Source organism: Hordeum vulgare, chromosome 7H (assembly GCF_904849725.1).
Source record: "Hordeum vulgare subsp. vulgare chromosome 7H, MorexV3_pseudomolecules_assembly, whole genome shotgun sequence".
In the NCBI taxonomy this organism is placed as follows: domain Eukaryota; kingdom Viridiplantae; phylum Streptophyta; class Magnoliopsida; order Poales; family Poaceae; genus Hordeum; species Hordeum vulgare.
This window is the reverse complement of record NC_058524.1, coordinates 8572116-8644204: the sequence shown is the minus strand read 5'-3', so window position 1 is coordinate 8644204 and position 72089 is coordinate 8572116. Positions and strand designations below refer to the sequence as shown.

The following is a 72089-nucleotide window of genomic DNA, read 5'->3' as shown; positions in this document are numbered from 1 at the left end:
GTGGAATTGTTTCACAATTGACACCGCCTGGAACACCACAGCGTAATGGTGTGTCCGAACGTCGTAATCGTACTTTATTAGAGATGGTGCGATCTATGATGTCTCTTATCGATTTGCCGTTATCGTTTTGGGGTTATGCATTAGACACAGTTGCATTCACTTTAAATAGGGCACCATCAAAATCCGTTGAGATGACACCATACGAACTGTGGTATGGAAAAAGGCCAAAGTTGTCGTTTCTTAAACTTTGGGGATGTGATGCTTATGTCAAAAAGCTTTAGCCTGAAAAGCTGGAACCCAAAGCGGAAAAGTGCATCTTCATAGGTTACCCAAAAGAGACAGTTGGGTACACCTTCTATCTCAAATCCGAGGGCAAAGTGTTTGTTGCTAAAAACGGAGTTTTTCTCGAGAAGGAGTTTCTCTCGAGAGAATTGAGTGGGAGGAAGATAGAACTTGATGAGGTTGTCGAACCTCTCATCCCTCTAGATGGTGGCGTAGGGCAAGGGGAAACCTCTGTCGTTGCAACGCCGGTTGAGGAGGAAGTTAATGATGATGATCATGAAACTCCGGTTCAAGTTTCTGTCGAACCACGCAGGTCGACGAGACCACGTGCTGCTCTAGAGTGGTACGGTAATCCCGTCTTGTCAATCATGTTGTTAGACAACAATGAACCTGCAAATTATGAAGAAGCAATGGTGGGCCCAGATTCCAACAAATGGCTAGAAGCCATGAAGTCCGAGATAGGATCCATGTATGAGAACAAAGTGTGGACTTTGGAAGTACTACCTGAGGGCCGCAAGGCTATTCAGAACAAATGGATCTTTAAGAGGAAGACGGACGCTGACGGCAATGTGACCGTTTATAAAGCTCGACTTGTGGCAAAGGGCTTTTCACAAGTTCAAGGAGTTGACTACGATGAGACTTTCTCACCCGTAGCGATGCTGAAGTCCGTCAGAATCATGTTAGCAATAGCTGCATTTTTCGATTATGAAATCTGGCAGATGGATGTCAAAACGGTGTTTCTTAATGGTTTCCTTAAGGAAGAGTTGTATATGATGCAACCCGAAGGTTTTGTCGATCCTAAGAATGCTAACAAGGTGTGCAAGCTCCAGCGATCCATTTATGGACTGGTGCAAGCATCTCGGAGTTGGAACAAACGCTTTGATGAGGTGATCAAAGCATTTGGGTTTATACAAGTGGTTGGAGAATCTTGTATTTACAAGAAAGTGAGTGGGAGCTCTGTGGCGTTTCTAATATTATATGTGGATGACATATTGCTGATTGGAAACAACGTAGAGTTTTTGGAGAGCATAAAGGATTACTTGAATAAAAGTTTCTCTATGAAGGACCTAGGAGAAGCTGCTTACATTCTAGGCATTAAGATCTACAGGGATAGATCAAAACGCCTGATAGGACTTTCACAAAGCACATACCTTGATAAAGTTTTGAAGAGGTTCAAAATGGAACAGTCCAAGAAAGGGTTCTTGCCAGTTTTACAAGGTACGAGATTGAGTAAGACTCACTGCCCAGCAACTGATGAGGATAGAGAGCATATGAGCACCGTCCCCTATGCTTCAGCCATAGATTCTATCATGTATGCAATTGTGTGCACTAGACCGGACGTTAGACTGGCCATAAGTATGGCAGGTAGGTTCCAGAGTAATCCAGGAGTGGATCACTGGACGGCGGTCAAGAATATCCTGAAGTACCTGAAAAGGACTAAGGAGATGTTTCTCGTGGATGGAGGTGACGAAGAGCTTGCCGTAAAAGGTTACGTCGATGCAAGCTTTGACACAGATCCGGACGACTCTAAGTCGTAGACCGGATACGTATTTATTCTTAATGGGGGTGCGGTAAGCTGGTGCAGTTCCAAGCAAAGCGTCGTAGCAGATTCTACATGTGAAGCGGAGTACATGGCTGCCTCGGAGGCGGCTAAGGAGGGTGTCTGGATGAAGCAGTTCATGACGGATCTTGGAGTGGTGCCAAGCGCACTGAATCCAATAACGTTGTTCTGTGACAACACGGGTGCCATTGCCCTAGCAAAGGAACCACGGTTTCACAAGAAGTCCAGACACATCAAACGACGCTTCAACCTCATCCGCGACTACGTCGAAGGAGATGACGTAAATATATGCAAAGTGCACACGGATCTGAATGTAGCAGGCCCGCTGACTAAACCTCTTCCACGGGCAAAGCATGTTCAACACCAGAACTGTATGGGTGTTAGATTTATTACAATGTAATTCGCATGATGATGTGAGGGTTAGATTATTGACTCTAGTGCAAGTGGGAGACTGTTGGAATTATGCCCTAGAGGCAATAATAAATAAAGTTATTATTATAATTCCTGTATCAAGATAATCGTTTATTATCCATGCTATAATTGTATTAAATGAAGACTTATATACATGTGTAGATACATACACAAAACACTGTCCCTAGCAAGCCTCTAGTTGGCTAGCCAGTTGATCAAAGATAGTCAGTGTCTTCTCATTATAAACAAGGTGTCGTTGCTTGATAACTGGATCACGTCATTTGGAGAATCACGTGATGGACTAGACCCAAGCTAATAAACGTAGCATGTTGATCGTGTCATTTTTTTGCTACTGTTTTGTGCGTGTCAAAGTATTTGTTCCTATGACCATGAGATCATATAACTCACTGACACCGGAGGAATGCTTTGTGTGTGTCAAACATCGCAACGTAACTGGGTGACTATAAAGATGCTCTACAGGTATCTCCGAAGGTGTTAGTTGAGTTAGTATGGATCAAGACTGGGATTTGTCACTCCGTGTGACGGAGAGGTATCTCGGGGCCCACTCGGTAATACAACATCACACACAAGCCTTGCAAGCAATGTGACTTAGTGTAAGTTACGGGATCTTGTATTACGGAACGAGTAAAGAGACTTGCCGGTAAACGAGATTGAAATAGGTATGCGGATACTGACGATCGAATCTCAGGCAAGTAACATACCGAAGGACAAAGGGAATGACATACGGGATTATATGAATCCTTGGCACTGAGGTTCAAACGATAAGATCTTCATAGAATATGTAGGATCCAATATGGGCATCCAGGTCCCGCTATTGGAAATTGACCGAGGAGTCTCTCGGGTCATGTCTACATAGTTCTCGAACCCGCAGGGTCTGCACACTTAAGGTTCGACGTTGTTTTATGCGTATTTGAGTTATATGGTTGGTTACCGAATGTTGTTCGGAGTCCCAGATGAGATCACGGACGTCACGAGGGTTTCCGGAATGGTCCAGAAACGAAGATTGATATATAGGATGACCTCATTTGATTACCGGAAGGTTTTCGGAGTTACCGGGAATGACGAATGGGTTCCGGGTGTTCACCGGGGGGGGGGGGGGCAACCCACCCCGGGTAAGCCCATAGGCCTTGGGGGTGGCGCACCAGCCCTTAGTGGGCTGGTGGGACAGCCCAATAAGGTCATAGGAAGAAAATCAAAGAGAAAAGAAAAAAAAGAGGAGGTGGGAAAAGGGGGAAGGACTCCTCCTTCCAAACCTAGTTGGACTCGGTTTGGAAGGGGAGGGTTGCCCCCTTTGACTCGGTCGACCCCCTGGGAGTCCTTGGACCCCAAGGCAAGGCTCTCCCTCCTCCCCCTATATATATGGAGGTTTTAGGGATGATTTTAGACAACTTTGCCACGGCAGCCCGACCACATATCTCCACAGTTTTACCTCTAGATCGCGTTTCTGCGGAGCTCGGGCGGAGCCCTGCTGAGATAAGATCACCACCAACCTCCGGAGCGCCGTCACGCTGCTGGAGAACTCATCTACCTCTCTGTCTCTCTTGCTGGATCAAGAAGGCCGAGATCATCGTCGAGCTGTACGTGTGCTGAACGCGGAGGTGCCGTCCGTTCGGCACTAGATCGTGGGACTGATCGCGGGACGGTTCGCGGGGCGGATCGAGGGACGTGAGGACGTTCCACTACATCAACCGCGTTCACTAACGCTTCTGATGTGCGGTCTACAAGGGTACGTAGATCGAACATCCCCTCTGGTAGATGGACATCACCATGATAGGTCTTCGTGCGCGTAGGAAAATTTTTGTTCCCCAACAAATGCTACACGTATAGTAGTGGAGTTGCAATTTTGTATAATGACATAGGCAATTTCAGTTTTTTTTTGTTTGGTACAGATTATGCTGGCGTAGCCCAATACGCCCACGCTAGCACTAGCCTGTTTTACATGATCCTTCTGTCTGATCGATTCACTCGCTCCACTAGTAGAAAAAGGGTCTTTCGGCCTCGGCCGAAAGACCATTTGTCCTGGTTCGAACGAAAACCGGGACCAATGCCAGGCATTGATCCCGGTTCGGTTTGTCGGGGCATTGGTCCCGTTTCAGTTCGCCTCATTAATCCCGGTTCGGTTCACCTCGTTAGTTCCGGTTCAGGGCAAAACCCAGGACTAAAGATCCAACGACTGCCATGTGGCTTGCCGCGGAGCATTAGTCCCGGTTTGTGACACGAACCGGGACTAAAGTGTAGGCTATTAGTCCCGATTTTAGACAAAAACCGGGACTAAAGTGTTGCCTATATAAACCCTCGCCCCTGCCCACCCTCTGCTCTGTTTTTTGGTTGTTGAAGTGTGACCATGCCATGCTCTTGCCACTCTAGTTCATGTAGATGAAGTGTTCGATGAAATGCCCGAGCCACACTACTTAAGCTTTCTCCTCTCCAAGCTCGACCTTCAAGCTCCATTTTCCTCAATATTTGTCTAGGTTTGGCCGTGCACCAACTGCACAAGTGTTTTAAAAGGTTAGCTACTTCATCCTTTCATCTGTCACTGCTAGTTTAGCTCATTTCAAATGCTCAAATTAACTTCTTAGAGTCTGCACATGTGTAGGGTGTCGTCCCGTGCCCGTCCTCACCTTTTGTCGATCGCCCGCGCCGATCTCGTCGTGAGCACCACCGTGGTTAGCCTCTTGTTCTTGTCTTCTTTTTAAAAGAAAAAAAATCTTACTTGTATGATTTAGATACATACTTATATAAATTACTTACTTTCATTTTTTTTGTTATTATATAGTGCGATGGTTTTGGTATCCGCCTCCGTCGGTCCTCGTCCTATCTATGATTCGGGTGTGGTATATATTATCTTTTATAACTATTTGTTTTATTTAGTGTTTTGACAATTATGACGACCAACGTGACATATATTTTTTAATCTAGGAGGTATGTGAACAGGAAATTCCAACCCACATATAATTTTTTGTCGAGAAGTTAAATTTGGTTGAAAAAGAAAACAAATACTTGTCGCGCCCGTGCCTCCCCTGTGACGTCGAGGCGTACACCCCAACGACCCTCGGACGGCGAGGCGTACACCCCAACGACCCTAGGCGTCGCGCTCGTGCCTCCCCTGTGTCGATCCGAGCAGCCTAGGCTTCCAAATTCGGAATTCAGAGTCAGCGGACAACAAATGTCAGCCGAGGGCATCGTGGCTCACTCACACACCTAGGGACCCGTTGTCACCGTGGTGGGCGGTGGAGGGGCGAGGAAGCATGGCGGCAATGCGGAGGGAGAGCAAGGAGACGACACAGAGGAGGTCGCCGCAGGCGAAGGGGCGGTCTCTGTTGCTGGCATGGATGGCGGCAATTAGGGCGGGGTCCCGGCGTGCGGCGCAGTCGAAGGCGTGCGAGGTGCAGCACGGCTCCTCCTCCTCCGCCGCCATTCCGCCGCCGACAGCGGAGAAGGAAATTGAACAGACACAAAAGCGGAAGCGGATCATGGGGAATCCGCCATCGAGCTCAGTTTGCGTACTGTGCGGATCCGTTTCCCAGCACAAGGAGGCGTTCAAATCTTCAGTTTTCTTTTTCTTTTGACCGGCAAAGCTTCAGTTTCTTACATGGCTATAGTCGAAAATACATTTGTACTTCCTATATCGATGATAATACAAATCCAACGACATATCTCAGGTACTTTCTGTTCCAAACTGAAATTTGTACCAAGTCAAACTAAGAATAAAAGATGCTAAATCTGGGTCTCATGTCACCTATATCGATGGTGATCTCGACTAACAAACTCAAGGTGTCATCCTTGTTCCACCCTAAGTAGACTTTTAGCAGCCTCACGTTGGTGAGCTTACCAACAGACTTGAAAACATTATATACCTCGTCGATGAGTTGCATGTCATCATAGTAAATTTTGTTGTAAACCAACCTTAAGAGATTCTCGGACTCACACTTCTAAAACCAACTCGGTGCATGCTTCATATAGGAATGTCTCTCCTTTTCCTGATGTCTCTTATTCCCTTATACAAGTTTTACATTGTATTATTTTATCTACCATCTCTCAAAGGCTACTTTCACCTTCACATTTAAATCCGAATGTGATGGAAGTATGTTCTAACTAGTAGAAGTAGATGCCACTGCTTGAATCATGATAGGGGCGGTATATATGCACACATACACACACCAAACGTCATGACGTTCATTGTTGAAAGTTGTTGGCTCGGTACAATTGTGTATTTATATTATGTAAGGTCTAAATGATATGTTTCATCACATTCGTTATTTTTTCAAATTATGCATCATCAGTCATGAAGTAAAGCCCAAGTAAATATAGCAGTATAGGCAGCGCAATTGCTATGTGAGGTAATTGACTAAACAAATTTGGAGTGATATTTTTCTTTGAGAACTCATGACCGGAGTTTGGCATTTTGCTGTTCGCACAAGTTGCAATTAATGTGTGGAGATCTTATATTCACTTTTATATAATACAATTAGTTTAACAATACAATTGAAATCAGTATTAATTGCATAATTTGGTGAAATTGTGATGCATAATTCTTTGTCATTCACACATATAAACTGATATATCAAGAAAAGAAAACAATGACTATCGGGCGTTTGGTTTGAAACACACTTTAAGAATAACTAGTAAATGTGTACGTGCAATGCCCATTGATACTTGGGAGGATATTAATTAACTGCGCATTGGTATTGGTAAAATAGTAATTACATGTTAATTATGTGATTAACGTTGATATTAACATTTAGCATGAGAATAATTGCATGTTAAACATATTGAGAGCAATCCAAATCGTTGAATCGACATGGTTTGATGGTCAAGATTAGTTGGACATACCCCTTTGCATCTTTTTATATTCATACTGATCTGTAGATATAGATATAGTGGAGAATTGCTCATATGTAGGACCTTGATGTATGTTCTTCCAAAATATTCAATATCTGTGTTTTCTTTCTTCCTTTCTTTTTCTCCTCATTTTATATAAGCACCAGATCTATTCACTGACACGTAGTTTCGGTATACATATTTTCTCACCCTACCGCAGAAGCACGACGGCGATCCCGCATGAGAATGATGAGACGGTGCAGAGGTAGTCGCTGCAAGCAAGGCAGCAGGTGTCCTGGTGTGGGCGTCATTGAACATGTACTCCCTCCGTTCCTAAATATAAGTCTTTGTAGAGATTTCACTAGTGGACTACATACGAATGTATATAGACACATTTTAGAGTGTACATTCAATCATTTTGCTTCGTATGTAGACATCTAGTAAAATCGTTTAAAAGACTTATATTTAGAAACGGAGGGAGTACAAGATATAGCATGGCTCCGCCGCCACGGCAAGTTTCGGACTTGGTGTGCGGCATTGAAAAAGTAAGCAATCAGAAAGCACATGCAAAGTAGCAAGCCCGCCTCCACGACTTCTCCAACATGAAAAATAGGAGCCTTGTATGCGCACAGCTTCTCCAACATGAAAAACAGGAGCCTGTTATGCGCACTGCGGAGAACTGCCTTTGCACGACCTGCACCAAGAGATGCACACTTGTTAAGCTGATCTACCAATTCATCTACTTCAGCAATTAGGGATAGAAATCATTTCAAAATACACAAAAATTGGTGGCACCGTGTAAAGACTAATGTTATAATTGAGTTGATTTCTTATTGGCACTCCATGATTTTAATACACTTCGCAGTGAAACTTAGATAATACTACTTGTATTCCAAAAGTCAAGTTTAAGGAAAAATTTGTCGACATCCATAATACAAAATTAGTTATTCGATTCAGCATGAAATGTACCTTTATATTATAGGATCCTAATAAGTATCACACGCGTGGCACAAAGCAATTTTGCTCTGACATTTTCTGATGGCAACTTTAGCTACCCGAGGATGGCAACTTTATTTGTGAAGTATGCCAACTTTCTGTTTGGATAACAAGTTTCACTTTTTCTGAGTTTTTATTTTTGAATGATAATATTAGTTGTAAAAATGCCATTGGCATTTCAAAAAATGGACGTTTTCAAAGATATCAGACACGTTGGAATTTGGAAGCAACATAATTTTGTGAGAACAATATGGCACACCATACACAAACACATGCGGAACATGGGCATCTGAGAACACATTCTATTCATACATAATTTTGGACGACGAAGTCTTATATTCGTACGTAATTTTGAAAACACATTTGCTCTACCATCTCTGACTGGACTACAAGTTGGCCATGTCAGGTAGTATACTTTGTAGAGGAAGAACTTCTTACTTCAAGCCATGTAACATTATGTTACCATAGCATTAATCAATCTTGGAAGCCCTAAGATACTCATCCGTCAGCCCGCTAAAGGATTGTTCGGTCCAGGATGCCAAAATGGTAAGAGCATCCACATATAGATCAACAACTTGTCGTGTTGTCCCTTTTTCTGTCTCCCTTCATCTATGTCTCGTCCAAGACCTCGTTGAACAAGGAGCCTTCACCCCTGATTGACGACTAATGTGCGACAGTGATCTAGGCCGAGAACCGAGGGGCTCACCCTTGTGCCACCCAGAGAAGTCCTGCCATGGGTCGTTGTTTGTGAGGTTACCAACATGCTTGAAAACATAATATGCCTCACTGATCGGTTGCATTTCACCATACGGGAAATTCTGGTGAGCTATCTTGACAAAGTGTCAAGATTCACCCTTCCTCAAGCAACTTGATGCATGACCCGCATAGAAACGCTCATCCTCTTCTCGGTGTCTCTTATTCCCCAATACAATTTTCATATTCTATTTATGTTCATCTACTATCATTCATGACCAATTCCTCTTTTTTTCCTCAGCCTTTTCAGTTTTGAATGTGATGCAGGAGTGTTCCAACTAGTAGAAGTAGATGGTACTGCTTGAGTGATGATGGGTTGCTATATATGCGCGCACGCGCGCCCACACGCACACCCCGGATACCATGATATTCATGGGTTGGAAGTTGTTGGGTTTGTATGACTTTGCATTGATATTATTTTAAGGTCTATGACATGTTTCATCATCGTCCTTCTTTAAAACTCAAAATAATATTGTGCAGTAACCATGATTTCAAGCACAAGTAAAGATAGTACATGTGATGTGTTTTTGTGCCACTTTTTAGATGATTGACTTGTATGTTTTGATTGATATTATTTCTTTGAGAGCTCATGTCTGGAATGTGGCATTTGTGTTACTTGTAAGCTGGAATTATTGTTCGGAGATCTTATCATTTTTCTTACACAAGACAATGTTTTTCATATGCAAACTATTAAAATCGAGCATTAATTTCATAATTTGATACCGTGATGCATAATGTCTCACTAATAGCATGCTATAGCTCGTTATAGCATGCTAATTTCCAAACTTAAGGGGCCGCCCTATTTTGCATAGCGCGCCATATTTTCCCTTATATCGGAAATAAACCAGAATATCAAGCAAAACATTGAGTGATATATTGGACGATAGGTCTAATTCTAGAACACAACTTAAGAACAATTTAATGGGTTGATTATTGCGGATTGCTGATATTGATGTATTTTCTTTCTAGAATTCAGTAGTTTTTTTTCCTTTTTCATCTCCCTTCATAGTTAAGCACCCGGTGCATTCACCAACAAGGTGATGCTCCCTTGAACGAGTTTCCTTTTCCATATTTTCTCTACCTAACCGTGTAACCTAGAAGAAGGTTTCCATCCAACTAAAATTACTATTTTTGCTCTTTTGTATATGTTTTTTGCACCATTTATTGGGTACAATATCGTATGATTGTTTTTATTTCTTATAGCAGAAGTTGGATGTTTGATTATGGATGGAAAAAGATGGTACACAACTGCGATTGTGCAATTTTCCTAGAACATGCATGGTTAATGATTGTTGTATGAACAGAAGGAAACAAAGGCCATGAAAAAAGAGCCAGCCTGAAAGGACGGGAACTTGGTGCTCTCGGCCATGAAAAAAGAGCCAGCGCACCTGCGTCAAATAATTTAGTAATTCTTAAAAAGGTTAAAATGTTCCCAATCTCTTTTTTGGAATCAAATATGATTACGTATAAGAATTGGCCAAGAAATGACTCCCATTGACTTCATGGCAAAAATAATAATTTATGATGACAATACAGCAGCTGCCTCAACTTCTTCCGGATCAGAACAGGTGTTCAGTCCTGCAGCAAGCAGATCACAGGTCAAACGGCTTGATCGTCACGGACATTTTAGCCATCCATTGTCAGGCCTCTATCTCCTCGCTCCTTTGGTGTCTTCAGAGCATTGGCCGCATCTTACATCAGTTATAAAATCTAGCAAAACTACACCACTCCTTTTCATGATTACTTGTGCAGTACGTAATATTTTAAACTTGCGTGCTATAAGTTTTTTTTTTTTAGAAAAAAGAGGGTGATCCCCTGTCTCTCCATCTGGAAGATGCATGCGATCATTTTATTGATTATTCCCGAGGATCTTATAAAGTAGTACAACAATATGCCTGAATCCGTCATCTTGGCAACATCTGCCGCTACTCCTATCCATATGATGAACGGGTGCAAGCTGGGCCAAATACCCAGACCTCTCACATAAGCCTAACATCTAAAGCCGGAGGCCCCGACCGAGCCACATACCGGGTCCGGGGCACAAACCGGTCTGACTCACTCAGATGTGTCGCCCCCATCATCTTCCATCTATTCATCTTCAGAGCAGATTGAGGTGTCAGCCTTGGCAGGTGCCTCCGCCATCGACGCCACCATGACGCCAAACGATGACCTCCACCTACGCGAGTCCATCTTCAAGCAGCGGACGCAGATCCATGCTAGGCTAGGGTCGCACCACCGCCGTCGCCCACAACCCACAAGCACCACCCAGCCCCAAGGTTCCCAAAGTGGCGCCTTCAAGAAGGGAACGATGCCGTGAGCGCCGTCGCCACCCAACAAAGTTAGGACTTTCGCCCGGGTGACCTAGGGGAAGGGGAAGTGAGGGGATCGGTCCATACCGATGCCTACAAGGAGGGGAACGACGCCCTCAGGCATCGCCGTCGATGCGGCCGACTATGGTCGGCCAAGGATTTCGCCCGAATTAGATCCCCGCCACCAGCAGCGCCTCCTGTACAGAACCGGCGACCAAGGAAGCGCGGCCCGACCAAGCTAGCCCGCACGCCGAACAAGGGAGGAGGGGATGCGCCAGATCGCGCGCACCGGCCACCGCAGAGGCCGCCGCCGGCCGCCAACAACCACCGGATGCCGCAGCCCGCGCGGCCGGGACGCCAGATCCACCGTCCGCATGGCTGCTAGCCTGCCGTGCCTCATCCATGGAGCCGCCGCTCCAGATCCGGGGTTCCCCACGCAGAGGCAGGGCAGCCAAGGCCCCGCCGCCACGATCCTTGGCGCCCCGGGCTTGCCCGGCGGCTGCCTCGCGTGGCGGCGAGAAAGGGAGGGGGAGGGAGTGGGGCGGCTAAGGTTGGGAGGGGGAGGGGGAGGGGGAGCAGAATATCAAGGTCAAGTAGCTAGACCCGTGACATGTTTTACCGGGTAAAGACGACACCAATAAAATCGAAACAGACGGCTGAAATAAGAGGACCGGGGCTCATAGGCTCTATTGAATGTTTTCCATGGCGGAGTTTCTCCAGCAAATCAAATTTGCTTAAAGACATGCCAATAACAAACATATTTAGAAAAGAAGGGGGAATATTACATGCATGGTTCACAGTTCTTTGGTCTGTTTGCCGTTTCGAATTGAATCAGCCCAATCAGATTCACAAGAATACCACAGTTCTTTAGCCTTCTCCAACCATCTTGATTTACTCCAATGGCTAGCATTAACCTTTCGGTTTTGTTCGGTTGCTCAAATCGCCTTCTCAGGGCCTTATGTCTGCCAGCACTAATCCTTTCTCATGCCCAATCACGATCCTGCACCAGTTAACGCATCACGCATTATACATTGGAGGCAACAAAGCCAAAACAAAGAAAAGCAGGACTTTGTGTCTGCAAACACCGACGCCTCCTTACGTTTACATGAATTTTGTAGGAATTTTAAGAATAAGAATTTTGTTGAAAATTTCCTTTGGAGCCCTTTGGTTTGTAGGAATGAACTCCTATTCCTATGTAGGTAGGAATCGGTCCTTCACATTTTAAAGAAAAAGAAACATTACCCTAGGCTCAATGTAAAAATTCCTATCCTATACATCAAATGACATATCTCTTTCCATATAGGAATTGAGATACATGTCGTCTCACTTCCAACGATTTTTCTATTCCTATCATATTCCTATCCTATGAACAAAAAGGATGGCTGAACTATTTTGTACTAAAAAATGCATGCCTTGAATTCCACAACAATAAGCGCAATTAGGATGAGCAAACTCCACACTGCAGAAATTGGTATATTTGCATTGTGATTTCTTATAATTTGCTTTTCAAGGATGAGCACGGTCAGGAAGCGTGATTTTTCCTATTAACCAGATATAAAATATAGCAAGGCACTTTTCACTATATACCTCGTTGATCCCTTCAAACATGCTATAGAATTCACTTCTCCAAGTTTAAACTTCAGCACACGCACAAGCCTGGAAAAAATATGACGATCATAATTAACACTTGTAAATAATAAAATGGTGAGGATTAACGATGAAGATGGTTAAACATCACAAAAATGCCCCAATCAACCATTTTTCAGAAATTTTGAGGGAGACAGGTTAGTGGTAGAATGAAATTGTAAAGCATTATGACGAATTACACTTTGCATTATTCTTACATAGAAGTAGCTATGTCAGTATTCATGAGTGGATAAGCCGATGTGCATCACTGGAATTGTTCTTAATTACATGAAGGTAGCCAATCTAGTTATGGACATACCATCCCATTATTTTATTGTGGGAATACGGAATTTAAGGAGAGGTCTATAAGGGTTAGGCCAGTTGGCTGGAAGCCAGTTCACTTCACTCGCTCATTCCAGTATCCCCTATTATTCTTGCTTGCTCTACCTCTCCTCTCCACCCTAACCCTAGCTTGATCATGGCGAATGTTGGGGCGAGAGGGAAAGCTGCGGCTCGCGAGGAGCAAGAAGTCAGGGGTCTAACCCCAATGATGGTGGTCCCAGAGGGTGCACCACTGTGACGTTGATGAGGAGTCCCCTGAGGTTTGTCAGGCCGTGTTATTCCTCTCTTATCTGAACTTAACTGTTGATGTCAAGCCATTGCAAATTAATGTGGAACCCTGCAGTCACTGGTTTCGCATCCTCCCAGTAGGCGTAGTTTTCCTGTATTTGCATTCATTTCCATCTTACGTTTTAGGTGCTAACACAGGGCATGAGCCTACTGTATGTAGGAATTATTGGATTTGACTTATTTTTGTTGAAAACAAAGTGGTACAATTGAGATCATGCTACCGTCATGAGAGACCTATGTTGTTACTCAGAGGGATGGATATAATGTTATGTGTAACAATTGAATGACTGTTCATGCAAACAAGTCTAATAAATAAGGTTAGAACTGCGTCAGCATCAAAGAACTGCATGCCTTGAAACGACTATGACAACTGCCATAACAAGGAAAAATCTCAGAATTAAACATAATGAAAGTTACACACAACTATATTTGCAGTCTAGTTCATTTTCGTTTGCAATTGCAAGGTTATGCAATTGTTGAAAAAGAGTTTTCTAATAACCAAATATAAGTATGGAAGACATGATACTTTTGATCATATACCTTGTTGATCTCTTCAAACCTGCTATAGCATACACTTCACCGAGGTCAGGGTTGAGCTCATGTCTGGAAGAATGTGATGCACATTATTAGCACTTATACATCTGCTCTAGACTTTACCTTAAAGATTGTGAACTACAAAAAATGTCAAACTAGTGAAATATTCCACAAACTATAATGAATTTATTATCCTTGTTAAGCTTCATGCACTAGCCAAAGCAATCAAAAATTTGAACTATTGGAAAGGGCTAGTGCAATCCACATATATTGTAACACAACTCTGCTTCCCCTCCGGTGGCAGCGGCTACGGGCAGGGATGTGGCGGCGCGGCGCGGGGCGACGATGTCAGCCTCCTTCTAGTGGATCTAGTCCGCAATGCCGATGGTGCCGGCTACATGCGTTTCAGGGATGGACTAGATCTAGGGTTCGTGCTCGGGCGGGTCAGATTGGGCCCGGGGCGGATCAGAGATTTTGCTTCAGGTAGGAGAGGTTGGGATTGACCTGGGATGTGCTCGTAGGGATGCTCGGGCTTCCTACGCGGGTATGATGCTCGTTGGTGGTGGCCCTGATACCGGTGTGTTGGTGCACGGATCGGCGACGGTGACCGTGGGCATGGCATCGAGTGAGCTCGCCTGGCCATGGGCTTGGGGCTGGCTCGCCGGCGATCGTCGACAATCTCGGAGTCGTGTCCCCTCAAGTCCACCGGGTATTGGTAGGGGACACAGGTGTGGATGCCTCCTAGGGTGGAGGCGTCTACCTAGACTCGGGGACCGATGCCGGGCTAGGAGCTGATAGACTGGCATTGTTCTTCCACCTGGAGTTATGTGTGACGTGAGGTGCATGACCGACGGTATCTCGCGACAGGGATGCCGGGGCAGTGGCCCCGGATGGCAGGTTGCATACTCGTTCTCCAGTGGGCAGCATTGCAATGATGGTGGCTCCCTTCACAGGTTGTGAGGGCAACGGGAGGTGGGCTAGCAGGTAGCTCGGACGTGCTTTCTCTCCTGGAGAAGTAGCGTCCTGATCCGGATATGGGGATCTAACATCGTCATGCTCCTCTTGGCGGCCTCGTAGTGGCACGGGTGAGTTGCCGAGCGAAAGCTCCGTGCCTTGGCGCCAACAGCGGCGACACCCGCGGGTACCCTTCTCTTTCTGAAGACGTCGTTGCGGTTCTTCTCCTCGTGTCAGGGCTCCGGGTGAAAACCTTTGTCCGATGGACTCGGCGGCGGCGTCTTTCTGCGTTGTTTTCCCTCTTGAGGGCTTTGTCGTGGAGCCTAGGTATGCTAGGTCGTAGCATGGGGGTGTTTAGCTCGCCCGATGTGTGTTAGCGGTAGCGTAGTCGAGTGCATTTTACGTGAGCCGGGTATCTCAAGATCGGTTTGTAAGACGGCTACCTCACCATTTTCTATCGTTCGGCCGTGTACTTTCATGGTTGTTGCTGCTGAAAGAGAGGAGTTGTGTGCGGCTGCTGCAAGAGTTGTTGCTGCTGCCTAAGATGGGTGAACGACAATGCCTTGCTGAGGTTTTTAAGAAGCTCGTCAAGATCCTCGTGGAGTTGCACTTTGGGCCATGCCTCCTCGGCAAGAAGCGGCTCACAATATCAAACTATCGCCCATGGGCATAAAGGTGGACGGGCCCACAAATTAACTGAGCTGGTCCTCGAGGGCATTGCTGGTTGTGGAGGAGAAGGAGCTTGATGGACACATGATGGGTGCTATTGAGGAAGCATGAGACAAGGCTACTACGGAGAGAAAGAAGTGGAAGTTCATAGACTTTGTGACTTTGTGCTCATGAGCTGGTTGTTGAACTCGGTGGTGCCCTCCATTGGACGCTCTATGGAGGGGCTATCCACATACGTTGCGATATGGACGACTCTGTTCACCCTGTACTCAGGCAAGGGCATTTTTATGCTAATTTATTAGATTGAGGGGAAGACTAGTTGACTGCATCAAGGTGACGACATGTCAGTTATGAAATATGTGGCAGAGCTGCAAACTTTATGGGTAGAGCATGATAACCGTGTTCCTCTCAAACTCTGTGATACGACATCCATCGAGTCAGGCCACAAGTGGATTGCATGTAGGCGTATGTTCAAACTATTGGAGGGGCTCAGAGGTTGCTTTCATGATAGGACGTCTTGTGCATACTATTGATGCGACTATTACAACAATGTCTCAAGAGGAGGTGCAACTATCTTTGGAGCACGCCTATGTAAAGGTTGTGTCGGCTTCAACATTTGCAGTCATGGAGAGGATGGAGTGGAGAGATTCCAACAACTGTCATATCTATAGGGAGGTATGACATTGGAACTGAGTCTGTCCAACTCATGACAGAGGCAGAGGGATGGACTGGCAGAGGCATGAGCGCTAGAGGGAGAGGTGGATACTCAGGGACCTCATGGGGGTTATGCTCCTAGGGGCAGAGGTGGTACTTAGAAAACTCAGGGGGTCATAGGGCTCACATGGCAGTTGCAGGAGACAATGGGATGTCAAAAGGCAAAGATGCAGATGATGCTGACTATGAAGACTTTGCTCACTAGGCCTCCATCGATGAAGGTAATTTGGACAAGGCATCTCTTGCTACTAATGGGAGTGGTCCAGAGTGGGTTCTTGACTATCAAGCATCTAAGCATGTTGCAAGTAATGCATGCACGTTCAAGTCTTACACTAAGCATCATTTTTCTCACACATGGAGTATACAAACTGCTCATGACACAAAACAACGTGTCAAAGGAGTTGGCACAGTAAAGTGCACTCCGACCATTTCCATATCCTTTGTTTTACATGTGCCAGCTTTCCTTGTCAACTTGATCTCTTTCTGTGCTCTAATTGATCAAATAGACCATCGTGTGATATTTGACAAATTTGATTGCATGATTCAGGAGGGATGAACGATGCAGATTATTGGGACTAGCACCAGGCGTACGGGTCTCTGGTACATGGACGAGGAGGTGCAACCAGAATTAGTGTGTGATACGACCATGGAGGACAAGGAAAAAAAGGCGACGTTCCATCATTGTAGGATCGGGCGTGTATCTTTTGTTAAAATGAGTAGAATCTCTCAAGATGTTATGTGTGGGATAGGAAAGGGCAAGTTGACATGTGATGCTTGTGAATATGCCAAACACACAACTTCCTCATATGTGTGTAAGGGGCTTACAAGCATATCTTCTTTTGTGTTGTTTCATTAAGATGTATGGACTTGCCCAATTGTGTCAATGAATGAAATGAAGTGATTTTTTGCATTTATCAATTTCTATTCTCATATGACTTGGATTTATTTGATGCGTCACAAAGATGAGGTGTTTAGCTATTTATGTGATGAGTACTTATGACAGCCAAATACATTGAGCAACCGAATACCAACAAGAATACTAGGCATGAAATCTCCGCGGACTAAGTTTGTTATTCCCAGTTGTTTGATAGTACTTGTTTTGCTCGAGATCCGTGACCTTCTTTCAGGAAAATTAATCCACAAGAAACAAAGTGTATTTTTCTAGGCTATTCTTCTGGTCGCAGGGGTATAAATGTTGATGTACCTTTGAGAAACGCAGGCTTGTAAGTATTGATAAAAGCTTCACGGAGTCTGAGTCATTATATGATGAGCCAATAGATCTAAGTGTATTGTTTCAAGAGCTTGACCACTTCCATTTTGTACAAGATGGTCAAAGAAGGCTATATCTCACACTCAAGATCATTCTGTGAACATAAACACTAATGATGATGTGCTGGTTCAAGTGCAGCCAATTATGGGTACAATTCCAGTTGTTACTCTAACTAATGTTGATGTGCAGGTTTTGGTCCAGCCAACAGTGAGTTCCATTCAAATTGGTGATCTCCCACTCCCTATTTGAGATTGGTGGCAGAAGATTCCTGTAGTGTATTCTCAGCGGCTACCATATGTGTAGAAGTAGCAACAAGTGCGGGGGGAGCAGTCACTGTAGGGGGAGTAGCAACAAAGTGATGGAAGCTCATCTCACAAAGTGGAACTACCTATTGCGTTGTGAAATGGACACATGAAGTGCCACATAAGGCTTTACCACCAGAGGTTTTCTATGATCATGACATTGGAATTTTGTGTCTTACGATGTTTTGTCTCCTTTGTATAGTGTTTGTTGTCTTCTTTCAAACTATGTCAACCACAAAGTATTGGAAGGGTGCAAAGAAAGATCTGACGTGGCGTGAAGAAATAATAGAGGCATTGGAAGCACCAAGGAAAAAAGAAGACGTGTGTGCTAACCATATCGCGAGCAAAAACAAAAGTGGCGAGTTGTAAGTGGATTTATACTATGAAGCAAAATCCCAAGCGGAAGGTGGAACAGTGTATGGCCAGATTGGTCGCTAGATAGTTAAACGTATGGAATTGATCATGATGAGACGTTTGCTCTAGTGACAAAGATGAACACTTTAAGGATATTGGTCTCCCCTGATGCAAACTTCGGGTGAAAGTTGCATCAAACAGATGTCAAGAATGCCTTTCTGGATGATGAGATGTAGGAAGAAATCCTTGTATATGCGGTTTGAACCAATCACCGAGGGCATGGTTTGATAGGTTTAGACGAGCTATCTGCGGTATGTAGTATGATCAATATAACGATGATCACACAATGTTCTAAAAACACTTTGATAAGAAGATCACTATTCTTGTTGTGTACGTGGATGGCATTATCATCACTAGAGATTATAAGGAGGAAATGCAGATATTAAAGGGGTGTCTAGGCATGGAATTTGAGGTGAAGGATTTAGGCAACCTAAAATACTTCGTTGGCATTGAAGTGGTTGGGTCAGATAACGGAATATATTTGTCTCAAATGAAATTTGGCTTGGATCTTTTGATGACATGGACATGATGGAATGTCGTGTTGCCCCCATTCCGATTGAACAAAACTATCAAGTGGCAACACAATCAAGAGAGCTGGTGAATAAGGAAGATTACCAGAAACTAGTTGGGAGGTTATTGAACTTGTGTCATACTAGGCCTAACATTACTTATGTCGTGGGCATGGTGAGCAGATACATTCATGAACCAAGGAGTGGGCGTCTTGATATTGTGCAAAAAATCCTAAGATACTTGAAGGGAACTCTAGTTAAAGTGTGGATATCTTAAGGTGGATGGCTACAGTAACTCTGATTGTTCTAATTGTCAAGATGATAGATGGCCAAACTTCTAGCTATTGTATGTTTGTTGGAGGAAATTTGGTGTCATGGGGAAACAAGAATCCAAGGGTTGTGCCTAAATCAATAACAAAAGCTGAGTATATAGCCTTATCTCAAGGGTTGAGTGAGATGCTTTGGGTGAAACACCTTTTGTGCGAATTGAAACTTTTGAGAAAGGGACCCTTGAGGGTGTGGCGTGACAATCAGTCGGCTATAAGCTTTGCTAATAACGCAAATCAACAACAAAAGCTGAGTATATAGACTTATCTCAAGGGTTGAGTGAGATGCTTTGGGTGAAACACCTTTTGCGCGAATTGAAACTTTTGAGAAAGGGACCCTTGAGGGTGTGGCGTGACAATCAGTCGGCTATAAGCTATGCTAATAACGCAGTTCAACATGGTAGAACTAAAGATATGCAAATTGACCACTTCTTCGTTAAGGACAAACTTGATGCTGAGATTATCAGCCTCGCTCATATCAGCTTTGGACAACAAGCTGGAGATTGGTTGAAAAAGGAACTACAAACAAAAGATTGTAACTTGGCATGTAAGAAGATGAAAATAACAATATATCTACCACCCATCATGAGAGGGGGGGGGGGGTTGTTGTTGAACCGATATGGGCCCAAGCCCATATAGATAGCTAACCTAGGAGAGGTGCATCGAGTGTACCCATGCCTGAAGCTTCCATAGGAGACAAAGCTGCGAGGTACGTCTCTCGCCCGACTCAACAATTCACATACCAATTTAGTTTTATTCTTTATTTTTCTATATGTCCTTTTATTCGAGTATTTAACAAAAGACTACCAATTTCTAACCAACCCTAGCAAGAAACTACCACTCTACAATATTAGAAGCAAAATACTATTTTTTCTAATCTATGGTAAAAAAACTACCAAGTGAGACAAGTCACAGATTTCGTCAAAATTAAACTGGATTATGACAGGATTGGTCCACACGTAAACGTTGACGTGGCACAGTAATCAACTCTGCTTGATTGAACGTTATGTTGACTATTATGACATATGAGACCTACATGTGGACATCAATCCCCTTCTTCATCCAAATATTATCACCGGGACATTTCATAAAACATACTGTGCTGCAGCGCGAGCTCGCCGTCGGCCTTGCTATCCTCCACGCTGCCGCCCGAGCTGGCCATGGCACGCGCCGTGCTCGAAGCTGGTGTCTGCACGAGTTTCCATGTCGGGTGAGTTAACCTCCGCACCGCTGGCCAAGCTGGCCATGGTAGGCGACACACTCGAAGTTGTCCTCCGCGTGAGCTTCCATGCCGGGCGAGCAAGCCCGCCGTGATGGCTGGCCTCGATGCCACTGGCCTATACCGTAGCCAGTTTTTTAATGGAGGGCGACCAGCCGGCTGAGAGGTCAATGGTGCAGCGATGGCGGCCTCGTACCAGCTCGAGAGCCTCTCTTACTTCGACGTCGTGTCCGCCAACAAGAATGGCAACATGGCCTGCTTGTTAATTAATCAATCAAGTCTTCAACGGCGAGGCGCCTAGCTCGATTGGAGGCGATTGGAAGTCACCGGAAATGTCCATGCATAATTTCATAGGAAGGAGATATAACTGACATGTGGGCCCCACATGTTAACAGTTAAAGTAACGGTGTTGACTTTTTCAGTCCGGACGGGCATAGCCTATCATAATCGGGTTTAATAGGACAATTATCACACATTGCAGTTTTCGGCCATAATAGAAAAAAAATCAGTAGGTTTTTTTCTATTTTTGTAGTGGTAGTTTCTTGCTAGGGTTGGTTGGAAAGTGGTATTTGTTTTGTTAAATACACATTTTTAATCCGTTAAATCCTTTATATATTTGTCAATCTAGTGTCAATAGGATATATTCTCGATGGTAGTGGACTAGTAATTTTGAAGCCCAATCTGGTGTCAAGTTTTTTCGTGATTTCACAAGGATTAAAGCTGAATGGGATTAATGAAGTATAGGTATATACAAAACTTGGTCATCTAAACAAAGATCGGAGCTTGTCAAAATTTTGTCTTCCAAATTGCTAAAGCTGAATTTGGATATTAGTGCCTCCAACAGAACAAAAAGTATCGTAATATCAATACTAGAAATTGGGTTACAAATTAACCATATTGATAATTTAAATTTCAAGTAATCAACACTCCAAATTCAAACAAAATACAGTGACTACAGGGGTGTTGATAATTTTTCGATAAAGGACAATTTTCATTGATTCATATTGAAGCATCGCGAGTGTTAATAATTAATAATTACCGGAAGGTGGTGGAGTCCCATAAACGAACTGACCCGTCCCATGAACCTGTAATGAGTATTGGAAGATCCCGATGGCAAAACGCAATGTTAACAACATCCATGTGCCCTTTCAGTGAATGAACACACCTCTGTGTCTCACAGTCCCAGATCTGACACAAGGAGCAAAACTCATGATTGAATAAATATTCTGTCAGTATGATAAAGGGCTAGTCTATTCTTTAGTGAAAATGCTATACCTTAGCAGTTTTGTCTTGTGAACCGGTGATCAAGTATAGCTTCTGACCCAGACTGAAGTAATCCAAACACATCACTGAATCTGAATGGCCAGACAATATGTGCTTACATTCACCCGAATGCAGATTCCAAAACTGCAATTTCAAGCAAATACATGTATCAGGAAAACTTGGAACATCCAAAATGATGTTTACTGCATGCATGCATAGGAAATCTAAACAAACCTTTACTGTATTGCCCTGGGCACTGGCAAACATATCAGTGTCCTTCGGGTTAAACGCAACTTGCTGCACAGTATCGCATTTATCAAGACAACTATTGGCATCAAATGTTTTTATCAATTGCCAGTCTTTTCCATAGTCCCATAGCAAAATTTTACCATCACAGGATGCTGATAGCACATAGGGCTTAGTTCCATGGATAGCCAAAGACTTGATAGATGTTGAGTGTTCATGTAGAACGTGGATTCTACTTTGTGAATCACAATTATACACGCAGAGTAGTCCACTAGTAAAACCAGCCAAAATCCATTGCTCACGGGCTATAAATTTAACCAAACTAACTGCAATGAGATAGATATCAAATGTTATATTGCTGAAATGTGAGATGGCAAAAATAAAAACATTAGGTCAATGTGGTGAAAGTCAGAAGCATGCCTTTTCCCCCCTTCAACTCAACCAATTCCACTTCCTGCGGGTAGATATGTGCACAGAAGTCAATTACTTCTCACATACGAGAATATTAAGCACGGTAACCGAGCAAAACTGAGATGGTTAGGAATGTTAAATAGCTGGAGTAGCCAAGTTCGACGAAGTGCTAGTCGAAATCAACATATTAGCAGTAGCATATGAGTAATGGTAATATCAGTTTAATAATTTATTGATTTGTGTACACCAGCAAAAATCTACACATATGGTTGACTAGTATGTATACACGTGCAATGCACGTCTTAGCAATATTGTTCCGATGATGATTCTTGTAAAAGAAAAAAAGAAGACGTATGGTACTTTGCAGTCAATTTCAGAGCAAAGAGAATATTCCATGTATGCATGCATAAATGAAAAGAAAATAAAAGAAAATTGGTAAGTGGTATGATATAATTCACCTACGTTGACACCCAGATATTTTCATAGGAAGAAAATATAGATGTATGTGATGGACCCCACAAATTATTTACTTTCTTTCTCCTACCGTATGCTTATCTTGTACACAAGCTCTCTGCCTGACGCCCTGGCGCATGCAACGTGGGGAGAAGATCCGAGGTGTGATGCGAACAGGTGATGGTTCCAGAAACAATAGATGCAGCTACAGGCTACTGTGCACTGCGAATCCTTTGAGTCTCAACCGTTCGATTTATGAGACCAACGGCTAGGATTGATGTTGTAGCAACAATTCAAAACTCGTACACTATAGAATAGAGATATAGATATATATATGCACAAGATTACCACGAAATCGCCATGCCAAGTGGTTTCCTTGCACTCTGAGGTCACCACGCACATGACTGCGCCGCTCATCAAGACCTAGAGTTAACAGTCCGGCAGTCCCCAACGTTCTGGTCTCATCAGCAAGATGTGTGAAGGCATTATTTATGTTCATATAATGAACAAGCCATCTGAAAACAGTACGAGGGAGAGATCCGTCCCAATGGTAACCAGTATGATTACCGGGCTAAATGTATCATCAATGCCATGCCTGGTTCCTAGGAGAAGCCCCAAATTACCCACTATGACCTTCAAGGGATCCCCAGGATTAAATAAGCTGCTCCTTAACCAGCTTATTCTAGAAGCCCAATCAAAAATCTAGATAGGAGACATCATATTCTCGAAGCCCAAAAAAGTCACCAAAGTAATTGGCCCTCAACTTATGCAAAAAGGGCCAGTCACCCAAAAAAGGCCATGCATGCTCATGGTCCATTTGGTGTGTCCAGTCCCTCCAGCCCATAACACCTCCAATTACTTGGCCGAGCAGGAAATTGCCTCCCCACATTGAGCTATATCTGGTACCATGAGGTAGTGAGTGTATACTTAGACGCATCACTTAGGAAATGACGAGCTTGGTTCTACTGCGATGAGAACAAGGTGACGTGGATGGTCGCCAGAGGTGGAGGGGAATGTTGGTTTGTGATACTGTACCCAGTCCCCCAATCATTTTTCTTATCAATTCCCAACCCTAGCCACCCATGCCTCCATCCCCTCTCAACACCACCGGCTGAAGCCCATGTGGCTGAAGGCGGTTCATGAGGTCACTATGGCTCGTTGTTCTCATCTCATCTCTAGATGGAACCTGTCACGGGTGCTACACTCCAAATCCCTCATCTTTGGTGCCTTCCCCCCTGTTGTTGCTCGTGTGGTGGTAGGTCACGTCCCCACCATTCTTATTTGACCCGCTTGGTCGTGGCTCGCGGTTGCTTTAGTTTGTACCGTCGAACGATTGCCCCCCCCCCCCCCCCCCGCGCTATCCTCGCTGCCCCATCTAGTTGGTCATCCTGGGTCAGATGGCCAGATTTGGCAGTAGCTCTACCGGATTTGGCCGAGATGCCCCATGTCGGTTCGTATCCGACCAGGAGACTTTCATTGGTCATTGTTGGTTTGAGGTGATCAGGTCATGAGAGGCATAGGTCTCAATTGGCTTCATCTCGTGTTGTGTCTACTTCCCCTCATCATCGGACCCTAGTGGGTTTTGTCCCTAATGCCTGCATGCAACGTCCTACTACCCTCGAGTTGGTGCTCGTCCCCTCATGGTCATCCCCTCCATCTGGTTGCTCTGGCGGCATTGGACTGGTGTTCTTGGTGCTTGGCGATGTTGCATCTTGTCTCGCTCATGTGGTGGCATCTCCAGGCTGATGGTGGATCCTTGCCTTCGATGCTTGTGCTTCAGTTGCTATCGTTGTTGTCGTTATGGTAGTCGAGTTGATGTCGTGTTGGCCCTTGTGGTGCATGATTTTTGCTTCCTTACCTTGTGACATATTATGTTGGGACTCGTCTATGGATCGATCACATCAAATCACGATAAATACGCGCACACAAAAAACTGATAGCCAAAGGCCATTGTCGTGCCTTTCTTTTCTCCTTTTCTTTTCACGGTGTTACACCCTCCGTCGACCAATGCTGTTTATATATACACGGCCTTACTCAACCGACCCATGTAACCAATCCCTACACGGACTACTACTAGACGCAAACAATTACCTAGTTTACTAACTAATATAGTCCAAAGTGGACTAGTAATCACACGGAAACCTGGCCTCCACGTACCAAACCTGACACGCATCTAGCCAAGTTCATAGCAGTTTGAACCAGCTATAAACTTTGACACGATACTACTTCAAGATTAAAGTAACAATCTCTCCCTAATCTTAACATTGTCTTCCGCTCTTCTTCGGTCTTGGCTCGTTGAAGATTCCTCCCTTGTCGACTCATACATCTCGCACCACGACAAGTCGAATTGATAGGCTTCATTGATCGCAACAACTTCTTTCCAATTTTAACTTGGTGAATTTACTGATCACCTCAAATATGCATTGGACTACCTAATCATGGTAGTAACCTATGAAATACACCATCCGGTTGTCTACACCATCCACCTTAGCAAGATATATGCCGGCTCCTTGTGGATCACACCACCCCGTGCATTACATCATGCACTCCAACCTCATGTAGAGACATGGCCTCATTGAAGAGACTCACCTTTATTGGTTTACCGCCCCCACATAGTTGAACCTGATCCTTCCGTCGAGACATATAGACGACCTGGACGCTTCATCTTCAACGCCTCCTCACAGAGATGAGCACTTGGACATGTCGACTCTGACATGACGACGACAACCGACCGACCGTGCAAACCCGCATGACTCCTTGACTCCCTTGGATGACACGACCGAACGTGTTAACACACACGACTCCTTGACTCATATATTTTCTACAGACGATGATCTTGGGAACATACCGGCACCACACCCTGCACCACCGCTTCCGTCAACAATCTTCTTCCACTGCCTTCCCGACGACAAAATGTCATCTCCCTCCTTGCCACTCCACCGAACGATGATCACCTGAACCTCCTCGTCGTTGCACCACCTAGCGATAACATCGCCCGCCCCAAGGTGCTACTACATCGCCACCCTCGGCCAAGCGCATCTTCTGATACCAATTATTGAAACTCACCCACGGATCGACCACACAAAATCACTACGAACACGCACACACAAAAAATTGATGGCCACAGGCCCTTGACGTGCCTTTATTTTTCCTCCCTTTGTTTTCTCCTTTTCTCTTCATGGTGTTACAATCTCCGTCGACCAATTTTGTGTATATATACACGGCCTGACCCAACCGACCCATGAAACCAATCCCTACACGGACTACTACTAGACGCAAACAATTACCTAGTTTTACTAACTAATATAGTCCAAACCGGACTAGTAATCACACGGCAACCTGACACGCATCTAGCCAAGTCCATAGCAGTTTGAACCAGCTACAAACTTGACGCAATACTACTTCAAGATTAAACTAACATACTACTGTTCTAAACTAGGCTGGGTTTGCTTTGGCAGTCTCTAGGTCGTGGATCGCCAAGTTTTGGGTTAGTTATCCTTATGCTGTTTTAGTTTGTGTCGTGTCACTTGTATTGGGTCATGCCTTTCTTTGGCATTGTATAAACTTCTTTCTTAATCAAAGAAAACGAGGTTAGGCGGCTAAGTAGCCCGAGGACCTATGGTTAGACGATTATTTGGAAATTTTCTTTCCATTAAAGTACAAAAATCCGTCAAAATTTCCCGAGTACAACATGTGTTTATGTTCTTATATACTGAAAAAATTGTATTGCTCGTAAGAAATTCTGGAGTGAGTTCAGTCACTTGCCTTTGCATGGTAGTTCATTTGGAAAGACTTGCCTCCTTGGGTAATGACCATCCTGTATCGCAAGAGAAGGATTTTTCTTAATTAATGCAATCATAGTGCAAACAGAGAACTCAATTTCTGCACCAGCACGAGAAATTGATCCACTCACCATGGATCTATTGGATGCAGTTCTATTGTCGACACTGACTTTAGTTTGGATATGGTCTATTCGCAAACACCCATAGAGATTTGTCAGAAATATTTCAGAATTGGTTGCGCATAGGTTGATACAAATGAAAACCTGGCAAAGTCCCCTCAAAAAGAAAAAGAAAAAGGACAAAGGTTGGACTCACCTTGGAGGTTATAAAATCTATGGCCAGCTCGATGTGATGCACATTTCGGCCCGTCTTTGGTTTGAACATTTCATGTGCAACATCCTCAGTCGTCAAACTCTCCTCTACGATGGTGCTCTTCACAGTGACCACCTCAGGCTTCAAGCTTTTGTGTTTTTTTGAAGAAAAAAAGGTTACTAGAGGATCTAGCCTCGACTGTGGTGACAGAACTCCTTCGCTCGGTAATATGGTGCACTTCGCTGTACTATATATACTGAAAGCCACATGGTAATCAGTAACGTTGCATATCTTCAGTGTGCTTGACATGATTTGCGCAACAGGGAAGCGCAACTGGAGGGGGTCAACCTTGATCAGCTCACTGGGGACAGCTAATGAGCTTATCTAAAACAAATTAAGAAGTAAGCGCTCGATTGGTGGGAGTAGGATAGACATGCAATTGAAGAACTTGGGCTCAAGGTAACAAATACATCATTACTATTATCACTTTGATAGAAATACATCATTATTTAGTTCCAACATGTTTACGTCATCAATGACAAAAATGGAACTCGGACCATTATCACAACATTTATTAATACCAGCTTTCAAGGCACAAAATGTAACTCCGACCATTAAATCAAGGGCATACAAAACTGGTAGCAATAACCATTCAAACGCTCTGATCTTCCCGCTTTCCTTCCTCTCCTTGGTCTATTCTTTCCCTTTCTCCAGCACCATTTTCTTTTTCTCCCAGCCCCCTGTCCCCATTATCTCCTGGATCATGTGATCCATACTGTTGAATTGGATTCTACTTTGGCAAGAGCTGCATCATGGGGCACCCACAAACAGCTTCTTGCACAGCCACACCAGAGTGCGACCGGACAAGGTGCCGGTCAGGACCGGCGTGGCCCATCCCAGATGAGCACGGCAAGGGACAAGCAGGAGCTACAATGTCGGTGCGGTCATCTACAGCCTCATCTAACAGAGGGTATGATCGAGGCCGGCGACAACAGGAGCTACAACGTCGGAGCCCATGTTTATCTTTTTTCTTCTGTTGTACTACCACCAGTGAGTGGGCTCTTGAAGTACCACTGACATGCAATTAGCAATGGGCGCTGTCAGTGGAGGGGGTTTGCGAGCTGTCAGTAGAGGCTCACTTTGCTATAGTGCCTATTAAGTTTTAACTACCACATATCCGTAGATGCATTCAAGCATGACTTACTAGACATGAAACTAAGAAACATCTACTAAATAACACATTCTTCTGTTATATCAAAATTAACCGCCAAAGAAAAGTTGCTTTTGCTACATAGTACATGTCGATCCTATACTTGCGTGCCAGCTATAAATATAGTTAATCTAAATAATATTGTATTCCTTCTAGTTCCCTAAGAGTATCTAGAGGTGTATGGAGATGTGCTTAGCTTTACACAGGTTCGGTTTTTTTTTTCATAGATAGATATCATGGATGCTTACCTGTTTAGCACGACAGCATCATTAGACACCTCTGCTTAAGAGGTGCTGAAGTACCATGCAAAGATAATTGCATTCTAGTAGATCAAATATTTTTTTGTAGAGGAGGAAAAAACCTGGCATGTGCATCAATTGATGCACACAACCATATATTAAGCCAAAGCACTGGCTTACAGAAACACAAAGAAAAAGAAATCATGGCCAGTTGAACAGGCCTCTTGATAGTCTTTTCCAACATAGTTGATTAATGATGTCGGTATACTCTTTCACTTCAAGCATCCATCCATGAACATCTAGTGCTGTGGAGGTTCTAAAAGCAGTTGTTTTTTACATTGGCCTAGTCAAAATTTTACTACAAGTCTCTTTTTAAATATATATATCAGATACACAAACTGACAAACACGATAAGTATATATTTTCTAGGAGATTAAAATATCAAAATTACACTTAGCAGACAATACATGCACAAAACAACAACTTTTGGAGAATTGTGGGGAGTAGTTTGTAAAAACACTTGGAGAATTGGGGGAGTATAGTTTGTAAAAAAGATTAAGTCTGTCTGGCCAATTTGCCCCACTTATGTGGTCATACTGTTTTCCTCAAATCAATATAACTGACATTTTATAGAAAAATAAATGTAATACACTCTATTTAGTTATTAGGGAACTCACCTCTTCAATCATTTGACCTGTGTCTTCCTTGGAACCCATGACAGCGGCGGTGTTCTCTGCACTGCGATCCTTCTTGCCCTTCAGGCCTATTTCCAACCGTGCTAATCCTTTGGTGCTCTGCACACCACCATATTTCCTGTCCTCCAGGTCTATATCTACCAGTACTAATCCTTTTTCATTTCCGATCGCGATCCTACAATAAATTAACATGTTGCTCATTACATTGGGCTTTATACTAGAGATAACTGATGCAGAGGCTTGATGTAGAACTCACATTTTCTAAAAATAAGATTTTTGGCATTGAAAGAAACAGGGCCAAAGAAAAAACTAACAATTGTACTCCCTCCGTCCGGAAATACTTGTTCTAGAAGTAGATGTATCTAGGCTTATTTTACTTATAGATACATCCATTTTGTACATTTCTATGACAAGTATTTCCGGAGGAAGGGAGTGTGGATAGATTTACCCTTTTTGTACAAAAAAAGCAGTTTATGTGATTTTCTAAATAAAATATAGGGACTAAAATAGATTTTTTCGTAGAACTCAATTTGTTGAAATCAAAGTGGTACAATGCAGACCATGCTATTATCATAAACAACCTATGTTGTTACACAAAGGTCATAGATATAACGATATGTGTAATAATTGAATGACTATTCATTCGAACAATAAGTCTAATAAGATTAGAACTGCATCGGCATCAAAAGATTGCAAGCCTACGAAGGGCCATGACAAGCGGCATTCAGAAGAGCAAACCCCAGAATTAAACATACTCAAAGTGAAAACTACACTACTATATTTGCAGCCTAGTTCATTTTCATTTGCACTTACAAGGTTTTTTTTCGGAAGGGAGGCAAAGATTTGCCTCAACTATCAATTTTTTTTTAAGAAAAGGAGGTTAAGACCCTCGGCCTCTGCATCAATCGCTCAATACAGCCATCTTTATTACTTATTCAACAAAGGTCTGACAAGAACATACATCAAGCCACCCGAAGTCCCCACTCACACCTACAAAACGTGACAATGTGAAGTGCTCTCACTCTGCATATCTAAAAACGGTGTCTTCGCCGATCTATCCACATAACGTATCGGAACTAACAACCGGTGCAGCAAACCTAAAGCGTACACCACATGCACACGTTTTAGAAGTCGTCATCATCATCGAACCGCTGACCCATCTTCAGGAGAGAAATCCGCATCATCCATGCCAGTCCGGCCATCCGTCGACGCCACCATGGCGCCCAACGGCGCCACCTCCCTGCGCTCATCCATCCAGACGCGAAGACTCTATAAGACCTGTCGTGCGTAGCACCTGCCGAACATGCATGACAAAGCGTAGCACCTGTCGGCCAGGCATGACCTGACATCACCAGCGAAGCTCCGTGCAAGACGAAGACGCTCCACCGTCTGCCTCTGTCTTCCAGCGCTGCTCCACAAACAATCCTCCCTAGAGAGGAACGACACCACAATGCCGCCATCGTCCGATCTGGAAAACTAGATCCTAGGGTTTCCCCTCGAGCATCACGAGTGGATCGACCTCCCTGCACTCATCCATCCAGACGCGAAGACTCTGTAAGTTCTCTCGTGTGTAGCACCTGCCGAACAGGCATGACAATGCGTAGCACCTGTCGTCTAGGCATGACCTGACATCACCACCGAAGCTCCGTGCACGACGAAGATGCTCCACCTCCTGCCTCTGTCTTCCAACGCTGCTCCACAAACGATGCTCCCTAGAGAGGAACGACACCGCAATGCCGCCATCGTCCGATCTGGAAAACCAGATCGTATGGTTTCCCCTGGAGCAACACGAGTGGATCGACAGTAATTACAGGACGAAGCCTTCATCAAGGTAACGACGTAGAACGCCGCCGTCCACCGTCGGCTCCGTTTTCACCGGCAACTATGTCTCCCCGACTCGCAGCCGGGACTAGATGATAGATCTGAAGATCCGATCACCCAGCCTCAGGACGACCACCTCCGACGTAGGAGATGACCACCACCGCCATAATCCTCGTGATGCGATGCAGACCCGGAGTGCCTCCGCGAGTCGTCGCCGAGATGCAGCAGATTGAGGACGAGATGCAGCCGCCCTCCTGGACCTGAAGGTCGTAGATCGAGCCCGGGACGTATCCCGGCCGCCGCTGCCGTCTTCTCCTACCGACCCCGCCGGCTACAGCAGAGTCCCCCCGACACGCCCCGGCCGCCGCTGCCCGCCATCCTCGTCATAAGGGGTCCAGGTCTGGCCGCCGCTGCCCACCATCCTGGTCATAAGGGGTCCAGGTCTGGCCGCCGCTGCCCGCCATCCTCGTCATAAGGGGTCCAGGTCTGGCCGCCGCCGCCTTAGATCCCGGGACGCAAGAGGAAGTTCGCCGCCGCCGCGCCACAGGGCCGGCGGCGGCAGAGGAGTGAAATGCGCGGGGGTTGAGGGGAGTTGTGTGGAGACAGCCCGGTGCCTCAACTATCAAACAAGAAATAATAGACTTACACAAAAGCGCCACAATTATGTATAGTACACAAAACTACCACAACTGGGGCTTGGGTAACGGATTGGTATCACATTGTTTGTGTTTTCAAATCAGTACCGCTTTTCAAGCATGGCATTACTTATCGCATTAACAGCCGCTTGACCACTGTCTAACATAAATAATAATTTGCGAGGCCGGTTACTCGCCAATGACATGGCACTGGCACATGAGGCACATGCCGCTCGTGTTGACTAGGACAAAATCGGCTTGGTGCATCGGCTTCGCTTATAACCTATTCAACACCAGAGCTAGCGCAGCCAAGGAGTCGTTCCTAGCGGCGGTGGAGGATGGCACGACGAGCAGTCAGAGCGTGGGTTGCGGCGGCGGTGGAATGGGTCCCGTCATCATGTCCTCGTCGAGGAGCACAGCGGTGAGCGGGGCACACACGCGAGCTCCCCCAACATCTCACCCGAGAGGCGGTTGCCGATGAGGTAGAGCAGCTTGACGTTAGCCTGGCCATAAGTATGGCAGGCAGGTTTCAGAGTAATCTAGGAGTGAATCATTCGACTTGATTATTCAGCTTGACGTTGCGGAGTGCAATGGGAAGGCCAGCGGGGACATGCCGACGAGCACATTCGACTTGAGGATATGCAGGTGCCTTGAGCGAGGTTGAGGCCCCCGAGAACGAGCATGGTGACATGTCCGACAATGTTGCACAGGTGCAGAGCTTAGGCACTGTGGAGAGGTGCCACGACAGGCAATTGAATGTGTCATGGGCTGCCTTGAGAGCGAGAATCTTATCTGCATCGCTGTCGTCTCTGATGTTAAAATAAATTCTAGGTATGGGGTCGATCCACCTAGGAACAAGACAATAACACGATGACGACATCAAGATTTGTTAACGAGGTTCGGCGAACTCGCCTATTTTCCGAAGCAATGATTACGGGTGTTCCTTTCCGAGATACCGCAACACTAGCCAACCGGGCGCCGGCAGAAGCCGTCGGCTCCCCCTTGCGAGCCTGTCGCTATCTAGTCGTCATGGGTTACAACGTGGGGTGCCTCCTCATATATAAGAGGCCAAGTGTACAACGTGTCCGAATATGACACTACATGTATCCTACCCAAACTACAACACCAAGTCCATATGTAATCCAACTCGTACATCAATATTTGACACAACTCTAACAAACTCCACCTTGACGAATATTTTCATCACTTTGAATTTGTCCATGCATCAAACTTCCATGTATTCCGGACTTGTGTTGTCTTCTTCGTAGCTTACCGAGAGCTACCCGACGAGTCTGCTCCAGACCCACCGCCTCCGTGGGAACCTGCTGCTACTCCTGCAACTCCAGTCTTCATGACTCCACCTGCAATAGTGCTTCCTTGCAACTTGTAAAGATGTGAAGCCGTCCTCGCTTCAATCATCACGGTCACCTTATCTTCCATGATTTTTATGGTCTTCTTATCCCGATCACAACGGAATACGATACCATCATCATGAAGAACTCCAAGCGAAATTAGATTCCTCCTTAGCCCCGGCACATGCCTGACTCCCCGAAGCATCCACTCAACTCCGTCAAACATCTTGATTTTGATGTCACCTACTCCAGCCATACGATAACCAGTGTCATCGCCCATATAGGCTAAACCAAAATCACCAGTCTGGTACGAAGAGAATCACTCCTTGTTGGTTGTCGCATGAAAAGAGCATGATAAATCCAACATCCACGCTTCACTTTTGGTTGACCGCCTGTCTGATATTACGAGGGCATCACTATTGTTGTCTGAATCATCACCATGAATTGCCATATTAGCACTTGACCCACCTTTGAGCTCTGGACAGTCCTTTTTAGTATGTCCCCTCTGCTTACACTTGTGACACTGTATTTTCTTTTTATTGTTCTTCCCTACCTCATATCCCTTCCGCCACTCTTCATCCTTGACTAGCAAACCTTCACCATGAGTGACTTCCACGGCATTCTTCTTTCTCATATGATAAGATAGCAAGGCTGCAGTAATATCCTCATTCTTAACGGTCTCCTTACCGTGCGTCAGGGTAGTGATCAAATGGTCATAGGATGATGGCAACGAATAAAGAAGCAGAATTGCCCTATCCTCGCCATCAATCGTTACACCCAAGCGTGCTAGATCCGTCACGACTTGATTAAAGGCGTTCATATACTTCACAAGATCCGACCCCTCCTGCATCTTCATCCCATACAACTTTTGTTTCAGATACACCTTGGTCGTCGCAGTCTTGGAGATAAATTGACTCTCCAGCCTCTCCCAGATCTTTTTCGACGAATTCTCATCCATCACATGATAAATAACCTGGTCCGACAGACACAACCGTATAGTTCCGGCTGTCCTCAACTGTAACTCCTCCTAGTCCTCAGCCTCCATCTTGGCTGGCTTGGCTTCCTGCAACAATGCCTTCAAATATCCCTGTTGTGCCAACAAATCTTTCACCCTTGTGTGTCATAACCCAAAGCTTCCAGTCCCGTCGAACTTCTCCACCTTAAACCTGGTACCCACTGACGCCATGATTCTCTGTACGGCTGACTGTGTGAAAAAATAATCCGATCTTCCTACACGTGTTCAAGTACGCAAGATTTACTAGTAGCAAATTCCTAAAAAAAAATCCTCCCTGTATTCACGAGTAGTATCTCTTGAGCACAACTACCGATGCTGATCAATTTGCTTTGCCTTGCCCTTGCCTTTCCGATGAATGCATGCAACGATGGACTTTTTTCTTCCCTGATTCGATCTACTGTTGTGCGTCCCTGCGGCTGCTTTTAACGTGCGCTTGCACGGCCAGCAGTCCGACCCGGACACGAACGTGAGCAAACTTTCTCCAGGGACTCGGTCCCCTTTTGTTTCCAAACAAATCTCTTGTAGCCCAGTAGCCTTGGATAACTGCGCGACTCATGTACACAGTCGGCCCTGTGCGCCTGGCTTCGTCACCGCCTCTGCCTGCTCTAGCTCCCGCGTATGATGCCGCCGCCTGCACTGCTTCGTATCGGATTGTTCCGCCGCTTGTAACAACTGCTGGAACACCTCTTCTTAGTCGCTCCTGACAGAACTCATCAACGACATCTCGTCGATCTTCTTCCGCTCCGGCTGCAACCGTTCCTGCAGAACTTCAACGATATCCACCTCCTTTAGATCAACATCCGTAGCCTCCGAACAACCTAGCTCATGATACCACTTGCTAGAATAAATCCGAAGTACGCGGTCGATCCATCGAGGAACAAGCGATCACAGCACGATGACGACACCGAGATTTGTTAACGAGGTTCGGTGAACTCGCCTACTCTCCGGGGCAATGACTACGGGCGCTCCTCCCCGAGATACCGCAACACCGGCCACCCGGGCGCCGACCCAAGCCGCCGGCTCCCCCTTGCGAGCCTGTCGCTATCTAGTCCTCATGGGTTACAACGTGGGGTGCCTCCTCATATATAAGAGGCCAAGTGTACAACATGTCCGACTACGACACTACATGTATTCTATCCAAACTACAACACCAAGTCCATATGTAACCCAACTCGTACATCAATATTTGACACAACTCTAACATCTGACGGCTATGGCGATGGTGAGCCAACAGACAAGGTGGTGATACAACAGGAGGTGGCACGGCGAGACGGTCCACGAGCAGTGGTGCCGATGAAGGAGCCAACAACCTCCATCTTATCAAGTAAGCCATAGCCGTTGTCGAGGCAGGGCTTCGACACTGTGCATATGAAGAACTAGGGGTCGATGGTGGCAGGATCAAAGTTCTAGCCGGCCAACTTAGCACCCAAGACTGACTTACTGCTTGTGTCGTTGTTGGTGGCAGGTTCAAGTTTTTGTCGAACCACGCAGGTCGACGAGAACACGTGCTGCTCCAGAGTGGTACGGTAATCCCGTCTTATCGATCATGTTGTTGGACAACAATGAGCCTGCAAATTATGAAGAAGCAATGGTGGGCCCAGATTCCAACAAATGGCTAGAAGCCATGAAGTCCGAGATAGGATCCATGTATGAGAACAAAGTGTGGACTTTGGAGGTACTACCTGAGGGCCGCAAGGCTATTCAGAACAAATGGATTTTTAAGAGGAAGACGGACGCTGACGGCAATGTGACCGTTTATAAAGCTCGACTTGTGGCAAAGGGTTTTTCACAAGTTCAAGGAGTTGACTACGATGAGACTTTCTCACCCGTAGCGATGCTGAAGTCCGTCAGAATCATGTTAGCAATAGCTGCATTTTTCGATTATGAAATCTGGCAGATGGATGTCAAAACGGCGTTCCTTAACGGTTTCCTTAAGGAAGAATTGTATATGATGCAACCCGAAGGTTTTGTCGATCCTAAGAATGCTAACAAGGTGTGCAAGCTCCAGCGATCCATTTATGGACTGGTGCAAGCATCTCGGAGTTGGAACAAACGCTTTGATGAGGTGATCAAAGCATTTAGGTTTATACAAGTGGTTGGAGAATCTTGTATTTGTTGGAATTATGCCCTAGATGCAATGATAAATATAGTTATTGTTATAATTCCTGTATCAAGATAATCGTTTATTATCCATGCTATAATTATATTGAATGAAGACTCATTTACATGTGTGGATACATAGACAAAACACCGTCCCTAGCAAATCTCTAGTTGGCTAGCCAGTTGATCAAAGATAGTCAGTGTCTTCTGATTATGAACAAGGTGTTGTTGCTTGATAAGTGGATCACGTCATTAGGAGAATCACGTGATGGACTAGACCCAAACTAATAGACGTAGCATGTTGATCGTGTCATTTTGTTGCTATTGTTTTCTGCGTGTCAAGTATTTATTCCTATGACCATGAGATCATATAACTCACTGACACCAGAGGAATGCTTTGTGTGTATCAAACGTCGCAACGTAACTGGGTGACTATAAAGATGCTCTACAGGTATCTCCGAAGGTGTTAGTTGAGTTAGTATGGATCAAGACTGGGATTTGTCACTCCGTGTGAACGAAGAGGTATCTCGGGGCCCACTCGGTAATACAACATCACACACAAGCCTTGCAAGCAATGTAACTTAGTGTAAGTTGCGGGATCTTGTATTACGGAACGAGTAAAGAGACTTGCCGGTAAACGAGATTGACATAGGTATACGGATACTGACGATCGAATCTCGGGCAAGTAACATACCGAAGGACAAAGGGAATGACATACGGGATTATATGAATCCTTGGCACTGAGGTTCAAACGATAAGTTCTTCGTAGAATATGTAGGATCCAATATGGGCATCCAGGTCCCGCTATTGGATATTAACCGAGGAGTCTCTTGGGTCATGTCTACATAGTTCTCGAACCCGCAGGGTCTGCACACTTAAGGTTCGACGTTGTTTTATGCGTATTTGAGTTATATGGTTGGTTACCGAATGTTGTTCGGAGTCCCGGATGAGATCACGGACGTCGCGAGGGTTTCTGGAATAGTCCGGAAACGAAGATTGATATATAGGATGACCTCATTTGATTACCGGAAGGTTTTCGGAGTTACCGGGAATGTACCGGGAATGACGAATGGGTTCCGGGAGTTCACCGGGGGGGGGGGGGGCAACCCACCCCGGGGAAGCCCATAGGCCTTGAGGGTGGCACACCAGCCCTTAGTGGGCTGGTGGGACAGCCCAAAGGGCTCTATGCGCCAAGAAAAGAAAATCAAGAGAAAAGAAAAAAAAGGAGGAGGTGGGAAGGAAGGGGGACTCCCTCCCACCAAACCAAGTCCAACTCGGTTTGGGGGGGGCGTCCTCCCCCCTTGGACTCGGCCGACCCCCTTGGGGCTCCTTGAGCCCCAAGGCAAGGCCCCCTCCCTCCCACTTATATATACGGAGGTTTTAGGGCTGATTTGAGACGACTTTTCCATGGCAGCCCGACCACATACCTCCACGGTTTTTCCTCTAGATCGCGTTTCTGCGGATTTCGGGCGGAGCCCTGCTGAGACAAGGTCATCACCAACCTCCGGAGCGCCGTCACGCTACCGGAGAACTCTTCTACCTCTCCGTCTCTCTTGCTGGATCAAGAAGGCCGAGATCATCGTCGAGCTGTACGTGTGCTGAACGCGGAGGTGCCGTCCGTTCGGCACTAGATCGTGGGACTGATCGCGGGATTGTTCGCGGGGCGGATCGAGGGACGTGAGGACGTTCCACTACATCAACCGCGTTCACTAACGCTTCTGCTGTACGATCTACAAGGGTACGTAGATCACTCATCCCCTCTCGTAGATGGACATCACCATGATAGGTCTTCGTGCGCGTAGGAAATTTTTTGTTTCCTGTGCGACGTTACCCAACAGTGGCATCATGAGCTAGGTTCATGCGTAGATGTCTTCTCGAGTAGAACACAAAAGTTTTTGTGGGCGGTGATGTGCGTTTTGCTGCCCTCCTTAGTCTTTTCTTGATTCCGCGGTATTGTTGGATTGAAGCGGCTTGGACCGACATTACTCGTACGCTTACGAGAGACTGGTTTCATCATTACGAGTAACTCCGTTGCTCAAAGATGACTGGCAAGTGTCGGTTTCTCCAACTTTAGTTGAATCGGATTTGACCGAGGAGGTCCTTGGATGAGGTTAAATAGCAACTCATATATTTCCGTTGTGGTGTTTGCGTAAGTAAGATGCGATCCTACTAGATACCCATGGTCACCACGTAAAACATGCAACAACAAAATTAGAGGACGTCTAACTTGTTTTTGCAGGGTATGCTTGTGATGTGATATGGCCAATGATGTGATGTGATATATTGGATGTATGAGATGATCATGTTGTAATAGAAATATCGACTTGCACGTCGATGGTACGGCAACCGGCAGGGGCCATAGGGTTGTCTTTATACTAACGTGTGTGCTTGCAGATGCGTTTACTATTTTGCTAGGATGTAGCTTTAGTAGTAATAGCATGAGTAGCACGACAACCCCGATGACAACACGTTGATGGAGATCATGGTGTGGCGCCGGTGACAAGAAGATCGTGCCGGTGCTTTGGTGATGGAGATCAAGAAGCACGTGATGATGGCCATATCATGTCACTTATGAATTGCATGTGATGTTAATCCTTTTATGCACCTTATTTTGCTTAGAACGACGGTAGCATTATGAGGTGATCTCTCACTAAAATTTCAAGACGAAATTGTGTTCTCCCCGACTGTGCACCGTTGCTACAGTTCGTCGTTTCGAGACACCACGTGATGATCGGGTGTGATAGACTCAACGTTCACATACAACGGGTGCAAAACAGTTGCGCACGCGGAACACTCGGGTTAAGCTTGACGAGCCTAGCATGTGCAGACATGGCCTCGGAACACATGAGACCGAAAGGTCGATCATGAATCATATAGATGATATGATTAGCATAGGGATGCTTACCACTGAAACTATACTCAACTCACGTGATGATCGGACTTGAGCTAGTGTAAGTGGATCATGAACCACTCAAATGACTGGAGAGATGTACTTTTTGAGTGGGAGTTTAGCGAATAATTTGATTAAGTTAAACTCTAATTATCTTGAACATAGTCCAAGTCCACTTTGAATATATTTGTGTTGTAGATCATGGCTCACGCGACAGTCATCCTGAATTTTAATACGTTCCTAGAGAAAGCTAAGTTGAAAGATGATGGAAGCAACTTTGTAGACTGGGCTCATAATCTTAAGCTAATCTTACAAGCTAGGAAGAAGGATTATGTCCTTCATGCTGCGTTAGGAGATGAACCACCCGCTACGGCTGATCAGGATGTTAAGAACGCTTGGTTAGCACGTAAGGAGGACTACTCAATAGTTCAATGTGCAGTCTTGTATGGCTTAGAACCGGGACTTCAACGTCGTTTTGAGCGTCATGGAGCATTTGAGATGTTCCAGGAGTTGGAGTTTATCTTTCAGAAGAACGCCCGGATCGAGAGGTATGAGACCTCCGATAAATTCTATGCTTGCAAGATGGAGGAAAACTCATCTGTCAGTGAACATGTGCTCAAAATGTCTGGGTACTCAAACCGTCTAGCTGAGCTGGGGATTGAACTCCCGCAAGAAGCTATCACTAACAGAATCCTTCAATCACTGTCGCCAAGCTATAAAGGCTTTGTGTTGAACTACAACATGCAAGGGATGAACAAGTCTCCCGGCGAGTTGTTTGCGATGCTGAAAGTCGCAGAGTCTGAACTCCGTAAAGAGCATCAAGTGTTGATGGTGAATAATTGAATAAGACCACTAGTTTCAAGAGAAACGGCAAAGGCAAGAAGGGCAATTCGAAGAAGAGCGGAAAGCCTGTTGCCAATCCGACGAAGAAACCCAAAGCTGGACCTAAGCCGGAAATGGAGTGTTACTATTGCAAGGGTATGGGTCACTGGAAGCGCAATTGCCCCAAGTATCTGGCAGATAAGAAGGCGGGCAAAGAAAAATCGGGTATATTTGATATACATGTTATTGATGTGTACTTAACCGGCTCTCGTAGTAGTGCCTGGGTATTCGATACCGGTTCTGTTGCTCATATTTGCAACTCGAAACGGGAACTGCGGAATAGGAGAAGGCTGGCGAAAGATGAAGTGACGATGCGCGTAGGAAATGGTTCCAAGGTTGATGCAATCGCCGTCGGCACAGTGTCACTTCAGTTACCGTCAGGATTAGTGATGAACTTAAATCATTGTTATTTAGTGCCTGCGTTGAGCATGAACATTATATCTGGATCTTGTTTATTGCGAGACGGTTACTCTTTTAAGTCAGAGAATAATGGTTGTTCTATTTCTATGAGTAACATCTTTTATGGTCATGCACCGAATGTGAGAGGATTGTTCATATTGAATCTTGATAGCGATACACATATACATAACATTGAGACCAAAAGAGTTAGAGTTAACAATGATAGCGCCATATTTTTGTGGCACTGCCGCTTAGGTCATATTGGTGTAAAGCGCATGAAGAAACTCCATGCTGATGGACTTTTGGAGTCACTTGACTTTGATTCACTTGACACGTGCGAACCATGCCTCATGGGCAAGATGACTAAGACTCCGTTCTCAGGAACAATGGAGCGTGCAAGTGACTTGTTGGAAATCATACATACCGATGTGTGTGGTCCGATGAGCGTGGAGGCACGCGGGGGATATCGTTATTTTCTCACCTTCACTGACGATTTAAGTAGATATGGTTATGTCTACTTGATGAAGCACAAGTCTGAAACATTTGAAAAGTTCAAGCAATTTCAGAGTGAAGTGGAAAATCATCGTAACAAGAAGATCAAGTTCCTACGGTCTGATCGTGGGGGTGAATATGTGAGTTTCGAGTTTGGTGCTCACGTAAGACAATGTGGAATTGTTTCACAGTTAACACCGCCTGGAACACCACAGCGTAATGGTGTGTCCGAACGTCGTAATCGTACTCTATTAGAGATGGTGCGATCTATGATGTCTCTTACTGATTTGTCGTTATCATTTTGGGGCTATGCATTAGAAACAGCTGCATTCACTTTAAATAGGGCACCATCAAAATCCGTTGAGACGACACCATACGAACTGTGGTACGGCAAAAGGCCAAAGTTGTCGTTTCTTAAAGTTTTGGGATGTGATGCTTATGACAAAAAGCTTCAGCCTGAAAAGCTGGAACCCAAAGCGGAAAAGTGTGTCTTCATAGGTTACCCAAAAGAGACAGTTGGGTACACCTTCTATCTTAAATCCGAGGGCAAAGTGTTTGTTGCTAAAATCGGAGCTTTTCTCGAGAAGGAGTTTCTCTCGAGAGAATTGAGTGGGAGGAAGATAGAACTTGACGAGGTTGTCGAACCTCTCATCCCTCTGGATGGTGGCGCAGGGCAAGGGGAAACCTCTGTCATTGCGACGCCGGTTGAGGAGGAAGTTAATGATGATGATCATGAAACTCCAGTTCAAGTTTCTGTCGAACCACGCAGGTCGACGAGACCACGTGCTGCTCCAGAGTGGTACGGTAATCCCGTCTTATCAATCATGTTGTTAGACAACAATGAATCTGCGAATTATGAAGAAGCAATGGTGGGCCCAGATTCCAACAAATGGCTGGAAGCCATGAAGTCCGAGATAGGATCCATGTATGAGAACAAAGTGTGGACTTTGGAGGTACTGCCTGAGGGCCGCAAGGCCATTCAGAACAAATGGATCGTTAAGAGGAAGACGGACGCTGACGGTAATGTGACCGTTTATAAAGCTCGACTTGTGGCAAAGGGTTTTTCACAAGTTCAAGGACTTTCACAAAGCACATACCTTGATAAAGTTTTGAAGAGGTTCAAAATGGAACAGTCCAAGAAAGGTTCTTGCCAGTTCTACAAGGTACAAGATTGAGTAAGACTCAGTGCCCAACAACGGATGAAGATAGAGAGCATATGCGCTCCGTCCCCTATGCTTCAGCCATAGGTTCTATCATGTATGCGATACTATGCACTAGACCGGATGTTAGCCTCGCCATAAGTATGGCAGGTGGGTTCCAGAGTAATCCAGGAGTGGATCACTGGACAACGGTCAAGAATATCCTGAAGTACCTGAAAAGGACTAAGGAGATGTTTCTCGTATATGGAGGTGACGAAGAGCTCGCCGTAAAAGGTTACGTCGATGCAAGCTTTGACACAGATCCGGACGACTCTAAGTCGCAAACCGGATACGTATTTATTCTTAATGGGGGTGCAGTAAGCTGGTGCAGTTCCAAGCAAAGCGTCGTAGCAGATTCTACATGTGAAGCGGAGTACATGGCTGCCTCGGAGGCGGCTAAGGAGGGTGTCTGGATGAAGCAGTTCATGACAGATCTTGGAGTGGTGCCAAGCGCACTGAATCCAATAACCTTGTTCTGTGACAACACTTGTGCCATTGCCTTAGCAAAGGAACCACGGTTTCACAAGAAGTCCAGACACATCAAACGACGCTTCAACCTCATCCGCGACTACGTCGAGGGAGAGGACGTGAATATATGCAAAGTGCACACGGATCTGAATGTAGCAGACCCGCTGACTAAACCTCTTCCACGGCCAAAGCATGATCAACACCAGAACTGTATGGGTGTTAGATTTATTACAATGTAATTCACATGGTGATGTGAGGGCTAGATTATTGACTCTAGTGCAAGTGGGAGACTGTTGGAATTATGCCCTAGAGGCAATGATAAATATAGTTATTATTATAATTCCTGTATCAAGATAATCGTTTATTATCCATGCTATAATTGTATTGAATGAAGACTCATTTACATGTGTGGATACATAGACAAAACAATGTCCCTAGCAAGCCTCTAGTTGGCTAGCCAGTTGATCAAAGATAGTCAGTGTCTTCTGATTATAAACAAGGTGTTGTTGCTTGATAACTGGATCACGTCATTAGGAGAATCACGTGATGGACTAGACCCAAACTAATAGACGTAGCATGTTGATCGTGTCATTTTGTTGCTATTGTTTTCGGCGTGTCAAGTATTTATTCCTATGACCATGAGATCATATAACTCACTGACACCGGAGGAATGCTTTTTGTGTATCAAACGTCGCAACGTAACTGGGTGACTATAAAGATGCTCTACAGGTATCTCCGAAGGTGTTAGTTGAGTTAGTATGGATCAAGACTGGGATTTGTCACTCCGTGTGAACGGAGAGGTATCTCGGGGCCCACTCGGTAATACAACATCACACACAAGCCTTGCAAGCAATGTAACTTAGTGTAAGTTGCGGGATCTTGTATTACGGAACGAGTAAAGAGACTTGCCGGTAAACGAGATTGAAATAGGTATACGGATACTGACGATCGAATCTCGGGCAAGTAACATACCGAAGGACAAAGGGAATGACATACGGGATTATATGAATCCTTGGCACTGAGGTTCAAACGATAAGTTCTTCGTAGAATATGTAGGATCCAATATGGGCATCCAGGTCCCGCTATTGGATATTAACCGAGGAGTCTCTCGGGTCATGTCTACATAGTTCTCGAACCCGCAGGGTCTGCACACTTAAGGTTCGACGCTGTTTTATGCGTATTTGAGTTATATGGTTGGTTACCGAATGTTGTTCGGAGTCCCGGATGAGATCACGGATGTCGCGAGGGTTTCCGGAATAGTCCAGAAACGAAGATTGATATATAGGATGACCTCATTTGATTACCGGAAGGTTTTCGGAGTTACCGGGAATGTACAGGGAATGACGAACGGGTTCCGGGAGTTCACCGGGGGGGGGGGGGGCAACCCACCCCGGGGAAGCCCATAGGCCTTGAGGGTGGCACACCAGGCCTTAGTGGGCTGGTGGGACAGCCCAAAAGGGCTCTATGCGCCAAGAAAAGAAAATCAAGAGAAAAGAAAAAAAAAGGAGGAGGTGGGAAGGAAGGGGGACTCCCTCCCACCAAACCAAGTCCAACTCGGTTTGGGGGGGGGTCCTCCCCCCTTGGACTCGGCCGACCCCCTTGGGGCTCCTTGAGCCCCAAGGCAAGGTCCCCTCCCTCCCACCTATATATACGGAGGTTTTAGGGCTGATTTGAGACGACTTTTCCACGGCAGCCCGACCACATACCTCCACGGTTTTTCCTCTAGATCGCGTTTCTGCGGAGCTCGGGCGGAGCCCTGCTGAGACAAGGTCATCACCAACCTCCGGAGCGCCGTCACGCTGCCGGAGAACTCTTCTACCTCCCCGTCTCTCTTGCTGGATCAAGAAGGCCGAGATCATCGTCGAGCTGTACGTGTGCTGAACGCGGAGGTGCCGTCCGTTCGGCACTAGATCGTGGGACTGATCGCGGGATTGTTCGCGGGGCGGATCGAGGGACGTGAGGACGTTCCACTACATCAACCGCGTTCACTAACGCTTCTGCTGTACGATCTACAAGGGTACGTAGATCACTCATCCCCTCTCGTAGATGGACATCACCATGATAGGTCTTCGTGCGCGTAGGAAATTTTTTGTTTCCCGTGCGACGTTACCCAACAGTATTTACAAGAAAGTGAGTGGGAGCTCTGTGGCGTTTCTAATATTATATGTGGATGACATATTGCTGATTGGAAACAACGTGGAGTTTTAAGAGAGCATAAAGGATTACTAGAATAAAAGTTTCTCTATGAAGGACCTAGGAGAAGCCGCTTACATTCTAGGCATTAAGATCTATAGGGATAGATCAAAACGCGTGATAGGACTTTCACAAAGCACATACCTTGATAAAGTTTTGAAGAGGTTCGAAATGGAACAGTCCAAGAAAGGGTTCTTGCCAGTTTTACAAGGTACAAGATTGAATAAGACTCAGTGCCCAGCAACTGATGAAGATAGAGAGCATATGCGCTCCGTCCCCTATGCTTCAGCCATAGGTTCTATCATGTATGCAATGCTGTGCACTAGACCGGATGTTAGCATGGCCATAAGTATGGCAGGTAGGTTCCAGAGTAATCCAGGAGTGGATCACTGGACAGCGGTCAAGAATATCCTGAAGTACCTGAAAAGGACTAAGGAGATGTTTCTCGTGTATGGAGGTGACGAAGAGCTCGCCGTAAAAGGTTACGTCGATGCAAGCTTTGACACAGATCCGGACGACTCTAAGTCGCAAACCGGATACGTTTTTATTCTTAATGGGGGTGCGGTAAGCTGGTGCAGTTCCAAGCAAAGCGTCGTAGCAGATTCTACATGTGAAGCGGAGTACATGGCTGCCTCGGAGGCGGCTAAGGAGGGTGTCTGGATGAAGCAGTTCATGACGGATCTTAGAGTGGTGCCAAGCGCACTGAATCCAATAACCTTGTTCTGTGACAACACGGGTGCCATTGCCTTAGCAAAGGAACCACGGTTTCACAAGAAGTCCAGACACATCAAACGACGCTTCAACCTCATCCGCGACTACGTCGAAGGAGAGGACGTGAATATATGCAAAGTGCACACGGATCTGGATGTAGCAGACCCGCTGACTAAACCTCTTCCACGGTCAAAGCATGATCAACACCAGAACTGTATGGGTGTTAGATTTATTACAATGTAATTTGCATGATGAAGTGAGGGCTAGATTATTGACTCTAGTGCAAGTGGGAGACTGTTGGAATTATGCCCTAGAGGCAATAATAAATATAGTTATTATTATAATTCCTGTATCAAGATAATCGTTTATTATCCATGCTATAATTGTATTGAATGAAGACTCATTTACATGTGTGGATACATACACAAAACACTGTCCCTAGCAAGCCTCTAGTTGGCTAGCCAGTTGATCAAAGATAGTCAGTGTCTTCTCATTATAAACACGGTGTCGTTGCTTGATAACTGGATCACGTCATTTGGAGAATCACGTGATGGACTAGACCCAAACTAATAAACGTAGCATGTTGATCGTGTCATTTTTTTGCTACTGTTTTGTGCGTGTCAAAGTATTTGTTCCTATGACCATGAGATCATATAACTCACTGACACCGGAGGAATGCTTTGTGTGTATCAAACATCGCAACGTAACTGGGTGACTATAAAGATGCTCTACAGGTATCTCCGAAGGTGTTAGTTGAGTTAGTATGGATCAAGACTGGGATTTGTCACTCCGTGTGACGGAGAGGTATCTCGGGGCCCACTCGGTAATACAACATCACACACAAGCCTTGCAAGCAATGTGACTTAGTGTAAGTTGCGGGATCTTGTATTACGGAACGAGTAAAGAGACTTGCCGGTAAACGAGATTGAAATAGGTATGCGGATACAGACGATCGAATCTCGGGCAAGTAACATACCGAAGGACAAAGGGAATGACATACGGGATTATATGAATCCTTCTCACTGAGGTTCAAACGATAAGTTCTTCATAGAATATGTAGGATCCAATGTGGGCATCCAGGTCCCGCTGTTGGATATTGACCGAGGAGTCTCTTGGGTCATGTCTACATAGTTCTCGAACCCGCAGGGTCTGCACACTTAAGGTTCGACGTTGTTTTATGCGTATTTGAGTTATATGGTTGGTTACCGAATGTTGTTCGGAGTCCCGGATGAGATCACGGACGTCACGAGGGTTTCCGGAATGGTCCGGAAACTAAGATAGATATATAGGATGACCTTATTTGATTACCGGAAGGTTTTCGGAGTTACCGGGAATGTACCGGGAATGACGAATGGGTTCCGGGAGTTCACCCGGGGGGGGGGGGGGGGGGGCAACCCACCCCGGGGAAGCCCATAGGCCATGAGGGTGGCGCACCAGCCCTTAGTGGGCTGGTGGGACAGCCCAAAAGGGCCCTATGCGCCTAGGGAAGAAAATCAAAGAGAACAAAAAGGGAGGTGGGAAGGGAAGGAAGGACTCCCACCCACCAAACCAAGTCCAACTCGGTTTGGGGGGGGGGAGCCTTCCCCCTTGGTCTCGGCCGACCCCCTTATATATACAAACGTTTTAGGGCTGATTTGAGACGACTTTTCCACGGCAGCCCGACCACATACCTCCACGGTTTTTCCTCTAGATCGTGTTTCTGCGTAGCTCGGGCGGAGCCCTGCTGAGACAAGGTCATCCCCAACCTCCGGAGCACCGTCACGCTGTCGGAGAACTCTTCTACCTCTCCGTTTCTCTTGCTGGATCAAGAAGGTCGAGATCATCGTCGAGCTGTACGTCTGCTGAACGCGGAGGTGCCGTCCGTTTGGTACTAGATCGTGGGACTGATCGCGGGATTGTTCGCGGGGTGGATCGAGGGACGTGAGGACGTTCCACTACGTCAACCGCGTTCTCTAACGCTTCTTTTGTACGGTCTACAAGGGTACGTAGATCACTCATCCCCTCTGGTAGATGGACATCACCATGATAGTTCTTCGTGCGCGTAGGAAAATTTTTGTTTCCCATGCGACGTTCCCCAACACTAGATACCCATGGTCACCACGTAAAACATGCAACAACAAAATTGGAGGACGTCTAACTTGTTTTTGCAGGGTATGCTTGTGATGTGATATGGCCAACGATGTGATGTGATATATTGGATGTATGAGATGATCATGTTGTAATAGATAAATATCGACTTGCACGTCGATGGTACGGCAACCGGCAGGAGCCATAGGGTTGTCTTTAAACTAACGTTTGTGCTTGGAGATGCGTTTACTATTTTGCTAGGATGTAGCCTTAGTAGTAATAGCATGAGTAGCACGACAACCCCGATGGCGACACGTTGATGGAGATCATGGTGTGGCGCCGGTGACAAGAAGATCGTGCCGGTGCTTTGGTGATGGAGATCAAGGAGCACGTGATGATGGCCATATCATGTCACTTATGAATTGCATGTGATGTTAATCCTTTTATGCACCTTATTTTGCTTAGAACGATGGTAGCATTATGAGGTGATCTCTCACTAAAATTTCAAGACGAAATTGTGTTATCCCCGACTGTGCACCGTTGCTACAGTTCGTCGTTTCGAGACACCACGTGATGATCGGGTGTGATAGACTCAACGTTCACATACAACGGGTGCAAAACAGTTGCACACGCGGAACACTCGGGTTAAGCTTGACGAGCCTAGCATGTGCAGACATGGCCTCGGAACACATGAGACCGAAAGGTCGATCACGAATCATATAGATGATATGATTAGCATAGGGATGCTTACGACTCAAACTATACTCAACTCACGTGATGATCGGACTTGAGCTAGTGTAAGTGGATCATGAACCACTCAAATGACTAGAGAGATGTACTTTTTGAGTGGGAGTTTAGCGAGTAATTTGATTAAGTTAAACTCTAATTATCTTGAACATAGTCTAAGTCCACTTTGAATATATTTGTGTTGTAGATCATGGCTCACGCGACAGTCACCCTGAATTTTAATACGTTCCTAGAGAAAGCTAAGTTGAAAGATGATGGAAGCAACTTTGTAGACTGGGCTCGTAATCTTAAGCTAATCTTACAAGCTGGGAAGAAGGATTATGTCCTTAATGTTGCGCTAGGAGATGAACCACCCGCTACGGCTGACCAGGATGTTAAGAACGCTTGGTTAGCACGTAAGGAGGACTATTCAGTAGTTCAATGTGCAGTCTTGTATGGCTTAGAACCGGGACTTCAACGTCGCTTTGAGCGTCATGGAGCATTTGAGATGTTCCAGGAGTTGAAGTTCATCTTTCAGAAGAACGCCCGGATCGAGAGGTATGAGACCTCCGATAAATTCTATGCTTGCAAGATGGAGGAGAACTCGTTTGTCAGTGAACATGTGCTCAAAATGTGTGGGTACTCAAACCGTCTAGCTGAGCTGGGGATTGAACTCCTGCAAGAGGCTATCACTGACAGAATCCTTCAATCACTGCCGCCAAGCTATAAAGGCTTTGTGTTGAACTACAACATGCAAGGGATGAACAAGTCACCCGGCGAGTCGTTTGCGATGCTGAAAGTCGCAGAGTCTGAACTCCGTAAAGAACATCAAGTGTTGATGGTGAATAAGACCACTAGTTTCAAGAGAAACGGCAAAGGCAAGAAGGGTAATTCAAAGAAGAGCGGCAAGCCTGTTGCCAATCCGACGAAGAAACCCAAAGCTGGACCTAAGCCTGAAACAGAGTGTTACTATTGCAAGGTTATGGGTCACTGGAAGCGCAATTGCCCCAAGTATCTGGCTGATAAGAAGGCGGCCAAAGAAAAATCAGGTATATTTTATATACATGTTATTGATGTGTACTTAACCGGCTCTCGTAGTAGTGCCTGGGTATTCGATACCGGTTCTGTTGCTCATATTTGCAACTCGAAACAGGAACTGCGGAATAAACGAAGGTTGGCGAAAGATGAAGTGACGATGCGCGTAGGAAATGGTTCCAAGGTTGATGCAATCGCCATCGGCACAGTTTCACTTCAGTTACCATCAGGATTAGTTATGAACTTGAATCATTGTTATTTAGTGCCTGCGTTGAGCATGAACATTATATCTGGATCTTGTTTATTGCGAGACGGTTACACTTTTAAGTCAGAGAATAATGGTTGTTCTATTTCTATGAGTAACATCTTTCATGGTCATGCACCCAATGTGAGAGGATTGTTCATATTGAATCTTGATAGTGATACACACATACATAACATTGAGACCAAAAGAGTTAGAGTTAACAATGATAGCGCCATATTTTTGTGGCACTCCCGCTTAGGTCATATTGGTGTAAAGCACATGAAGAAACTCCATGCCGATGGACTTTTTGAGTCACTTGACTTTGATTCACTTGACACGTGCGAACCATGCCTCATGGGCAAGATGACTAAAACTCCGTTCTCCGGAACAATGGAGCGTGCAAGTGACTTGTTGGAAATCATACATACCGATGTGTGCGGTCCGATGAGCGTGGAGGCACGCGGCGGATATCGTTATTTTCTCACCTTCACTGACGATTTGAGTAGATATGGTTATGTCTACTTAATGAAGCACAATTCTGAAACATTTGAAAAGTTCAAACAATTTCAAAGTGAAGTTGAAAATCATCGTAACAAGAAGATCAAGTTCCTACGTCTGATCGTGGGGGTGAATATATGAGTTTCGAGTTTGGTGCTCACTTAAGACAATGTGGAATTGTTTCACAATTGACACCGCCTGGAACACCACAGCGTAATGGTGTGTCCGAACGTCGTAATCGTACTTTATTAGAGATGGTGCGATCTATGATGTCTCTTATCGATTTGCCGTTATCGTTTTGGGGTTATGCATTAGACACAGTTGCATTCACTTTAAATAGGGCACCATCAAAATCCGTTGAGACGACACCATACGAACTGTGGTATGGAAAAAGGCCAAAGTTGTCGTTTCTTAAACTTTGGGGATGTGATGCTTATGTCAAAAAGCTTTAGCCTGAAAAGCTGGAACCCAAAGCGGAAAAGTGCATCTTCATAGGTTACCCAAAAGAGACAGTTGGGTACACCTTCTATCTCAAATCCGAGGGCAAAGTGTTTGTTGCTAAAAACGGAGTTTTTCTCGAGAAGGAGTTTCTCTCGAGAGAATTGAGTGGGAGGAAGATAGAACTTGATGAGGTTGTCGAACCTCTCATCCCTCTAGATGGTGGCGCAGGGCAAGGGGAAACCTCTGTCGTTGCAACGCCGGTTGAGGAGGAAGTTAATGATGATGATCATGAAACTCCGGTTCAAGTTTCTGTCGAACCACGCAGGTCGACGAGACCACGTGCTGCTCTAGAGTGGTACGGTAATCCCGTCTTGTCAATCATGTTGTTAGACAACAATGAACCTGCAAATTATGAAGAAGCAATGGTGGGCCCAGATTCCAACAAATGGCTAGAAGCCATGAAGTCCGAGATAGGATCCATGTATGAGAACAAAGTGTGGACTTTGGAAGTACTACCTGAGGGCCGCAAGGCTATTCAGAACAAATGGATCTTTAAGAGGAAGACGGACGCTGACGGCAATGTGACCGTTTATAAAGCTCGACTTGTGGCAAAGGGCTTTTCACAAGTTCAAGGAGTTGACTACGATGAGACTTTCTCACCCGTAGCGATGCTGAAGTCCGTCAGAATCATGTTAGCAATAGCTGCATTTTTCGATTATGAAATCTGGCAGATGGATGTCAAAACGGTGTTTCTTAATGGTTTCCTTAAGGAAGAGTTGTATATGATGCAACCCGAAGGTTTTGTCGATCCTAAGAATGCTAACAAGGTGTGCAAGCTCCAGCGATCCATTTATGGACTGGTGCAAGCATCTCGGAGTTGGAACAAACGCTTTGATGAGGTGATCAAAGCATTTGGGTTTATACAAGTGGTTGGAGAATCTTGTATTTACAAGAAAGTGAGTGGGAGCTCTGTGGCGTTTCTAATATTATATGTGGATGACATATTGCTGATTGGAAACAACGTAGAGTTTTTGGAGAGCATAAAGGATTACTTGAATAAAAGTTTCTCTATGAAGGACCTAGGAGAAGCTGCTTACATTCTAGGCATTAAGATCTACAGGGATAGATCAAAACGCCTGATAGGACTTTCACAAAGCACATACCTTGATAAAGTTTTGAAGAGGTTCAAAATGGAACAGTCCAAGAAAGGGTTCTTGCCAGTTTTACAAGGTACGAGATTGAGTAAGACTCACTGCCCAGCAACTGATGAGGATAGAGAGCATATGAGCACCGTCCCCTATGCTTCAGCCATAGATTCTATCATGTATGCAATTGTGTGCACTAGACCGGACGTTAGACTGGCCATAAGTATGGCAGGTAGGTTCCAGAGTAATCCAGGAGTGGATCACTGGACGGCGGTCAAGAATATCCTGAAGTACCTGAAAAGGACTAAGGAGATGTTTCTCGTGGATGGAGGTGACGAAGAGCTTGCCGTAAAAGGTTACGTCGATGCAAGCTTTGACACAGATCCGGACGACTCTAAGTCGTACACCGGATACGTATTTATTCTTAATGGGGGTGCGGTAAGCTGGTGCAGTTCCAAGCAAAGCGTCGTAGCAGATTCTACATGTGAAGCGGAGTACATGGCTGCCTCGGAGGCGGCTAAGGAGGGTGTCTGGATGAAGCAGTTCATGACGGATCTTGGAGTGGTGCCAAGCGCACTGAATCCAATAACGTTGTTCTGTGACAACACGGGTGCCATTGCCCTAGCAAAGGAACCACGGTTTCACAAGAAGTCCAGACACATCAAACGACGCTTCAACCTCATCCGAGACTACGTCGAAGGAGATGACGTAAATATATGCAAAGTGCACACGGATCTGAATGTAGCAGGCCCGCTGACTAAACCTCTTCCACGGGCAAAGCATGTTCAACACCAGAACTGTATGGGTGTTAGATTTATTACAATGTAATTCGCATGATGATGTGAGGGTTAGATTATTGACTCTAGTGCAAGTGGGAGACTGTTGGAATTATGCCCTAGAGGCAATAATAAATAAAGTTATTATTATAATTCCTGTATCAAGATAATCGTTTATTATCCATGCTATAATTGTATTAAATGAAGACTTATATACATGTGTAGATACATACACAAAACACTGTCCCTAGCAAGCCTCTAGTTGGCTAGCCAGTTGATCAAAGATAGTCAGTGTCTTCTCATTATAAACAAGGTGTCGTTGCTTGATAACTGGATCACGTCATTTGGAGAATCACGTGATGGACTAGACCCAAACTAATAAACGTAGCATGTTGATCGTGTCATTTTTTTGCTACTGTTTTGTGCGTGTCAAAGTATTTGTTCCTATGACCATGAGATCATATAACTCACTGACACCGGAGGAATGCTTTGTGTGTGTCAAACATCGCAACGTAACTGGGTGACTATAAAGATGCTCTACAGGTATCTCCGAAGGTGTTAGTTGAGTTAGTATGGATCAAGACTGGGATTTGTCACTCCGTGTGACGGAGAGGTATCTCGGGGCCCACTCGGTAATACAACATCACACACAAGCCTTGCAAGCAATGTGACTTAGTGTAAGTTACGGGATCTTGTATTACGGAACGAGTAAAGAGACTTGCCGGTAAACGAGATTGAAATAGGTATGCGGATACTGACGATCGAATCTCAGGCAAGTAACATACCGAAGGACAAAGGGAATGACATACGGGATTATATGAATCCTTGGCACTGAGGTTCAAACGATAAGATCTTCATAGAATATGTAGGATCCAATATGGGCATCCAGGTCCCGCTATTGGAAATTGACCGAGGAGTCTCTCGGGTCATGTCTACATAGTTCTCGAACCCGCTGGGTCTGCACACTTAAGGTTCGACGTTGTTTTATGCGTATTTGAGTTATATGGTTGGTTACCGAATGTTGTTCGGAGTCCCAGATGAGATCACGGACGTCACGAGGGTTTCCGGAATGGTCCAGAAACGAAGATTGATATATAGGATGACCTCATTTGATTACCGGAAGGTTTTCGGAGTTACCGGGAATGACGAATGGGTTCCGGGTGTTCACCGGGGGGGGGGGGGGGGCAACCCACCCCGGGTAAGCCCATAGGCCTTGGGGGTGGCGCACCAGCCCTTAGTGGGCTGGTGGGACAGCCCAATAAGGTCATAGGAAGAAAATCAAAGAGAAAAGAAAAAAAAGAGGAGGTGGGAAAAGGGGGAAGGACTCCTCCTTCCAAACCTAGTTGGACTCGGTTTGGAAGGGGAGGGTTGCCCCCTTTGACTCGGTCGACCCCCTGGGAGTCCTTGGACCCCAAGGCAAGGCTCTCCCTCCTCCCCCTATATATATGGAGGTTTTAGGGATGATTTTAGACAACTTTGCCACGGCAGCCCGACCACATATCTCCACAGTTTTACCTCTAGATCGCGTTTCTGCGGAGCTCGGGCGGAGCCCTGCTGAGATAAGATCACCACCAACCTCCGGAGCGCCGTCACGCTGCTGGAGAACTCATCTACCTCTCTGTCTCTCTTGCTGGATCAAGAAGGCCGAGATCATCGTCGAGCTGTACGTGTGCTGAACGCGGAGGTGCCGTCCGTTCGGCACTAGATCGTGGGACTGATCGCGGGACGGTTCGCGGGGCGGATCGAGGGACGTGAGGACGTTCCACTACATCAACCGCGTTCACTAACGCTTCTGATGTGCGGTCTACAAGGGTACGTAGATCGAACATCCCCTCTGGTAGATGGACATCACCATGATAGGTCTTCGTGCGCGTAGGAAAATTTTTGTTCCCCAACAAATGCTACACGTATAGTAGTGGAGTTGCAATTTTGTATAATGACATAGGCAATTTCAGTTTTTTTTTGTTTGGTACAGATTATGCTGGCGTAGCCCAATACGCCCACGCTAGCACTAGCCTGTTTTACATGATCCTTCTGTCTGATCGATTCACTCGCTCCACTAGTAGAAAAAGGGTCTTTCGGCCTCGGCCGAAAGACCATTTGTCCTGGTTCGAACGAAAACCGGGACCAATGCCAGGCATTGATCCCGGTTCGGTTTGTCGGGGCATTGGTCCCGTTTCAGTTCGCCTCATTAATCCCGGTTCGGTTCACCTCGTTAGTTCCGGTTCAGGGCAAAACCCAGGACTAAAGATCCAACGACTGCCATGTGGCTTGCCGCGGAGCATTAGTCCCGGTTTGTGACACGAACCGGGACTAAAGTGTAGGCTATTAGTCCCGATTTTAGACAAAAACCGGGACTAAAGTGTTGCCTATATAAACCCTCGCCCCTGCCCACCCTCTGCTCTGTTTTTTGGTTGTTGAAGTGTGACCATGCCATGCTCTTGCCACTCTAGTTCATGTAGATGAAGTGTTCGATGAAATGCCCGAGCCACACTACTTAAGCTTTCTCCTCTCCAAGCTCGACCTTCAAGCTCCATTTTCCTCAATATTTGTCTAGGTTTGGCCGTGCACCAACTGCACAAGTGTTTTAAAAGGTTAGCTACTTCATCCTTTCATCTGTCACTGCTAGTTTAGCTCATTTCAAATGCTCAAATTAACTTCTTAGAGTCTGCACATGTGTAGGGTGTCGTCCCGTGCCCGTCCTCACCTTTTGTCGATCGCCCGCGCCGATCTCGTCGTGAGCACCACCGTGGTTAGCCTCTTGTTCTTGTCTTCTTTTTAAAAGAAAAAAAATCTTACTTGTATGATTTAGATACATACTTATATAAATTACTTACTTTCATTTTTTTTGTTATTATATAGTGCGATGGTTTTGGTATCCGCCTCCGTCGGTCCTCGTCCTATCTATGATTCGGGTGTGGTATATATTATCTTTTATAACTATTTTTTTTATTTAGTGTTTTGACAATTATGACGACCAACGTGACATATATTTTTTAATCTAGGAGGTATGTGAACAGGAAATTCCAACCCACATATAATTTTTTGTCGAGAAGTTAAATTTGGTTGAAAAAGAAAACAAATACTTGTCGCGCCCGTGCCTCCCCTGTGACGTCGAGGCGTACACCCCAACGACCCTCGGACGGCGAGGCGTACACCCCAACGACCCTAGGCGTCGCGCTCGTGCCTCCCCTGTGTCGATCCGAGCAGCCTAGGCTTCCAAATTCGGAATTCAGAGTCAGCGGACAACAAATGTCAGCCGAGGGCATCGTGGCTCACTCACACACCTAGGGACCCGTTGTCACCGTGGTGGGCGGTGGAGGGGCGAGGAAGCATGGCGGCAATGCGGAGGGAGAGCAAGGAGACGACACAGAGGAGGTCGCCGCAGGCGAAGGGGCGGTCTCTGTTGCTGGCATGGATGGCGGCAATTAGGGCGGGGTCCCGGCGTGCGGCGCAGTCGAAGGCGTGCGAGGTGCAGCACGGCTCCTCCTCCTCCGCCGCCATTCCGCCGCCGACAGCGGAGAAGGAAATTGAACAGACACAAAAGCGGAAGCGGATCATGGGGAATCCGCCATCGAGCTCAGTTTGCGTACTGTGCGGATCCGTTTCCCAGCACAAGGAGGCGTTCAAATCTTCAGTTTTCTTTTTCTTTTGACCGGCAAAGCTTCAGTTTCTTACATGGCTATAGTCGAAAATACATTTGTACTTCCTATATCGATGATAATACAAATCCAACGACATATCTCAGGTACTTTCTGTTCCAAACTGAAATTTGTACCAAGTCAAACTAAGAATAAAAGATGCTAAATCTGGGTCTCATGTCACCTATATCGATGGTGATCTCGACTAACAAACTCAAGGTGTCATCCTTGTTCCACCCTAAGTAGACTTTTAGCAGCCTCACGTTGGTGAGCTTACCAACAGACTTGAAAACATTATATACCTCGTCGATGAGTTGCATGTCATCATAGTAAATTTTGTTGTAAACCAACCTTAAGAGATTCTCGGACTCACACTTCTAAAACCAACTCGGTGCATGCTTCATATAGGAATGTCTCTCCTTTTCCTGATGTCTCTTATTCCCTTATACAAGTTTTACATTGTATTATTTTATCTACCATCTCTCAAAGGCTACTTTCACCTTCACATTTAAATCCGAATGTGATGGAAGTATGTTCTAACTAGTAGAAGTAGATGCCACTGCTTGAATCATGATAGGGGCGGTATATATGCACACATACACACACCAAACGTCATGACGTTCATTGTTGAAAGTTGTTGGCTCGGTACAATTGTGTATTTATATTATGTAAGGTCTAAATGATATGTTTCATCACATTCGTTATTTTTTCAAATTATGCATCATCAGTCATGAAGTAAAGCCCAAGTAAATATAGCAGTATAGGCAGCGCAATTGCTATGTGAGGTAATTGACTAAACAAATTTGGAGTGATATTTTTCTTTGAGAACTCATGACCGGAGTTTGGCATTTTGCTGTTCGCACAAGTTGCAATTAATGTGTGGAGATCTTATATTCACTTTTATATAATACAATTAGTTTAACAATACAATTGAAATCAGTATTAATTGCATAATTTGGTGAAATTGTGATGCATAATTCTTTGTCATTCACACATATAAACTGATATATCAAGAAAAGAAAACAATGACTATCGGGCGTTTGGTTTGAAACACACTTTAAGAATAACTAGTAAATGTGTACGTGCAATGCCCATTGATACTTGGGAGGATATTAATTAACTGCGCATTGGTATTGGTAAAATAGTAATTACATGTTAATTATGTGATTAACGTTGATATTAACATTTAGCATGAGAATAATTGCATGTTAAACATATTGAGAGCAATCCAAATCGTTGAATCGACATGGTTTGATGGTCAAGATTAGTTGGACATACCCCTTTGCATCTTTTTATATTCATACTGATCTGTAGATATAGATATAGTGGAGAATTGCTCATATGTAGGACCTTGATGTATGTTCTTCCAAAATATTCAATATCTGTGTTTTCTTTCTTCCTTTCTTTTTCTCCTCATTTTATATAAGCACCAGATCTATTCACTGACACGTAGTTTCGGTATACATATTTTCTCACCCTACCGCAGAAGCACGACGGCGATCCCGCATGAGAATGATGAGACGGTGCAGAGGTAGTCGCTGCAAGCAAGGCAGCAGGTGTCCTGGTGTGGGCGTCATTGAACATGTACTCCCTCCGTTCCTAAATATAAGTCTTTGTAGAGATTTCACTAGTGGACTACATACGAATGTATATAGACACATTTTAGAGTGTACATTCAATCATTTTGCTTCGTATGTAGACATCTAGTAAAATCGTTTAAAAGACTTATATTTAGAAACGGAGGGAGTACAAGATATAGCATGGCTCCGCCGCCACGGCAAGTTTCGGACTTGGTGTGCGGCATTGAAAAAGTAAGCAATCAGAAAGCACATGCAAAGTAGCAAGCCCGCCTCCACGACTTCTCCAACATGAAAAATAGGAGCCTTGTATGCGCACAGCTTCTCCAACATGAAAAACAGGAGCCTGTTATGCGCACTGCGGAGAACTGCCTTTGCACGACCTGCACCAAGAGATGCACACTTGTTAAGCTGATCTACCAATTCATCTACTTCAGCAATTAGGGATAGAAATCATTTCAAAATACACAAAAATTGGTGGCACCGTGTAAAGACTAATGTTATAATTGAGTTGATTTCTTATTGGCACTCCATGATTTTAATACACTTCGCAGTGAAACTTAGATAATACTACTTGTATTCCAAAAGTCAAGTTTAAGGAAAAATTTGTCGACATCCATAATACAAAATTAGTTATTCGATTCAGCATGAAATGTACCTTTATATTATAGGATCCTAATAAGTATCACACGCGTGGCACAAAGCAATTTTGCTCTGACATTTTCTGATGGCAACTTTAGCTACCCGAGGATGGCAACTTTATTTGTGAAGTATGCCAACTTTCTGTTTGGATAACAAGTTTCACTTTTTCTGAGTTTTTATTTTTGAATGATAATATTAGTTGTAAAAATGCCATTGGCATTTCAAAAAATGGACGTTTTCAAAGATATCAGACACGTTGGAATTTGGAAGCAACATAATTTTGTGAGAACAATATGGCACACCATACACAAACACATGCGGAACATGGGCATCTGAGAACACATTCTATTCATACATAATTTTGGACGACGAAGTCTTATATTCGTACGTAATTTTGAAAACACATTTGCTCTACCATCTCTGACTGGACTACAAGTTGGCCATGTCAGGTAGTATACTTTGTAGAGGAAGAACTTCTTACTTCAAGCCATGTAACATTATGTTACCATAGCATTAATCAATCTTGGAAGCCCTAAGATACTCATCCGTCAGCCCGCTAAAGGATTGTTCGGTCCAGGATGCCAAAATGGTAAGAGCATCCACATATAGATCAACAACTTGTCGTGTTGTCCCTTTTTCTGTCTCCCTTCATCTATGTCTCGTCCAAGACCTCGTTGAACAAGGAGCCTTCACCCCTGATTGACGACTAATGTGCGACAGTGATCTAGGCCGAGAACCGAGGGGCTCACCCTTGTGCCACCCAGAGAAGTCCTGCCATGGGTCGTTGTTTGTGAGGTTACCAACATGCTTGAAAACATAATATGCCTCACTGATCGGTTGCATTTCACCATACGGGAAATTCTGGTGAGCTATCTTGACAAAGTGTCAAGATTCACCCTTCCTCAAGCAACTTGATGCATGACCCGCATAGAAACGCTCATCCTCTTCTCGGTGTCTCTTATTCCCCAATACAATTTTCATATTCTATTTATGTTCATCTACTATCATTCATGACCAATTCCTCTTTTTTTCCTCAGCCTTTTCAGTTTTGAATGTGATGCAGGAGTGTTCCAACTAGTAGAAGTAGATGGTACTGCTTGAGTGATGATGGGTTGCTATATATGCGCGCACGCGCGCCCACACGCACACCCCGGATACCATGATATTCATGGGTTGGAAGTTGTTGGGTTTGTATGACTTTGCATTGATATTATTTTAAGGTCTATGACATGTTTCATCATCGTCCTTCTTTAAAACTCAAAATAATATTGTGCAGTAACCATGATTTCAAGCACAAGTAAAGATAGTACATGTGATGTGTTTTTGTGCCACTTTTTAGATGATTGACTTGTATGTTTTGATTGATATTATTTCTTTGAGAGCTCATGTCTGGAATGTGGCATTTGTGTTACTTGTAAGCTGGAATTATTGTTCGGAGATCTTATCATTTTTCTTACACAAGACAATGTTTTTCATATGCAAACTATTAAAATCGAGCATTAATTTCATAATTTGATACCGTGATGCATAATGTCTCACTAATAGCATGCTATAGCTCGTTATAGCATGCTAATTTCCAAACTTAAGGGGCCGCCCTATTTTGCATAGCGCGCCATATTTTCCCTTATATCGGAAATAAACCAGAATATCAAGCAAAACATTGAGTGATATATTGGACGATAGGTCTAATTCTAGAACACAACTTAAGAACAATTTAATGGGTTGATTATTGCGGATTGCTGATATTGATGTATTTTCTTTCTAGAATTCAGTAGTTTTTTTTCCTTTTTCATCTCCCTTCATAGTTAAGCACCCGGTGCATTCACCAACAAGGTGATGCTCCCTTGAACGAGTTTCCTTTTCCATATTTTCTCTACCTAACCGTGTAACCTAGAAGAAGGTTTCCATCCAACTAAAATTACTATTTTTGCTCTTTTGTATATGTTTTTTGCACCATTTATTGGGTACAATATCGTATGATTGTTTTTATTTCTTATAGCAGAAGTTGGATGTTTGATTATGGATGGAAAAAGATGGTACACAACTGCGATTGTGCAATTTTCCTAGAACATGCATGGTTAATGATTGTTGTATGAACAGAAGGAAACAAAGGCCATGAAAAAAGAGCCAGCCTGAAAGGACGGGAACTTGGTGCTCTCGGCCATGAAAAAAGAGCCAGCGCACCTGCGTCAAATAATTTAGTAATTCTTAAAAAGGTTAAAATGTTCCCAATCTCTTTTTTGGAATCAAATATGATTACGTATAAGAATTGGCCAAGAAATGACTCCCATTGACTTCATGGCAAAAATAATAATTTATGATGACAATACAGCAGCTGCCTCAACTTCTTCCGGATCAGAACAGGTGTTCAGTCCTGCAGCAAGCAGATCACAGGTCAAACGGCTTGATCGTCACGGACATTTTAGCCATCCATTGTCAGGCCTCTATCTCCTCGCTCCTTTGGTGTCTTCAGAGCATTGGCCGCATCTTACATCAGTTATAAAATCTAGCAAAACTACACCACTCCTTTTCATGATTACTTGTGCAGTACGTAATATTTTAAACTTGCGTGCTATAAGTTTTTTTTTTTTAAAAAAAAGAGGGTGATCCCCTGTCTCTCCATCTGGAAGATGCATGCGATCATTTTATTGATTATTCCCGAGGATCTTATAAAGTAGTACAACAATATGCCTGAATCCGTCATCTTGGCAACATCTGCCGCTACTCCTATCCATATGATGAACGGGTGCAAGCTGGGCCAAATACCCAGACCTCTCACATAAGCCTAACATCTAAAGCCGGAGGCCCCGACCGAGCCACATACCGGGTCCGGGGCACAAACCGGTCTGACTCACTCAGATGTGTCGCCCCCATCATCTTCCATCTATTCATCTTCAGAGCAGATTGAGGTGTCAGCCTTGGCAGGTGCCTCCGCCATCGACGCCACCATGACGCCAAACGATGACCTCCACCTACGCGAGTCCATCTTCAAGCAGCGGACGCAGATCCATGCTAGGCTAGGGTCGCACCACCGCCGTCGCCCACAACCCACAAGCACCACCCAGCCCCAAGGTTCCCAAAGTGGCGCCTTCAAGAAGGGAACGATGCCGTGAGCGCCGTCGCCACCCAACAAAGTTAGGACTTTCGCCCGGGTGACCTAGGGGAAGGGGAAGTGAGGGGATCGGTCCATACCGATGCCTACAAGGAGGGGAACGACGCCCTCAGGCATCGCCGTCGATGCGGCCGACTATGGTCGGCCAAGGATTTCGCCCGAATTAGATCCCCGCCACCAGCAGCGCCTCCTGTACAGAACCGGCGACCAAGGAAGCGCGGCCCGACCAAGCTAGCCCGCACGCCGAACAAGGGAGGAGGGGATGCGCCAGATCGCGCGCACCGGCCACCGCAGAGGCCGCCGCCGGCCGCCAACAACCACCGGATGCCGCAGCCCGCGCGGCCGGGACGCCAGATCCACCGTCCGCATGGCTGCTAGCCTGCCGTGCCTCATCCATGGAGCCGCCGCTCCAGATCCGGGGTTCCCCACGCAGAGTCAGGGCAGCCAAGGCCCCGCCGCCACGATCCTTGGCGCCCCGGGCTTGCCCGGCGGCTGCCTCGCGTGGCGGCGAGAAAGGGAGGGGGAGGGAGTGGGGCGGCTAAGGTTGGGAGGGGGAGGGGGAGGGGGAGCAGAATATCAAGGTCAAGTAGCTAGACCCGTGACATGTTTTACCGGGTAAAGACGACACCAATAAAATCGAAACAGACGGCTGAAATAAGAGGACCGGGGCTCATAGGCTCTATTGAATGTTTTCCATGGCGGAGTTTCTCCAGCAAATCAAATTTGCTTAAAGACATGCCAATAACAAACATATTTAGAAAAGAAGGGGGAATATTACATGCATGGTTCACAGTTCTTTGGTCTGTTTGCCGTTTCGAATTGAATCAGCCCAATCAGATTCACAAGAATACCACAGTTCTTTAGCCTTCTCCAACCATCTTGATTTACTCCAATGGCTAGCATTAACCTTTCGGTTTTGTTCGGTTGCTCAAATCGCCTTCTCAGGGCCTTATGTCTGCCAGCACTAATCCTTTCTCATGCCCAATCACGATCCTGCACCAGTTAACGCATCACGCATTATACATTGGAGGCAACAAAGCCAAAACAAAGAAAAGCAGGACTTTGTGTCTGCAAACACCGACGCCTCCTTACGTTTACATGAATTTTGTAGGAATTTTAAGAATAAGAATTTTGTTGAAAATTTCCTTTGGAGCCCTTTGGTTTGTAGGAATGAACTCCTATTCCTATGTAGGTAGGAATCGGTCCTTCACATTTTAAAGAAAAAGAAACATTACCCTAGGCTCAATGTAAAAATTCCTATCCTATACATCAAATGACATATCTCTTTCCATATAGGAATTGAGATACATGTCGTCTCACTTCCAACGATTTTTCTATTCCTATCATATTCCTATCCTATGAACAAAAAGGATGGCTGAACTATTTTGTACTAAAAAATGCATGCCTTGAATTCCACAACAATAAGCGCAATTAGGATGAGCAAACTCCACACTGCAGAAATTGGTATATTTGCATTGTGATTTCTTATAATTTGCTTTTCAAGGATGAGCACGGTCAGGAAGCGTGATTTTTCCTATTAACCAGATATAAAATATAGCAAGGCACTTTTCACTATATACCTCGTTGATCCCTTCAAACATGCTATAGAATTCACTTCTCCAAGTTTAAACTTCAGCACACGCACAAGCCTGGAAAAAATATGACGATCATAATTAACACTTGTAAATAATAAAATGGTGAGGATTAACGATGAAGATGGTTAAACATCACAAAAATGCCCCAATCAACCATTTTTCAGAAATTTTGAGGGAGACAGGTTAGTGGTAGAATGAAATTGTAAAGCATTATGACGAATTACACTTTGCATTATTCTTACATAGAAGTAGCTATGTCAGTATTCATGAGTGGATAAGCCGATGTGCATCACTGGAATTGTTCTTAATTACATGAAGGTAGCCAATCTAGTTATGGACATACCATCCCATTATTTTATTGTGGGAATACGGAATTTAAGGAGAGGTCTATAAGGGTTAGGCCAGTTGGCTGGAAGCCAGTTCACTTCACTCGCTCATTCCAGTATCCCCTATTATTCTTGCTTGCTCTACCTCTCCTCTCCACCCTAACCCTAGCTTGATCATGGCGAATGTTGGGGCGAGAGGGAAAGCTGCGGCTCGCGAGGAGCAAGAAGTCAGGGGTCTAACCCCAATGATGGTGGTCCCAGAGGGTGCACCACTGTGACGTTGATGAGGAGTCCCCTGAGGTTTGTCAGGCCGTGTTATTCCTCTCTTATCTGAACTTAACTGTTGATGTCAAGCCATTGCAAATTAATGTGGAACCCTGCAGTCACTGGTTTCGCATCCTCCCAGTAGGCGTAGTTTTCCTGTATTTGCATTCATTTCCATCTTACGTTTTAGGTGCTAACACAGGGCATGAGCCTACTGTATGTAGGAATTATTGGATTTGACTTATTTTTGTTGAAAACAAAGTGGTACAATTGAGATCATGCTACCGTCATGAGAGACCTATGTTGTTACTCAGAGGGATGGATATAATGTTATGTGTAACAATTGAATGACTGTTCATGCAAACAAGTCTAATAAATAAGGTTAGAACTGCGTCAGCATCAAAGAACTGCATGCCTTGAAACGACTATGACAACTGCCATAACAAGGAAAAATCTCAGAATTAAACATAATGAAAGTTACACACAACTATATTTGCAGTCTAGTTCATTTTCGTTTGCAATTGCAAGGTTATGCAATTGTTGAAAAAGAGTTTTCTAATAACCAAATATAAGTATGGAAGACATGATACTTTTGATCATATACCTTGTTGATCTCTTCAAACCTGCTATAGCATACACTTCACCGAGGTCAGGGTTGAGCTCATGTCTGGAAGAATGTGATGCACATTATTAGCACTTATACATCTGCTCTAGACTTTACCTTAAAGATTGTGAACTACAAAAAATGTCAAACTAGTGAAATATTCCACAAACTATAATGAATTTATTATCCTTGTTAAGCTTCATGCACTAGCCAAAGCAATCAAAAATTTGAACTATTGGAAAGGGCTAGTGCAATCCACATATACTGTAACACAACTCTGCTTCCCCTCCGGTGGCAGCGGCTACGGGCAGGGATGTGGCGGCGCGGCGCGGGGCGACGATGTCAGCCTCCTTCTAGTGGATCTAGTCCGCAATGCCGATGGTGCCGGCTACATGCGTTTCAGGGATGGACTAGATCTAGGGTTCGTGCTCGGGCGGGTCAGATTGGGCCCGGGGCGGATCAGAGATTTTGCTTCAGGTAGGAGAGGTTGGGATTGACCTGGGATGTGCTCGTAGGGATGCTCGGGCTTCCTACGCGGGTATGATGCTCGTTGGTGGTGGCCCTGATACCGGTGTGTTGGTGCACGGATCGGCGACGGTGACCGTGGGCATGGCATCGAGTGAGCTCGCCTGGCCATGGGCTTGGGGCTGGCTCGCCGGCGATCGTCGACAATCTCGGAGTCGTGTCCCCTCAAGTACACCGGGTATTGGTAGGGGACACAGGTGTGGATGCCTCCTAGGGTGGAGGCGTCTACCTAGACTCGGGGACCGATGCCGGGCTAGGAGCTGATAGACTGGCATTGTTCTTCCACCTGGAGTTATGTGTGACGTGAGGTGCATGACCGACGGTATCTCGCGACAGGGATGCCGGGGCAGTGGCCCCGGATGGCAGGTTGCATACTCGTTCTCCAGTGGGCAGCATTGCAATGATGGTGGCTCCCTTCACAGGTTGTGAGGGCAACGGGAGGTGGGCTAGCAGGTAGCTCGGACGTGCTTTCTCTCCTGGAGAAGTAGCGTCCTGATCCGGATATGGGGATCTAACATCGTCATGCTCCTCTTGGCGGCCTCGTAGTGGCACGGGTGAGTTGCCGAGCGAAAGCTCCGTGCCTTGGCGCCAACAGCGGCGACACCCGCGGGTACCCTTCTCTTTCTGAAGACGTCGTTGCGGTTCTTCTCCTCGTGTCAGGGCTCCGGGTGAAAACCTTTGTCCGATGGACTCGGCGGCGGCGTCTTTCTGCGTTGTTTTCCCTCTTGAGGGCTTTGTCGCGGAACCTAGGTATGCTAGGTCGTAGCATGGGGGTGTTTAGCTCGCCCGATGTGTGTTAGCGGTAGCGTAGTCGAGTGCATTTTACGTGAGCCGGGTATCTCAAGATCGGTTTGTAAGACGGCTACCTCACCATTTTCTATCGTTCGGCCGTGTACTTTCATGGTTGTTGCTGCTGAAAGAGAGGAGTTGTGTGCGGCTGCTGCAAGAGTTGTTGCTGCTGCCTAAGATGGGTGAACGACAATGCCTTGCTGAGGTTTTTAAGAAGCTCGTCAAGATCCTCGTGGAGTTGCACTTTGGGCCATGCCTCCTCGGCAAGAAGCGGCTCACAATATCAAACTATCGCCCATGGGCATAAAGGTGGACGGGCCCACAAATTAACTGAGCTGGTCCTCGAGGGCATTGCTGGTTGTGGAGGAGAAGGAGCTTGATGGACACATGATGGGTGCTATTGAGGAAGCATGAGACAAGGCTACTACGGAGAGAAAGAAGTGGAAGTTCATAGACTTTGTGACTTTGTGCTCATGAGCTGGTTGTTGAACTCGGTGGTGCCCTCCATTGGACGCTCTATGGAGGGGCTATCCACATACGTTGCGATATGGACGACTCTGTTCACCCTGTACTCAGGCAAGGGCATTTTTATGCTAATTTATTAGATTGAGGGGAAGACTAGTTGACTGCATCAAGGTGACGACATGTCAGTTATGAAATATGTGGCAGAGCTGCAAACTTTATGGGTAGAGCATGATAACCGTGTTCCTCTCAAACTCTGTGATACGACATCCATCGAGTCAGGCCACAAGTGGATTGCATGTAGGCGTATGTTCAAACTGTTGGAGGGGCTCAGAGGTTGCTTTCATGATAGGACGTCTTGTGCATACTATTGATGCGACTATTACAACAATGTCTCAAGAGGAGGTGCAACTATCTTTGGAGCACGCCTATGTAAAGGTTGTGTCGGCTTCAACATTTGCAGTCATGGAGAGGATGGAGTGGAGAGATTCCAACAACTGTCATATCTATAGGGAGGTATGACATTGGAACTGAGTCTGTCCAACTCATGACAGAGGCAGAGGGATGGACTGGCAGAGGCATGAGCGCTAGAGGGAGAGGTGGATACTCAGGGACCTCATGGGGGTTATGCTCCTAGGGGCAGAGGTGGTACTTAGAAAACTCAGGGGGTCATAGGGCTCACATGGCAGTTGCAGGAGACAATGGGATGTCAAAAGGCAAAGATGCAGATGATGCTGACTATGAAGACTTTGCTCACTAGGCCTCCATCGATGAAGGTAATTTGGACAAGGCATCTCTTGCTACTAATGGGAGTGGTCCAGAGTGGGTTCTTGACTATCAAGCATCTAAGCATGTTGCAAGTAATGCATGCACGTTCAAGTCTTACACTAAGCATCATTTTTCTCACACATGGAGTATACAAACTGCTCATGACACAAAACAACGTGTCAAAGGAGTTGGCACAGTAAAGTGCACTCCGACCATTTCCATATCCTTTGTTTTACATGTGCCAGCTTTCCTTGTCAACTTGATCTCTTTCTGTGCTCTAATTGATCAAATAGACCATCGTGTGATATTTGACAAATTTGATTGCATGATTCAGGAGGGATGAACGATGCAGATTATTGGGACTAGCACCAGGCGTAGGGGTCTCTGGTACATGGACGAGGAGGTGCAACCAGAATTAGTGTGTGATACGACCATGGAGGACAAGGAAAAAAAGGCGACGTTCCATCATTGTAGGATCGGGCGTGTATCTTTTGTTAAAATGAGTAGAATCTCTCAAGATGTTATGTGTGGGATAGGAAAGGGCAAGTTGACATGTGATGCTTGTGAATATGCCAAACACACAACTTCCTCATATGTGTGTAAGGGGCTTACAAGCATATCTTCTTTTGTGTTGTTTCATTAAGATGTATGGACTTGCCCAATTGTGTCAATGAATGAAATGAAGTGATTTTTTGCATTTATCAATTTCTATTCTCATATGACTTGGATTTATTTGATGCGTCACAAAGATGAGGTGTTTAGCTATTTATGTGATGAGTACTTATGACAGCCAAATACATTGAGCAACCGAATACCAACAAGAATACTAGGCATGAAATCTCCGCGGACTAAGTTTGTTATTCCCAGTTGTTTGATAGTACTTGTTTTGCTCGAGATCCGTGACCTTCTTTCAGGAAAATTAATCCACAAGAAACAAAGTGTATTTTTCTAGGCTATTCTTCTGGTCGCAGGGGTATAAATGTTGATGTACCTTTGAGAAACGCAGGCTTGTAAGTATTGATAAAAGCTTCACGGAGTCTGAGTCATTATATGATGAGCCAATAGATCTAAGTGTATTGTTTCAAGAGCTTGACCACTTCCATTTTGTACAAGATGGTCAAAGAAGGCTATATCTCACACTCAAGATCATTCTGTGAACATAAACACTAATGATGATGTGCTGGTTCAAGTGCAGCCAATTATGGGTACAATTCCAGTTGTTACTCTAACTAATGTTGATGTGCAGGTTTTGGTCCAGCCAACAGTGAGTTCCATTCAAATTGGTGATCTCCCACTCCCTATTTGAGATTGGTGGCAGAAGATTCCTGTAGTGTATTCTCAGCGGCTACCATATGTGTAGAAGTAGCAACAAGTGCGGGGGGAGCAGTCACTGTAGGGGGAGTAGCAACAAAGTGATGGAAGCTCATCTCACAAAGTGGAACTACCTATTGCGTTGTGAAATGGACACATGAAGTGCCACATAAGGCTTTACCACCAGAGGTTTTCTATGATCATGACATTGGAATTTTGTGTCTTACGATGTTTTGTCTCCTTTGTATAGTGTTTGTTGTCTTCTTTCAAACTATGTCAACCACAAAGTATTGGAAGGGTGCAAAGAAAGATCTGACGTGGCGTGAAGAAATAATAGAGGCATTGGAAGCACCAAGGAAAAAAGAAGACGTGTGTGCTAACCATATCGCGAGCAAAAACAAAAGTGGCGAGTTGTAAGTGGATTTATACTATGAAGCAAAATCCCAAGCGGAAGGTGGAACAGTGTATGGCCAGATTGGTCGCTAGATAGTTAAACGTATGGAATTGATCATGATGAGACGTTTGCTCTAGTGACAAAGATGAACACTTTAAGGATATTGGTCTCCCCTGATGCAAACTTCGGGTGAAAGTTGCATCAAACAGATGTCAAGAATGCCTTTCTGGATGATGAGATGTAGGAAGAAATCCTTGTATATGCGGTTTGAACCAATCACCGAGGGCATGGTTTGATAGGTTTAGACGAGCTATCTGCGGTATGTAGTATGATCAATATAACGATGATCACACAATGTTCTAAAAACACTCTGATAAGAAGATCACTATTCTTGTTGTGTACGTGGATGGCATTATCATCACTAGAGATTATAAGGAGGAAATGCAGATATTAAAGGGGTGTCTAGGCATGGAATTTGAGGTGAAGGATTTAGGCAACCTAAAATACTTCGTTGGCATTGAAGTGGTTGGGTCAGATAACGGAATATATTTGTCTCAAATGAAATTTGGCTTGGATCTTTTGATGACATGGACATGATGGAATGTCGTGTTGCCCCCATTCCGATTGAACAAAACTATCAAGTGGCAACACAATCAAGAGAGCTGGTGAATAAGGAAGATTACCAGAAACTAGTTGGGAGGTTATTGAACTTGTGTCATACTAGGCCTAACATTACTTATGTCGTGGGCATGGTGAGCAGATACATTCATGAACCAAGGAGTGGGCGTCTTGATATTGTGCAAAAAATCCTAAGATACTTGAAGGGAACTCTAGTTAAAGTGTGGATATCTTAAGGTGGATGGCTACAGTAACTCTGATTGTTCTAATTGTCAAGATGATAGATGGCCAAACTTCTAGCTATTGTATGTTTGTTGGAGGAAATTTGGTGTCATGGGGAAACAAGAATCCAAGGGTTGTGCCTAAATCAATAACAAAAGCTGAGTATATAGCCTTATCTCAAGGGTTGAGTGAGATGCTTTGGGTGAAACACCTTTTGTGCGAATTGAAACTTTTGAGAAAGGGACCCTTGAGGGTGTGGCGTGACAATCAGTCGGCTATAAGCTTTGCTAATAACGCAAATCAACAACAAAAGCTGAGTATATAGACTTATCTCAAGGGTTGAGTGAGATGCTTTGGGTGAAACACCTTTTGCGCGAATTGAAACTTTTGAGAAAGGGACCCTTGAGGGTGTGGCGTGACAATCAGTCGGCTATAAGCTATGCTAATAACGCAGTTCAACATGGTAGAACTAAAGATATGCAAATTGACCACTTCTTCGTTAAGGACAAACTTGATGCTGAGATTATCAGCCTCGCTCATATCAGCTTTGGACAACAAGCTGGAGATTGGTTGAAAAAGGAACTACAAACAAAAGATTGTAACTTGGCATGTAAGAAGATGAAAATAACAATATATCTACCACCCATCATGAGAGGGGGGGGGGGTTGTTGTTGAACCGATATGGGCCCAAGCCCATATAGATAGCTAACCTAGGAGAGGTGCATCGAGTGTACCCATGCCTGAAGCTTCCATAGGAGACAAAGCTGCGAGGTACGTCTCTCGCCCGACTCAACAATTCACATACCAATTTAGTTTTATTCTTTATTTTTCTATATGTCCTTTTATTCGAGTATTTAACAAAAGACTACCAATTTCTAACCAACCCTAGCAAGAAACTACCACTCTACAATATTAGAAGCAAAATACTATTTTTTCTAATCTATGGTAAAAAAACTACCAAGTGAGACAAGTCACAGATTTCGTCAAAATTAAACTGGATTATGACAGGATTGGTCCACACGTAAACGTTGACGTGGCACAGTAATCAACTCTGCTTGATTGAACGTTATGTTGACTATTATGACATATGAGACCTACATGTGGACATCAATCCCCTTCTTCATCCAAATATTATCACCGGGACATTTCATAAAACATACTGTGCTGCAGCGCGAGCTCGCCGTCGGCCTTGCTATCCTCCACGCTGCCGCCCGAGCTGGCCATGGCACGCGCCGTGCTCGAAGCTGGTGTCTGCACGAGTTTCCATGTCGGGTGAGTTAACCTCCGCACCGCTGGCCAAGCTGGCCATGGTAGGCGACACACTCGAAGTTGTCCTCCGCGTGAGCTTCCATGCCGGGCGAGCAAGCCCGCCGTGATGGCTGGCCTCGATGCCACTGGCCTATACCGTAGCCAGTTTTTTAATGGAGGGCGACCAGCCGGCTGAGAGGTCAATGGTGCAGCGATGGCGGCCTCGTACCAGCTCGAGAGCCTCTCTGACTTCGACGTCGTGTCCGCCAACAAGAATGGCAACATGGCCTGCTTGTTAATTAATCAATCAAGTCTTCAACGGCGAGGCGCCTAGCTCGATTGGAGGCGATTGGAAGTCACCGGAAATGTCCATGCATAATTTCATAGGAAGGAGATATAACTGACATGTGGGCCCCACATGTTAACAGTTAAAGTAACGGTGTTGACTTTTTCAGTCCGGACGGGCATAGCCTATCATAATCGGGTTTAATAGGACAATTATCACACATTGCAGTTTTCGGCCATAATAGAAAAAAAATCAGTAGGTTTTTTTCTATTTTTGTAGTGGTAGTTTCTTGCTAGGGTTGGTTGGAAAGTGGTATTTGTTTTGTTAAATACACATTTTTAATCCGTTAAATCCTTTATATATTTGTCAATCTAGTGTCAATAGGATATATTCTCGATGGTAGTGGACTAGTAATTTTGAAGCCCAATCTGGTGTCAAGTTTTTTCGTGATTTCACAAGGATTAAAGCTGAATGGGATTAATGAAGTATAGGTATATACAAAACTTGGTCATCTAAACAAAGATCGGAGCTTGTCAAAATTTTGTCTTCCAAATTGCTAAAGCTGAATTTGGATATTAGTGCCTCCAACAGAACAAAAAGTATCGTAATATCAATACTAGAAATTGGGTTACAAATTAACCATATTGATAATTTAAATTTCAAGTAATCAACACTCCAAATTCAAACAAAATACAGTGACTACAGGGGTGTTGATAATTTTTCGATAAAGGACAATTTTCATTGATTCATATTGAAGCATCGCGAGTGTTAATAATTAATAATTACCGGAAGGTGGTGGAGTCCCATAAACGAACTGACCCGTCCCATGAACCTGTAATGAGTATTGGAAGATCCCGATGGCAAAACGCAATGTTAACAACATCCATGTGCCCTTTCAGTGAATGAACACACCTCTGTGTCTCACAGTCCCAGATCTGACACAAGGAGCAAAACTCATGATTGAATAAATATTCTGTCAGTATGATAAAGGGCTAGTCTATTCTTTAGTGAAAATGCTATACCTTAGCAGTTTTGTCTTGTGAACCGGTGATCAAGTATAGCTTCTGACCCAGACTGAAGTAATCCAAACACATCACTGAATCTGAATGGCCAGACAATATGTGCTTACATTCACCCGAATGCAGATTCCAAAACTGCAATTTCAAGCAAATACATGTATCAGGAAAACTTGGAACATCCAAAATGATGTTTACTGCATGCATGCATAGGAAATCTAAACAAACCTTTACTGTATTGCCCTGGGCACTGGCAAACATATCAGTGTCCTTCGGGTTAAACGCAACTTGCTGCACAGTATCGCATTTATCAAGACAACTATTGGCATCAAATGTTTTTATCAATTGCCAGTCTTTTCCATAGTCCCATAGCAAAATTTTACCATCACAGGATGCTGATAGCACATAGGGCTTAGTTCCATGGATAGCCAAAGACTTGATAGATGTTGAGTGTTCATGTAGAACGTGGATTCTACTTTGTGAATCACAATTATACACGCAGAGTAGTCCACTAGTAAAACCAGCCAAAATCCATTGCTCACGGGCTATAAATTTAACCAAACTAACTGCAATGAGATAGATATCAAATGTTATATTGCTGAAATGTGAGATGGCAAAAATAAAAACATTAGGTCAATGTGGTGAAAGTCAGAAGCATGCCTTTTCCC

General features: G+C 44.9%; 2 protein-coding genes across 2 annotated transcripts in view; both read right to left on the bottom strand.

Moving 5' to 3' along the window:
• Positions 1–21356: 21356 nt before the first annotated feature.
• Positions 21357–31174, bottom strand: LOC123407981 (coatomer subunit beta'-2-like). Its single transcript, XM_045101223.1, has 5 exons — positions 31089–31174; positions 28915–29107; positions 21819–22214; positions 21597–21728; positions 21357–21509 (listed from the first exon to the last, which is right to left on the bottom strand). Exons 1-5 carry the CDS (start codon positions 31172–31174, stop codon positions 21357–21359), a joined length of 960 nt encoding a protein of 319 aa, XP_044957158.1.
• A 40013-nt stretch (positions 31175–71187) lies between these two features.
• The window catches only part of LOC123407979 (coatomer subunit beta'-2-like), a 9818-nt gene continuing 8916 nt past the window's right edge, over positions 71188–72089 (bottom strand). The window contains exons 3-5 of the mRNA XM_045101222.1: positions 71650–72045; positions 71428–71559; positions 71188–71340 (exon numbers count right to left, since the gene is read on the bottom strand). Coding sequence (XP_044957157.1) covers positions 71188–71340; positions 71428–71559; positions 71650–72045 — 681 coding nt within the window. The remainder of the gene's footprint in view (positions 71341–71427; positions 71560–71649; positions 72046–72089) is intronic.

Excerpts from the sequence above, each read along its gene's own strand:
- LOC123407981 (XM_045101223.1), bottom strand. The coding sequence starts at position 31,174 with ATGGTGGGCAGCGGCGGCCAGACCTGGACCCCTTATGACGAGGATGGC. Across the intron at positions 29,108-31,088 it reads CGTGTCGGGGGGACTCTGCT|GATCGCGATCGGAAATGAAA; the intron begins GTAGCCGGCGGG and ends AATTTATTGTAG. Across the intron at positions 22,215-28,914 it reads CAGGTCAAATGATTGAAGAG|TTTATTTTTGCCATCTCACA; the intron begins GTGAGTTCCCTA and ends TGACCTAATGTT.